This window comes from Mus caroli, unplaced genomic scaffold (genome assembly GCF_978045245.1).
Source record: "Mus caroli unplaced genomic scaffold, Mus_caroli_1 scaffold_4, whole genome shotgun sequence".
In the NCBI taxonomy this organism is placed as follows: Eukaryota; Metazoa; Chordata; class Mammalia; order Rodentia; family Muridae; genus Mus; species Mus caroli.
Window position 1 is genome coordinate 3558101 of NW_028227259.1, and position 72089 is coordinate 3630189.

Consider the following 72089-nt stretch of genomic DNA (forward strand, 5'->3'; position numbering starts at 1 on the left):
TGTTTAGTACCTGTGATGGTTTGTATATCCTTGGGCCAGGGAGTGGCACCATCTGAAGGTGTGGCCTTGTTGGAATAGGTGTGACCTGGTTGGAATGGGTGTGTCACTGTGGGTGTGGGTATAAGATCCTCACCCTAGTTGCCTGGAAGTCAGTCTTCCACTAGCAGCCTTTGGATGAAGACATAGAACTCTCAACTCCTCCTGTGCCATGCCTGCCTGGATACTGCCATGCTCCCACCTTGATGATAATGGACTGAACCTCTAAACCTGTAAGCCAGCCCCAATTAAATGTTGTTTTTTATAAGACTTGCCTTGGTCATGGTATCTGTTCACAGCAGTAAAACCCTAACTAAGACAGTACCCAAGGAGGAGCTAACAGGGTCTGCAGCTCTATAGGAGGAACAACAATATGAACTAACCAGTACCTCCAGAGCTCTCTGGGACTAAACCACCAATCAAAGAAAACACAGGGAGGGACTCATGGCTCTAGCTGCTCATGTAGTAGAGGATGGCCTTGTTGGTCATCAATAGGAGGAGAGGCCCTTGGTCCTGTGAAGGTTCTATGCCCCAGTATAGGGGAATGCCTGGGCCAGGAAGCAGGAGTGGGTGGGTTGGGGAGCAGGGGGAGTGGGGGAGAAGATAGGGGATTTTCGGAGGGGAAACTAGGAAAGGGGATAACATTTGAAATGCAAATAAAGAAAATATCTAATAAAAAAATTACAAGTTTTTTAAAAAAGAAAGAAAGTGTTAGGAGATGTGACTATGTTAGAGAAAGTATGCCACTGCAGGAGGTCTTTGAGGTTTCAAAACATGGTGTCATTTCTAGTGTTCTCTCGTCTGTCCACTTGCAGTTCAAGAATGCAAATTGATCTATTCCTATCTCCTTGTACTAAGGTCAAATCTAAGTGCATTAAGGAAATCCACATAAAACTAGAGACACTGAAACTTATAGAGGAGAAAGTAGGGAAAAGCCTTGAAGATATGGGTACAGGGGTAAAATTCCTGAATAGAACAGCAATGGCTTGTGCTGTAAGATCAAGAATTGACAAATGGGACCTCATAAAGTTGCAAAGCTTCTGCAAGGCAATAGACACAGTCAATAAGACAAAAAGACGACCAACAGATTGGGAAAGGATCTTTACATATCCTAAATCAGATTGGGACTAATATCCAATATATATAAAGAACTCAAGAAGGTAGACTCCAGAAAATCAAATAACCCCATTAAAAATGGGACTCAGAGCTGAACAAAGAATTCTCACCTGAGGAATACCAAATGGCTGAGAAGCACCTCAAAAAATGTTCAACATCCTTAATCATCAGGGAAATGCAAATCAAAACAACCCTGAGATTCCACCTCACACCAGTCAGAATGGCTAAGATCAAAAATTCAGGTGACAGCAGATGCTGGCGAGGATGTGGAGAAAGAGGAGCACTCCTCCATTGTTGGTGGGATTGCAAGCTTGCACAACCACTCTGGAAATCAGTATGGTGGTTCATCACAAAATTGGACATAGTACTACCGGAGGATCCGGCAATACCTCTCCTGGGCATATATCCAGAAGATGTCCCAACCGGTAAGAAGAACACATGCTCCACTATGTTCATAGCAGCCTTATTTATAATAGCCAGAAGCTGGAAAGAACCCAGATGCCCCTCAAGGGAAGAATGGATACAGAAAATGTGCTACATTTACACAATGGAGTACTACTCAGCTATTAAAAGGAATGAATTTATGAAATTCCTAGGCAAATGGATGTACCTGGAGGGCATCATCCTGAGTGAGGTAACCCAATCACAAAGGAACTCACACAATATGTACTCACTGATAAGTGGATATTAGCCCAGAAACTTAGGATACCCAAGATATATGATACAATTTGCTAAACGCATGAAACTAAAGAAGAATGGAAACCAAAAAAGTGTGGACACTTTGCCCCTTCTTAGATTTGGGAACAAAACACCCATGGAAGGAGTTACAGAGACAAAGTTTGGAGCTGTGTTGAAAGGATAGACCATCTAGAGACTGCCATATCCGGGGATCCATCCTATAATCAGCTTCGAAATGCTGACACCATTGCCTACACTTGCTAGATTTTGCTGAAAGGACCCAGATAGAGCTGTCTCTTGTGAGACTATGTTGGGCCTAGCAAACACATAAGTTGAGGCTCACAGTCAGCTATTGGATGGATCACAGAGCCCCCAATGGAGGAGCTAGAGAAAGTAACCAAGGAGCTAAAGGTATCTGCAACCCTATAGGTGGAACAACAATATGAACTAACCAATACCCCCTGGAGCTCGTGTCTCTAGCTGCATATAAATCAGAAGATGGCCTAGTGGGCCATCAGTGGAAAGAGAGGCCCATTGGTCGTGCAAACTTTATATGCCTCAGCACAGGGGAGCAACAGGGCCAAGAAGTGGGAGTGGGTGGGTGGGGGAGTGGGTGGGGGAGCGTGTGGGGGACTTTTGGGATAGCATTGGAAATGTAAATGAAATAAATACCCAATAATAATAATAACAACAACAACAACAACAACACAATAATAATAATAATAAAAAAGATGTGACCCATTACCTTCCTCAGAATCCATTCCTGCCACCTGATACTTCCAATCCATTTTCATGGACTGGAACCCTCTGGTTCCTCAAATTCAAATAATTTCTGTTTTAGACATTTCTCTGGTCATGGTGTTTTATCAGAGCAATAGAAAAATATCTTATAGTAATAGAGACAGTGAAACAGAGACAGATATACAGACATGTGCATACAGAGAGGGGAGAGAAGGCTTCAGAGAGAAATTAGGTTATTGGCTGACATGCCTAAGAAGGTGGGAAGGGTCCTAGTCTGCCATCTGTAAGGTGGAGACCCAGAGTAGCCATTGTGTTAGTCTGGGATTCTGAGGTCCTATCTGAAGTTTGAATTTGAAGATGTGAGACCTGAGCACTGAGGTCAGCAGAAAAGCAAAGTCTCAGACCCTGCAATATGATGGAGAACCAGAAAATCCTGCCTTTTCCCAGCTCATTATCTTACTCAGACCTAAGTGGACTGAACACCCATGTGGAGGATGTAATGGTCTTTACATAGGGAACAGTTCCGATTTTAATTTACCAAAAATCATCCTGGATCTCCCACGGATAATTTTTAACTATAAATGTAAATATCCTGTGATCCAGCAAAGTTGATGCAGAAAATTTACTATCACCTTATATACATTCTTTGAAGATGTGACACAGTGCCAATAATACTGTGCTGAATTTAGGTACACATTTTATCACAATTTTACCAATTCTGTATAATTTTAGAAAATTTATATAATGTAACCAACCTTGTTTGACTTTGAATTTTATATTTTTTTTAGAAATACAATGTATTTTTTTGTGTGTGTGAGTGCATTTGTGTTCTTTTCTCTATTTTAATAATTTCTTTCTTACCACTTTGAACTCCTGTGTGCTTTGATGTTGGCAAGTTCTGTTGAATTCAGTTAGCACATTATTTAGAAGGGTGGACATAATAGCCATCTAACTCCTATCAGGAAGATAAGGTATTGCCTTTTGACACTTTAATGTGAAATACTGAAGGGTATTAATACTCAGAGCTGCTAATCTGAGCACCTGTGTTTTAGGCTATGGGGGGTAATGGGGACAGTGTTATGTGTCACTTAATTATGACAATAGGTCTTCAGAGTCCATAGCTTATCCCTGATATAGATGTGAAAGTAGAGTCCAAAGTGACGTTTCTTCGACAGTCTGCACCTATCTGCTATATGAGGGTATTGCTTCTGAAGTGAACATGTTAGTAACTGGCAAGACCAAATTGGTACCAAGAAAGAGCTTAGGAATGAAATAGTATGTGAGATTTGGCTGTTGATAAAAAATGCATAGTTATTAAGCCTGAGTTAGGTTACCTTTTAAGAATGCATTTTCCTTTTCCTTTGTTCAACTTGCAGGTATGATTACGTGTAGATCAAATTGGTACAAAAATTAAACTATTTTAGTCTTGTTATATAACATTCTGAAAAAAATAAATTAAAGGGCTACAGAAATATTCTCTAGTCTTATTGTTTAGACAAATTTTGAATGCATAGTGTTTATTTTCCCTGAAGTTTATATTAGATTTTTGTAAATAGTGTAGAAACTGTTCATTGTACAATTTTTAACTGAAAGCCTGGCTGAAGAACTCCCAGTGGGATTTTCTGAATATCTTGCATTCTCTTTCTGGATAAATCAATTTAGATACTCTATTATCTCCTACAGTTATTCTGGCAGCACAGAATTGCTTAAGCATCTCTGCTATGGGTATTATTAACATTGTTGTAGCAAACAAATACTAACTGAAGAGTCCCAGGGTAGACTTCTCACATTCCAAGGCAGGTATTCATGTACTTGCAGGGTACACTGTCTAATAGAGAAGAGGGAGGAGAAAACTAAAATCTTAAAGTAATTAATTGCATATAATCAAAGAGAAACTGTCTCCCATATATATGACTGGATTCTTATGAGAAACTCTCATATCCATGGGTTGATAAAGGGACAAAGCAGCATCTAATATTCTCTTTACTGCAGAAGGGACAGAGGGATAATCTCTGAGTGACTGGAGCAGCTTCAGTGGACATCCAGGATTGAGGATATGATTATGGCCTTTCTCACATCCTTTGTATATGTCTCCTCTCATATAACCTGAATGAATATGTTTATGATGACATGAGGAAGAAAATTCTACAAGTAATCTGGAGGCTATAACTTATGAAAAACCTTTTGTGGAAATAGTCTCATATTGTGGATAGCCCTGGGGCTAATTATATTTGATGTTATTTCTAATCTTCTGTGAGTGGGTGTGAACAAGGAATGAGTCAGCACTCAGGTGATTTCCTGTAAACCTTCTTCACACCTTAATTTGTAAAATAAAGAAGAGCTGATCATTGAGCAGATAAAAGGGAAGGTGGAGCGGAAGGAGGCAAAGAAGAAGGAGAATATGGAAGAGCAACAGGACGTAGAGGAGGAGGAAGAAGAAGAAAAGCAGAGCAGAAGCACATGGCCTGGAGAAACTGAAAGTTCTAAGGGGTCTCATAAGCTGTGGAAGATGGCAGTGTAGCAGTAGATCTGCCCAATCTAGGCGCACAGCATGTAATCATATTAACTGTGTTGTGTTTTCATTGCCGGGGCATATTTGGGTTGGAGAGATTTATCACAACAAATGGCGCCCAACATATTGATTTGAATTCAACTAACTGAGATAAAAATTGACTGAATGAGGCTTGGGCAGTGACCTACGACGTAGCAGTATGGGTTTGAAGCTGACTAGATTTAAGGGGCCTACAGAGTATAGCAGAGAGGCATGCATGCCTGAGAGAGCCTTTCTGTGTTTTCTTCCCTGTATCCTTTGCTCCCCACCCTGCTTCACCCATCTCCAAACAGAGACACAGACAACTGGAATCTTTTTACACTCAGCTTCTCCCTGTGAATAAATAATTGGGGGACAAAGGTACAAAGGACTCTGGACCAGGTACTTCATTTCTATAAAGAGAGAAATAAAACCTTTTGATACTTGAAGAAGGTATAATGATATAGTGCTCTAATAAGTCTTATGGGATACTCATATTCTGTCTAACGTGGGCTCCATGGGAATTTTGGGTTTAAATCCTGGTTTGACAAGCTGCTTCTTATAAGCAGGTATAGAAAGGAAAGGAAAGAGGAGAGGAAAGGAAAGGAAAAGGGAAAGAGGAAAGGAAAGAAGAAAGGAAAGGGAAAAGGAAAGGAAAATAGAAGTGTGAATTAATTGTTTTAAAGATGGTATTATAAAGTCTTCAGGAGACTTATATTCTGTTTAACATGGGATCCACGGGAATTTTGCGTTTAAATCCTGACATGACAAATTAGAAAGGCCTAAATAGGCTAAAATGTGTGTGATTTTGAGTATTGTGGTGGTTTTATTGTTCCTCTGGGACAGAGGGCAAGCTACAGGTTTTCCTGGTTACAGCTGAAGGATTTGCTGATTTGGGGGAAAGGTTTTGTCTATGTGTTTTTGGGAAAGGTGATTAAGGTATTTACATCTTCCAGAGTTCTATGGATCAGGTTTGATAAAGGGAGACCCCCCCGAGAACTAGATTCCAGAGAATCAAACAAAAAGGTTATCTTGATGATTCTAAAATTTTGTTTTGAGATTTATATATTACAGAATATATCCCAGCACTTGGGAGGTAGAGGCAGATGGATTTCTGAGTTCGAGGCCAGCCTAGTCTACAGAGTGAGTTCCAGGACACCCAGGGCTACCCAGAAAAACCCTGTCTTGAAAAACAAAAAAAAACAAACAAACAAAACCAAAAAAACAGAAAGGAAAAGAAAAGAAAAGGAAAAAGAAAAGAAAAGAAAAGGAAAAAGAAAAGAAAAGAAAAGGAAAAAGAAAAGAAAAGAAAAGAAAAGAAAAGAAAAGAAAAGAAAAGAAAAGAAAAGAAAAGAAAAAAGATCTGAGATGTTTAAGCCTGTGAGTTAAAGGCCAAATAGGAAATTCATGGCTCTGAGTGTATTGTTAGGGTGATTTCAGATATTTTAATTAGCAATGGCTGAGAGTAGTTAACAGAGAACAGTCCAGATTACTTTACATATATAGTTGATTTTCAAAAACATCAGAAGTCCACAGAATGTGACATTTAATGTTATTTATTCACTTGTGGTTGAGACCAGTCTACTCCTGACAGCTTTCCCTGTCTTGGATTCAAAGAAGAAACTGAGCATCTTTGAGTTACCCCAGTTGTGGCAAAACAGCCACTAGGCAAGAACTGCCTCATTCATCTATAGACAATACTGTTCAAAGAAAGGACACAATTATAGGTTAGGACAGCTTGATTCTGCAGAGACAGAGTAGGCTAGTCCTTAATATTCCTGTTTCTCTAAGTCTGTCAGATGACCCTGGCCAGTAGGCAGACCGATGCTCCAACGTGTTGAAGTAAGGGACTGTCCAGGTGGTAAGCAGTCTCTATGGACTGGCTAAGTTTTGGAAGCTGTTTTAGGCTTTCTATATATTTCCAGTTAATATCAGTTGTTCTTGGATTTCTGGTGGGGTTGAAAAACAACATAGTCTCCTAGCCACTACAGGCTTTTTATTTTGAGAGGAACAGTTTTGAGAGGATGGTTTTAAGATGGCATTCAATCTAAAGCCAAGACATAGCCAGATGTAGAATTGTAAGTCTTTTAAGTAAGGATGACAGAGGTTCTGTTTAACTAACAAAGATGGTGGACTGGGAGTTAGGTCTCTTGTACTTTATAAATTACAAAATAGTAATAGTTATGTTCAATTATATATGAGATAATATAGTCTTTTAACTGGACAAAAAGGGGGGAAATGTTGTGGATAGCCCTGGGGCAAATTATATTTGATGTTAAATCTGTTCTCCTGTGAGGGATTTTGAACAAGGAATGAGTCAGCACTCAGGTGATTTCCTCTAAACCTGATTCACACCTTAATTTGTAAAATAAAGGAGGGCTAATGACTGGGCAGATAAAAGGGAAGGTTGAGCAGAAGGTGGAGGAGAGAAGGAGGAGAAAATGGAAGAGGGAGAGGACACAGAGGAGGAGGAGGAAGAAGGAGAAAAGCAGAGCAGAAGCACATGACCTGGAGAAACTGCAAGTTCTAAGGGGTCTCATAAGCTGTGGAAGATGGCAGTGTAGCAGTAGATCTGCCCAATCTAGGCGCACAGCATGTATTCATATTAACTGTGTTGTGTTTTCATTGCCAGGGCATATATGGAATGGAGAGATTTACTGCAACAGTCTCATACTTAGATGTTGTTCTAAAAAATGACACAGTTGTGTTTGATAAGGGAATTTTACTACTCCTTTTTATTTTGCTTTTCAACACTTACTCATGTTAAGTGTCATTCCTAAACTTAAATATTTAATTGTCAATTAAATGTGTTTGTTCATCCTGTACATGTACTACTGCTTATAACATTTTGTCATTGATATTACTTCTGGAAGAGGTTTTGTCTTCTTCATATATTCACATTACTGACTTGAGCCTTGGATTCTGTACCTTATCTTTATGGCAATGTCTTCTGCTTTGTCTTAGCACATCTCTATGACATGGATGATATTATCAGAGATGAGAATAACGATAACAGTAGTTCGCTTTTGTGAAAAGAAAAAAAGTCCTGGAAATTAAGTATTCCAGTCTGTGATGCTAAAACAAGTTATTATAACCCAGCATTGGCATGGGTATCAGATAATACACACGTTAGGACTAGTTATTCCAATATTCCAATGGTTCTGAACCTGTGGATCATGACGCCTTTGGGGATATTTAATGACTCTTTCAAAGGAGTCACATATCAAATATTTACCTTATAATTCATAACAGAATATTACAGTTAATTACAAAAATAATTTTATAGTTTGGGGTCACCATGACATGAGGAACTGCATTAAATCACAGCGTTATTAGGAAGTTTGAGAACCACTGAGTTAGCCTAATGTAGAATTCTGTGATTGTAGATGATTTAACCTTTGACTCTCTGATTCTTTTCTTTGAATGATACATTTTACATTTTGAAACATAAAAGTTATCTCATACCTTCCAGTTTCTGTGAGTTATTCTGTTAAGGGTTCTGCATGAATATCAAACCTACAGTTTTGTGAAATATATTTGTTTTGCGTTTGTGTTCATTTGTAGCCTTGTACAGAAATTCCACTGGCATTAACTGCTTCATCCATGTCACAGAGGTGTGCTAAGACAAAGCAGAAGACATTGTCATGGAGATAATGTACAGAATCCAAGGCTCAAGTCAGTAATGTGAATATCTGAAGAAGATAAAACCTCTCCAGATAAGCTGTAGGCCTCAGTACCCTAATAGGTATTTGAGAAGTTACAATACCCTAAAACTTAGTAATCTACTGACTTACCACTGAATTTGCTCCTGTACAAGGTAGAAAATGGCATCTCTATACTCTGGTTTTCATATGACACTTTCTAACTGGTACTAATCCTACAGAAAGAAAGCAGAAGGCCTTTCAGTAGTGCTTAGAAGCTACAAAAAGCTAGTGCTGTTTGAAACTTGTTCTACCTGAAGATAGGCAATTGGTAGTTACTTTGGCTTCAATGTTTCCGAGACAACAGCCTATGAAAAGTTCTCCATGACTAAGAACCACAAAGATTATCCATTTCTATTGAGACATTGTTATTGTAAATACTAATGACTGTGAAATGTGTGTTCATAGTGGAATTAAGATTTGTTCTTCGAAGCAGAAATAGGACTATTAAATGGTATCATAAGATGGGGCATGAGTCGTCTCCCAGACACTTATAAACCATTTCTCAGAGACCACAGTGTTTTAAAGGAGAGTTGTTAGTATATTTTGAGGTATAGTTTCTGATAACACAATAGCATGCAATTCAGCAAATATTACTTTTCTTGAACAAAAGTACTGCTTGGAAATAAATTTGAGATTTTTTTTCAAACTGTATTATGCTAGAGAATCACTTGTTTTTTGTATTGACTATAAAATATATGTATTGCCAATGGGTTATTTACATGTATGTAATTCTGCCATGAAGGCAAACATATATTTAATATTTTTGTTTTAATCATAATAAAAACTCTATATAGAGTTAAAATATTAGAATTAATTGCTTATTGTGGGTTTCATTTCCATAGGGAAGGTGATGCAATATATTGATAGAAAGAGACAATTTTCTTATAAAGATAATGAATCTAAATTGAATGTTTGGGTTATAGTTTATAATATATCAAAAGAAAGTGAGAAAAATATTTCAATATATAAAGACTAAGATGGCCTGAGTGATTTTGAGATTTAGCAAGAACTAAAGCCCCTATGAGTGATATAGTTCATCATCCTAGGACAATTCATATAAAGAAATAAATGGAAAAATTAACTCTTTTATTTAAGATATCTTTCATTGTAGAAAAAAAATGGAAAAAAGACTTCTAATGTGTTTTCAAGTAGCAGGAATTTCTGAATTGAATGCCAGAGTTCCTGAGTTGTAATGCTTTCTATTTGTCTTTGGGACAAGTTTCATTCTATCCATGGTATTGAAACACTTTGGTTGTAACAAGAAAACCAGAACCCAATAAAGTAAAGCCTAAGTAACATTTGAAAAACTGGGAAGAAAAATGAAATAGAAATTAGATAATATTTTGCAGGCATTGGAATAAGCACACTTACTATGACTGTAATAAATTTAATAATTTTGATAGCCCAATATGAACTTACAATAGTGATAAGGAATATGAATTTGAAGCAGAAAAACCCAAAGTTAGGCATGACATGTGTGTTCAAGAGACTTAGCGCAATCTCCTAAATCTTTATCTAAACGTTCAAATAAGATCGATAAATCTTTTCTGTTTTAATTAGGGAAAAACAATCCAAGGTCAGTAGTTCAGTCAAGTTGAAAATTATTCAATGAATCCTTACTGATCAAAATGAATTAGCTAATCGAATTTAAAGTATTTTTGAAGGAACATTATATGTTAAGCAACAAATTTTATTTAAATAGACAGGTAAGACACAACCCTTATCCTTAAGGACTAAGAGTGGAGTTGATTAGCCATAATCCAATGTTGTATCAGCTGGGTGCAGACTCTCAAGGGACAGATAAGCTAGGTTTCAGTCTGCAAGTCTAACAGAGTATCATTAATAGTATGAGGGATTAGTGTTTGTCCATGAGATGGGTCTCAAGTTGGTTGGCCATTCCTTCTATCTCTGTTCTGTCTTTGTCACTGCACTTTGTGTAGGCAGGACAAATTTTAGGTCAAAAGTTTTGTGGGTGGGCTAGTGGCCTTATCTCTCCATTGTCAGTCCTGCCTTCTATAGGAGGTCCTAGAGATACCCTGACCTTGAGCCCTCCACTGGCCAATTTCCATTCACTCTCCCTGTCTACTCTCCCTATACCTAATTCATACCTCTTCTTCCTTCCTCTCTCCATTCCCTCTCCCACCTTATTCCCTCCCTTCATCTACCTCCAATGGCAATATTATTTCCTCTTCTGAATGAGATTCAATCTCTTTTTTTCTTGGGGCCTCCTTATTATTAGGCTTCTTTGGGTCTGTGGATTATAGCATGGGTTTCCTGTACTTGATGGACAGTATTCACTTATAAGTGAGTATGTATCATGCACTTTTGGGTCTGGATTATCTCACATAGGATGATATTTCTAATTCCATTCATTTACCTGTAAATTTCATAATGTCTTGTTTTTAATGGCTTAGTAGTATTCCGCTATGTAAATGAATCACATTTTCTGTATCCCTTCTTCAATTCTTCATTTGAGGGACAGCTTTGTTGTTTACTGTTTCTGGCTATTGTGAATAAAACTGCTATGAACAGAGTGGAGTAAGTATCCTTGTGGTATAGTAGATCATCTTTTGGGTACATCCCTTGGAATGGTATAGCTGGGTCTTAAGGTAGAACTATTCCAAATTTTCTAAAAACAACCAAATTGATTTCTGGAGTAGTTTTTTTTTTAATATTTTTTATTAGGTATTTTCCTCATTTACATTTCCAATGCTATCCCAAAAGTCCCCCATACCCTCCCCCACACTACCCTACTCACCCACTTCCACTTTTTGGCCCTGGCGTTCTCCTGTACTGGGGCATATAAAGTTTGCATATCCAATGGGCCTCTCTTTCCAGTGATGGCCGACTAGGCCATCTTTTGATACATATGCAGCTAGAGTCAAGAGCTCCGGGGTACTGGTTAGTTCATAATGTTGTTCCACCTATAGGGTTGCAGATCCCTTTAGCTCCTTGGGTACTTTTTCTAGCTCCTCCATTGGGGGCCCTGTGATCCATCCACTAGCTGACTGTGAGCATCCACTTCTGTGTTTGCTAGGCCCCGGCATAGTCTCACAAGAGTGTACTTCTACCAGCAATTGAGGAGTATTCCCCTTGTTCCACATCATTGACAATATATTCTGTTGCTTGAGGTTTTGATCTTAGCTGTTCTGATGGGTGTAATGTGGAATCTTAAAATTACTTTGATTTGTGTTTCCCTGATGAGTAAGGATGTTGAACATTTCTTTAAGTGTTTCTTGGCATTAGAGATTCCTCTGTTGAGAAATCTGTTTAGCTCTGTACTGTATTTTCTAATGAGTAATTTGGGTTGATGTTGTCTAACTTCTTGAGTTTTTTTTTAATACTATTTGCATATTAGCCCTCTGTCAGATGTAGGGTTGGCAAGGATCTTTTCCCATTCCATAGGCTGCTGCTTTGCATATTAATGGTATCCTTTGACTTACAGCTTTGCCTCATGAAGTTTTTCAGTTTCATGAGGTCCCATGTATTGATTGTTGATCATAGTACCTAAGCCACTGGTACATTGTTCAGGAAGTTGTCTTCTCTATGGATGAGTTCAAGTCTATTTCCCAGTTTTTCTTCTCTTAGATTTAGTGTATCTGTCTTTATGTTGAGGTCTTTGATCCACTTGGATATTCCTTCATGTTGAGTTTTGGAGAGATTGGGGATACACTGTACATACCTAATATACAGTATACAGCAAGGTAATAGCCAATATCAAATTAAATAAGGAGAAACATAGCAATATCCCTAAAATTGGGGACAAAGACCATCCTCTTTCTATCTTTTCAATATAGTACTTGAAGATCTAGTTAGAGTGATAAGACAACTAAAGGATATCAAGGGGATACAAATGGGGAAAAAAAAAAGAAATCAATGTATCACTATTTGCAGATGATATAATCATAGATATAAGTGACCCAAAACATTCTACTAGTGACCTCCTATAGCTGATAAGCACCCTCATCAAAGTCACTGGATAGAAAACTAAGTCATAAAAACCCAGTAGTTCTCCTTCATATAAACAGGCAGAGAAAGAAATCAGGGAAACAACACCCTTGGATAATAGCCACAAATAACATAAAATATCCTGGTGTAACTCTAACCAAGCAAGTGAAAGACATTAATGATAAGAACTTAAATTATCTGATATAATAAACTGAATAGGATAACAAAAATGTGTAAGTGATCTCATGCTCATAAATCAGTAGGATTAACATAATAAAAAATGCACTGTACAGATCCAATTCAAATTCTACCAATTTTCTAACATAATTCTTTACAGACTTTGAAAGAACAATTTTCGACTTCTTATGGAAAAAAAAAACAGGATAGCTAAAACAATTTTGTACAATAAAAGTATTTCTGAAGGTATCACTATCTATGACCTTAAGTTGTAGTATAGAGAAATAGTAATAAAAACTGCATGGTATTGGTATAGAAACAGACAGATTGATCAATAGAATCAAATCAAACACCAAGAAATAAGTTCGCACACTTGTGGACACTTGATTTTTGACAAAGAAGCCACTTCTGATATATTTTTAAATTTGCTAGACAAAATATGGGGTCTACTTCCATTTTTTTAAAATTTCTTTCCCTAGATATGTCAGAACTTTTCTATGGATGCATATCAGATTAACGAGGATAAGTAACTGATTAGAGACTATGAATGCAACATCACTACTCTACATGTTAAGGATAGGCATTTAATGAGAGCATCATAGCACAATCTATGAACTCAATGATAACTCCAGAGTACATTAATGCATCACTCCTTTTGAAATAAAAGACAGGATATTGATGTTCCAAGTTGTGATGTGATCATGATTTGAGCTTAGGGCTTGGGCCTAGTGATCTTTAAATCACAGATTCTACTATATGAATTGAAGATTTTTAAAAATGACTCTTTTAATGTTTTGAGAATATAATGTAATGTTCTTCTTGGTAATCCCTATATTTATATTGGATGGAAATATAAAGGGGACATCTGTGTATTTATGATAATTCAGTGCCAAGGGTTTACTATTCATCAAGATTATCATTTGAAATCTGCAAAGTTAAGTTTATACCTGATGACAGAGGCAGGGGCCATGTTTAAATATTCTGTGCTAACAAAGTCCACATCTTTCAGGGATGTAATGTCAACTAAGTTTTTGGTCTTCTGATAGCTGCACTAGGGATTTTCAAGGACAGAATTTTAATCAGAAGATCAACTAATTGGTCAGAATGGCCTACCAACGATTCTCCCAGAGAGGCAAAGATCCTCTTGGAAGTCCATGGTATTGCAAAGTTTTTTTTTTTTTTCCTCAAAAGAAGAATGACTGCTGAGATTTAGCTTTAAAATTTCACATACTTCTGAAGTTTAATTTTAATTGTGTGCCATATCTGTCTGTTTTTATGATGACATTATTTCTTTGTCATCTACAGAATCAACCGTAGTCTTTTACATATTGTCACATTCAAGAGCAATTCAAGAGTCACATTTGCATTCAGTAGTTTATTTAGATATTAGAATTATTTAGAAGCTGATTTAAATGGAGTAAGGGTGGCTGTGATAGCTAATCTTTGTTGTCAACTTGATTGTATCTGACCTCTAGTGCAAAGAGCACCTTTCTATGGTGGCTGAGACATAAAGAGTTCTAATATAAAACACATGCTGCTGGTATGCCTGCCAACCTTCTTACTGGTGAGTGAACCTATCCCATAATACTGCTAATGCTATATTTTTCTGCCTTCAGAACCCAGCTTCTTCACCCCTCTAGGTGGTTGTAATAACAAAGCTCTCCAGGATGCCTACAGTCCTGCAGCATCACATTGGGAATGCTGAAGTATCCAGCCCATGGATTGAGCAGCCAGTTTTGAACTATTCATCTTTTATAGACCAAGCAGCCTTGGCAGCTCCTAATTCATGGTCCGACACATTACAGGGCACCTCCTTCTTCCAGGTCATGTAGATTCTCCCAGACTAAAGCATATAGTGAGGAACTTCCTGCTGCCCTTACGAGTACATTTGGTGATTTCCCACAGCTCTTCTTTGGCCTCCCAATTGTCCTATATAAACTATCTCCTTTAATAAGACTTGTTTTAGGTTTTGAAGGAAAACCTTTCAATTCCTTCCAAAGCTCCATTCATCTTGTCTCTGATATAATGTACTCTCCCTTTTGAATTATTTTTTATCTTAAGGCTCCATCATGGTTCGTCCAATATTGAGGTCCTTTCTCTTTATAAAGATAATTTTGTGTCAGCTTCTTCTCAAACCCACCCAATGCTCACATTTCTCTTCTCTGTCAACAGTTTTTACTTATAAATGGCACTTGTTGACCCACTTTTATAACTTTGCCTAAAATCTGATGGATGGATCGCTAAAAGCATGGAGCAAGTGACCATTTTCATTTCAGAAATAAATATGTGTTGAGTCTCATTAGGCCCTGCAGACTGAGACTTCAGTAGTTTTGTTTTTTTGTTTTTTTTTTTTTCTTTTCAAAGGAAATGTGAATTAATTAAAAAGGAGCAGCAGACAGGCAAAGCAAGCTAGGTTACAGAAATCATCATGATCCATGCTTACCTTGATTTGTGATCCCTGTTTGAAAAAAAGTCAAGAAAGGGCTCATGGAGTTAGGAAGAGAATAAATATGAGGAGAAGGGATTAGTGAATTAAAGGCTCAAATAGATTAAGTGGTTTCAAAGGATACAAAACCAAGGAATGATAAAGAATTTTACTTTACCTAATTTCTTCTTAAGTAGGATATTAAACAGAAATCTTGAAGATTGTATTGCATTAGCCTATTAAATACTCATTAAGTACTTCTTGAATTCTAAGTTCAGTTTGTCAATAGTAGTGCATTAAAATCTCTGAAACCTGATAGTTAAAGGCAGGCAGATGAAAAACCACAGTCTCCCAACCAAACTTCATTTTTTCCACATGGCTGAGAGTTGAGATGTTGTGTGCTTTTTCAAAAAAAGGAAGATTATCAAAAGAGTATGCCATGGCATAAGAAAATTAAATGAAAGTTAAATTTGGTAATCACAAATCAATTTATTTAAACACCTCTATATTCATCTTCAAAGGGTTTTGTCAATGACTGCTTATTTAACACTAAGTTTAGTAACCTCAAAATTAAAATCTCCTGGGAATATTGTATATCAAACCTTTTCTGCTAGCATTTTACAGAAGTTCTTTAGAATTTACAACATTTGAATGTTATGTTTGAAATAGTTATCTCTACTCTTAAGTGAGAAATGTAATCATAAAAATATTTGAAATTTAATCTCAAATCACATAGATAGTTGACCAAGCAAGTTCAGTCAGCCAACAGGGTCTCAAGGGAGGGAATGAGGATTGAAAAAAAAAAAAAAAGGATAATTAGACAACATTATAACATGACTCCAACCAGTGCTGAGGGTGAAGCAGCTTTCATTTTTTCCAGTCAGCTTTTATATTACCCTGTGTACTAGCAGAGAATAGGGTAAATTCTTAGATCAAAGACAAAGTGATCAAACAAGGCAAAGAACAAAGAGATCACACCAGGTAATAAACAAACAAAGTAATAAACAAAGTCCACAGAGTCACTGGGTCTGAGGCCTTATCAGGATTACCAAGACAAAAGGGAAGTCACACCTTTCTTGGTTGTATTTATACCTTGATCCATGGATTAGCCCAAATGCAAATACTCTCATCCTATTCCTCCTCTGAGCCCAGTGAAGCAGAACCAAAAGCTCTCCACATTTCCCCCTTTTTTAATTTCATAAACAAGACTGGTTCTGTCTTAAGTTGTTCTGACAAAATGCCTTCCTTACCTGTCATGGAATATGCATTTTCAAAGCAATGCAATTCTGTCTTAGGTTGGTAAGGCTCTGTACAGAAACTTACAGTTGACTAATAGCCTGTTAAATCAATAACTCTGGGGATCCATTTTAGTTTCTAGCAATGTATTCTGGCTGCCAATATATCAATGTTGTTAAAGGTAAGTTTTATCACAATGGGCAGGAACAGAAGCATTGCCAGGACGAAGGATAATATGATCAAGCCATTCTTGAAGTATGACCAAGATGGAAATACTGACCTTAAGCCATGAATACTTTTATCAGCAATATCTGCAGCATCAAAGCTCAGTAGAGCAGCAGTCTTTAAGTTCATAATCTCAGTATGCAAAGTTAACACATCCAGAGAAGTGTTAGAATTTTGCCAAATACTGTGCAAGTGTGTTTGAACTTTTTCCCAATTATAATGACTGTCCTAAATTTTAGAAGTAACACAAATCCATTGGCATGACGCTTGAGATGACTTCTTACTCTCAAACTCTGAACTTCCTCTCTAATAATTTGAATAGTATCACAACAGAATATCAATTCATTGTTCCAAACATCTGTCTAAATCTTCTTGAATACTCAGAGCATTAGTAACAGTTTTTGTTAAATGATTAGCAAAAGTAGCTGTCTTAACTTGTGTCAAAGTAATTGCAGAAGCAGTGGTGCTAGCTATTAATGTAATTAAAGCTGCTCTACCAGCAATAATCAAGGTTGAAAAGGTCAGCTTAGAAACATTGGGAAGGTCATGAAACACTTGCCCCTCCAGAAGGGAGAGGCTAATTAACATTTCTCTCGGACAACAGGGTGGAAAACAATCTGCAGGTGGGAACACATTCCACAGGACTGACTGTTGCCCAGCTTCAGACAAGGGAAGTCCTTGTTACCTTATTCCCTAAAAACCAATCAGTTTAAAGGGTGCACTGTTCCACAAATCATATTGTGCCAAGTTGCTGATGCTCTATTCTGTCCCTGAAAACCATATAAAAACTCACCAAATGGGTGCTAGGGTTGCTGTCTCTCCTTCGGGTTTGGGACGACCACAGTACACTGGAACAATAAATTCCTCTTGCTTTTTGCATTGAACCCGGCTCCACATGGTTCACTCAGCCTCCTCCCCCCTTTCCCCCACTTCATTCCCCGTAAGCTAAGGCTTCCTGGAGTCTTACAAGTCCACTATCCTCTACCCTCTTACTTCTTCTTAAATCTTGACTCTTTTTCTCTAGTATCTGCAAGGTTGTTTTCAGACTGTCAAGGTCCTGAAATACTCACAGGCAATGAAACAAAAGGTGGTTGATAGACCACCATAACAGACATGTTGTAATTCAACACATTAACACAATTAGACATTATATGATCAATACAACTTACATTAAATATCATAGAAGAAAAAAAAGCAATTTTAACATGACCAATTAACCTTAACACATGCACTAACATTTGTTTGAACTCCAGATCCTGTTTCCAATTTTTTTCCACTTCAAACATAATGTCATACAAGACAGTTGTCCATTTTCAAATATGTCTCTAAAAATGTTCAGAATCAGCCTTCCAAATGAAGACTGTCATTTCCTTTTTTCCAATATTGGACTGATTTCTAGACCAGTCCATGACTGAGTCAGAATAACTGGCCACAAGAAAGAGAAGGATTATTATAACAACTTCTCTATTTGATTAAATTTTTGAAGGCAGTTTCATAGACTCCATGTTCTTTGTCCCACAAGGTCTAAGCACTTGAGGCAAGACAGCTTGTTTAATCTGGGATATAGGTAAGCAAAGGTGGGTTAGGAACATATGTCCAATACAGCTTTCCTGTCATCATTGTCAGGGCACTCAGCAAGCTCACAGTTAGCAGTCATTCTTTGTCCCAGCATCAGCATGTGACACCAATTGCTCTGGCAGCTAGCACACTCCTTCAACATCCTTCAGAAAAACCACAAACATTCTCTCTTCCCCATATTAATACCTGATTGGATCATGCCATATGCTAGTAAGTGGATCCTTCCATTTCACCTAGGCATAAGTATGCCCAGTCGTAGGGTGCCATAGACACTCAGCAGAGAGTTCTTTGGCATCCAAATTTTAAAATTTAAAAAACATGATTTAAATAAATTTGTGGTATATGTGGATATAATTCCCCCTTTGTTATTTTAGAAGATATTGTTTTAAAGTTCCACAATACCTTGCCCTTGAGGAATATAAGAAATCCCAGTAATATGGGTAATTTTAAATTGTTGACAAAACATCTTAAATGCTTGACTACAATAGCAAGTTCCATTATCTCTTTTAATCTGATTTGGAACACCCAGCACAGAGAAAGAATGCAAGCAATAAGTAATTACACTTTTAGTTGCATCTCCTGTTAAAGTAGCTGCAACAAGAAAGCCTGAGAAGATGTCAATAGTCACATGTACATATTTTAATTTTATAAAAATCAGAAATATGAGTAACACCCATTTGCCATAATTGGTTAGGTATAAGTCCTTGAGGACTAACAACAATGTGATGTGCACATCCTCTAGAAATACCAAATTGTTGTCTTAAGCTATTACTACTTTGATGATATAAAGAATGAGATTATTTGGTAATTTCCTGGGTAAAGCCTATAATTTGCCTGGTATGCAAACCTGCTGTGGCATTGCCCTCACTAAGGGGTCTGGGCAATCCAGTGTGAGCTCTTAAATGTCCTGTAAAGAAAGGATCAGTACATTCTATTAAATTAATTTGTATTTGCATAACTAGTTGCAAAATTTCAGAATTAGCAGTGTCTAAAAAGGAACAGTTTCAAGCAATTGCAAACCAAGAGTTATATATGTGCTATCAGTATATAAATTAAAAGCTTGATTTTTCAATATTTCTAAAACAGCAGCTAGAACACACAATTCAATTATCTGTGCTGAATCAGGGGGAAACTCAAGAGAATAAACATGTGACCCAGTTATATATGCTGTGTTCCCATTAGATGAGCCATCTGTCAATACGGTAATCACATTCTCTATTGGCTATATGCACGAACTTACAGGAAATACAAAAGCATGCATAGAGGCAAATCGCACCAACTTGTCTTTTGGATAATGATTATCAATTTTGCCTGAAAAGTTTGCACATGCAATAGGTCAAATTTATTCTGCAATAGCCAATTTAATTGCTAAACAGGAATAAGGAATATTTCACCAAGTTCTTTCCCAAAATAATTTTGTGATTCTAACCTACAATTCTATATTAACACAGCAACAGCTTTGGACCAGCGTGTTAAAACTTTCTTTGGAGATGAAGAAAGGCAAATCCACATTAATGGCCCCTTTTGCCAAAGACTGCTATGGGTGCAAACAGCCAACAATTGATCATAGTCTATATAATGTATCTGTTGTTAACTAATAGCTTCCTCTACTTTCTGCAAGTCCCTCATCAGTTAATTGTCAAGAAAAATTAGGATTTGCATCCCCTTTGAAAATGTCAAACAGAGGCTTAAGTGCTCCTGTGGTGAACTTAAGATGTGGTCTTAGCCAATTAAAATCTCCTAGAAGCTTTTTAAAATAATTTAAGCTAAGTAAATGATCTTTTCTTATTTGAATTTTCTCTGCTACAATTTGTTTAGGGTATAATTGATGCCCCAAATATCGAAAAGGATATTGTCCTGCAGCAACAACTATGCCTCCAAATTTTAAAACTCGTTGTATAAGAGCAAAGGTTTGTAGTAAATCCTTCAGATGGATCAGCTAATAAAGTATCCATATATTGATTTATATACACTGAAGTATTCAAAGTCCCAGTTGTATTGAAGTAGCAACAACATTTTTTTTTTTATATAATGAAGGGCTATTAGACATTCCCTGTGGCAAAAGATTCCAATGATATCATTTCACGGGTTCTTTAAAATTACAGGCAGGCACACTAAATGCAAACCTTTTAAATCACCAGGATGCAAAGGATTAGTATAGGAACACTCCTCCAAATCCATAATAATTCTATATGTATTTCCTGGAATGACAGCTAGGGTAAGCAAGCCAAGTGTCCCCACAATTTCTATAGCCTCATCAACTCTTTGCAAATCCTGAAACAATCTCCACCTGTTGATTTTTCTTAATTAAAATATGGGTGAGTTAGAATCCTGAGCCTGTGATCGAACTGCAAACTGCAGCCAATGGAACACTGGCAGCTTAACTACAGTCTTCAAGTTTCCCTTGTAACACTAGAGCACAAGCACAGCCTTGAAAAGCAAAACTCAACCTCCAAACAAACCAATCTCTCCAAAATCAAAACCAAGTACATCACTCCCATGCTACAAAGTTTGACTGCCAACTCCTGCATACAAACGATTGATGGTGCAGCCTCCAGTACCTCAAAGAGACATTGCCCTAAATCCTATCTTTAATAACTTTGGTTTTGAAAGAGGAAAATTACTGGACACCTGAACTTTTCCTGAACTCTCTTACCCCTCCCATCCAGAGACTGTTCCCGGAGCACTCCTGAACTTTTTACCCCAAGGTACCCCCTCCCAATTGGAAACTGCTCCGGGAACATTTTTTAGATAAGGGGTCTCCTGGAACAAACCTAGTCCTACCCCTCCTAACTGAAGACTGTTCCAAGAACATTTTTGAGATAGGGGCCTCCTGGTACTACCCCAGAATGTTCCAATAGATCGAGTACATTGCCAAAATATAGGACACGACCCCTTGGTTATGTAAAGCCCCTTGGCAGAACACCTTGGTGACGTAAAACTTCTACTTTTCCCCTGGCTATTTCCTATAAAAGCCTGTGAAAAGTTTGGGCCAATTGCCGAATCTCCTCTGCACCTTGCAGGCTGCATGAGTTTCGACCCCAGATATCTGGTATATGTGCTTTTTGTATGCTTTCTTGTCGTTGCTGTATTAAATCTTACTCTCTATACATCTTAAGTTCGGTCTCAGTGTCTTCTTGGGTGCGCGGCTGACCCGAGGCTTGAGTAAGTGCCTCCCTTTGGGAGTTTTGGAGTCTTTCAGTTTCTAGGATAAGAATTATATAAAATATTATTCCAATTTTGGAGTATCTATAGAGACCTATTTGCCTAGGTTTGTACATGCCATATGCTGTCTAGAATGACTCCAATCCTGAGTTACCAGTTTCTGTTACCAATACTACCAATTTTTAACCATACCCAATGTACTGGCTGGTTTTGTGTGACAACTTGACACAGGCTGGAATTATCACAGAGAAAGGAGCTTCAGTTGGGAAAGTGCTTCAATGAGATCCAGCTGTGGGTCATTTTCTCAATTAGAGATCAAAGTGGGAGGGCCCTTGTGGGTGGTGCCATCCCTGGGCTGTTAGTCTTGGGTTCTATAAGAGAGCAGGCTGAGCAAGCCAGGCGAAGCAAGCCAGTAAGAAATATCCCTCCATGGCCTCTGCATCAGCTCCTGCTTCCTAACCTGCTTGAGTTCCAGTCCTGTCTTCCTTTAGTCATAAACAGCAACGTGGAAGTGTAAGCTGAATAAACCCTTTCCTCCCTAACTTGCCTCTTGGTCCTGATGTTTTGTGCTGGAATAGAAACCCTGACTAAGACACCTAACAACTTATAAATTAATAATCTGTAACCGAGACACAGAATATATTTCTATATTTAGACCAGTCAGAAACAAACCTGAGTGAGTGACCTCACACATCTCATATAGTTAGACTAGACAAAATTTTCTTACTATTCTTTTAGCTGTAATTTCAAGAAAGGAGTATTTTGTCATCTGGTGAACCCAGTATACACAATCACAGATTTTACTTTTCTAGAAAAAAACAGCCACCAGCTCTCTTACCATAGAAACTGAGAAGCTGCTGGCCCCTTTAAGACTGGCAATTAGACAACAAAAGGAGGTCAAAGGATACAATCCAGGAAGAGGTCAAGGTTTCACTATTTGTGGATGATATGATAGTATGCATAAGTGACCCCCAAAATACTATCAGAGAATTCCTACAGCTGATATATAATTTCAGCAAAGTGGCTGGATAAAAGTTAACTCAAACAAATCAGTAGCCTTCCTCTATACAAAGGATAAATGGGCTGAGAAGAAATTAGATTTCTTCTCACAACACCCTTCACAATAGTCACAAATAATATAAAATACCTTGGTATGATTCTAACCGAGCAAGTAAGAGAGTAAAGGGGATAACAACTAGATTTAACAAGGAAGCTGCATGAAACAATTCTTTGTGACTAGATAGTAAGAAACAACTTTTCTACCAAAATAGGAGTTAAGGCTTGAGATAAGAGGCTAAAACACCCCTGAAAGATGATCTTGATTGTAATGATCGTAACTGCAGACAAGTGAACACACACAGAGCACAGTCACTGAGGTGACATATTTGGGTTATTGCTTAGCGAGCGTCATGGGATGGGTTGGAGAGGAGTCTCCTAGATCCCCAAAGTCTTTACTTAACTCTTTTGTCTTTTCTTGCAGTATATAATTCATAGTTTACTGTTATCCTTTAGTCAGGCTTATCTAAAATTGAATGCAAAAATGTTAAACAATGCAGATGATACTTTATGGACAGAGATATAAATTTCTCTTGTTTATGTCCAAAGAACTATTTCTTTCAAAGTGTTTTCTTTCATCTTCACTTCCATTTCTTTTTTTCTGTCTTTTGAAATATTTAAAATACAGCCACTAATACAGCTTAGCTGTAGAGACCCTGACTAGCACATGCTATGTGTGAGTTTGTAGTTTCAAACCCTACCACTGATGACAACTAACCAAATGAGTTAGTATAGACAACATGCCAATAACTATTTTGTTAAAAATCAATAGTTTTTAGTTTCCATATTGATTTTAAATAATATTCTTGAGTGTATAGTTGAACTAAAACTGCATTTTATATGCTCTAATTATCATTAGTACTATATTATTTCATGATTGTTCTATCATTGTCAAAAATTTTTCATTTGTGTATGTTAAATGGCTAATGTAATACATAGTGCTGACCACACATTTAAAATTTTGCACTTATCATTCTGAAGAATAAAATTATTAAAACTAGGGAGGCAAAGTAAGCCAGATTTCTGAGTTCGAGGCCAGTCTGGTCTACAGAGTGAATTCCAGGACAACCCGAGCTACACAGAGAAACCCTATCTCAAAAACCAAAAAATAAAATAAATACATAAATAAAAATAATAAACCCCAAAACCAAAAAACCCTATGATTTAGGGTCTGATTTTCACTGTACTCTAATGATCTGTTATATGATTGTATGATATTACTATGGTTCCTTAGAAAAAGAAATTGATTTGTTTCTAGTTGCAAACTGTAATAGACTACTGCACAAATGAGCATATTTATAGGTATATCCTTATGTATCTATAGGGAAATTTAAGAAGACTGTGGCTTCCCATCTGGGCTAGTTCCCTACTTGCTCTTATTCTTATTGGCAAGTTCATTCCTTCACTGGTATTAGAGCTTACTTCAGGATTCCAGTGTATACTGAAGGCAAGCTCAGATATCAAGCCTCATAGACTAGATTCTTGGACAGATAGAGTGTGTGTGTGTGTGTGTGTGTGTGTGTGTGTGTTTATTTATTCTATCAGTTTGTTTTCTATAGAGAGCTCTGACTTATGCACAAACATAAGTAGAACTCACTTTATAGTGAATGCCATTTGTAGTCATGCAATTTCATATTTAGGCTTATGTCACCATTTTCTAAATATGGAGTCTTCCCACTTGATATAGTATCCTTGAATTTTGCCACTGTGAGCTTTTCACTTGTGTCTTAACAATTATAAATGAATCTTTGAAATACTGAGTGGCTGGACAACAGGTGTCCTTAATTAGTATTTTCAGAATAAGGTCACATGTTGAATTATGAAACATTTCAGAAATTACGATAGTAAGGAGAACAATTAACAGTTACCTTTTGCCTCCCCAGCACCTTCCCCTGGCTCTCTGTGTGGGTGGGCAGCAGAGAAGCTGGGAGATGCAGTGTGCTCACCAAGTAAGGTGATTGGTAAGCAAGGGACCCAGAGCAAGGTGGTTTGTGTCAGTGAGCTTAAGACAGAGTGGTAGAAAATCATTTTTAAGCTGGATCCCGTCCTTCAGGTCTTATTGTCTCTGTAGAAGTAAGCAGCCAGGAGTTTACTTCTAGTGACTACCTCAAAATCAGAATGAGCCCTTGCCCATCACACTCCAGAAGAAAGCGTCCTGGCACACTGGTAGTGGGTGGTCCTGTTGGGAGTAGAGGCACATGGCATGATGTGATGTAAAAGAACCTGGGTGCTCTCCTGCTCAGTCCCTACCCGCTCGCTCGGCCCACAGTGGTCCTTGCCTCTCAGTTTTGAAAGGAAAGAACTGGTGTAACTGTTGAAGAGGATCCTTCTAGATCAGTGATACTGAACTAAGGCTTTTCGAAAAGTTCTCTCAGCCAGAGGCAGATGGATTTTTGAGTTTGAGGCCAGCCTGGACTATAGAGTGAGTTCCTGGACAGTGAGGGCTATACAGAGAAACCCTGTCTCAAAAAACAAAACAAAACAAAAAAGTTCTCTCAGCATTGGCATAAAAAAGCTTTTTGTCCATGATAAAAAACAACAACAACAACAACAAAAAAAAAACCAGTCACCTTCTGGATTCATCAAACCTTGTAAGTAACTGGGAGTTTGCATTCATATGCTAATGAGGCAGTACAAAATAAAAACCACTGTCTATGTATCTATCTCCATGTTTCAATATCTCTGTATCTATCGATGCATTTCTCTCTCTATATATGTGTCTCTATCTATCATCTATTTGTCCATCTACTTATTTCTTTTGTATTAAAAATATTGTAGGGAGAATAAAGTAATAAATGCATATGAAAGAAATGAAGCAAATACAAAATTGTGTAAAGTTGTAATATATCTCTAAGCCAACACAATTTAATTTGATTCAGGATCCTTTTATTTTACAGTTTTAAAATGCATTTCATAGACAAAGCCATTATTTACTTGCCTCCTTGGGGAAATATGCAGAGACATGCAGTTTCACACGGGTCTGTCCCACTGGAAGGCTTTTATTTCAATGCTATCAACTTCTATTCTCTCCAATCATTTTTCCTTTATTCTCAGCAGCCATTGTTTCCAATAATTCACCCATGTGATCTCTGCACCACTGAGAACAACTGTAAGGACTCTGCATGCCTGCTGATGCTGAGAATGGCTTCCTGTAAAGGTTATATTTTTACTCTATAGACAGTTAATAAATAAATTGACTGAAATTAAATCGTCATTATCTCATATAATCAAATGATAAGAAAGTATAATTTTACTTTTTTTTTTGCTATATAGAAATACTCTCAAGTCTTATCTGATAGCCTCAGTCAACAGAATGATAGGAGATAACAGTGTTGACTCTTTCAGGGTTGTAGGGCAGAGAAAGCTGCAAAGCAGGCTCCCAGCTCCCATCAGTCACAGACAGCTACCTCTATTGTACTGGATGGGGAAACATATTCAACATAATGCAGAAATAAGGTCATATGAAAAAATATCATTACATAGAATCTTAAACTCTGCTGCATATCTGTGGTGACTTACACTAATTAAAAATTAACAATAGCTACAAACATTGTGGAAGAAACACAGGGTATTAAATTTGGCATATATATCCTTACTTTTTGAAGAATCCTTTCTTTTTGTATTGATTCTTTGAGAGCTTCAAGTCATATATTTTGATCCTATTCATTCATCTTTTCCTCTTGTCAACAATATGAGCATGACATCAGTCTTCATTTGTATTAGTGGCCATATTTTTCTTTTTATAGCTGTAGCTCAAAGACTCAGTTTTCTTAAATGGAATTTACTTTTTAATTTAGCAGACTCATCAGGACTAGTCTAGGAACAGTCTTCTCCACATTCCTGGTGGTTTTGTCACCACAGGCTGCCGCTGTTGTTGAGCAGGCCTGCACGTTTCTATTCCTTAAGGCTTTCAACTTCAGAAACTTAAAAGGAAACGTTTGACATGTGAATTTTCAAAGACAACCATTGATTTTCAATTTGTTTGATGTGATTGGCCAAGTGAAATGCTTAAAAGGAACATGTTTATGTCAGCAGGACTTTAAAAGATCAACTAACCGGCAGTACAATATACACATGTTTAGCACTTCTGTGGTATGCATAAAGCTATTGATATAAGCAGCCATATCTCCTATTTTTGCCTATCTTATAGCAGAAGTTGCTGATGCAGGCAGACCTGAAGTAAATAACTGAAACTAAAGTGTTGTAGAGGCAGATTTTGAACTCAGATTGCCATATCAAAGCATGCACTGTATCAATTCCACCACAATAACAATTTACTGTTTCCCTTTCAAAAATGTACAGAAATAATATGGGATGTTTTGCTTTCTCAGGGGATAAAATTTACATTTTTATATTGCTTATAATTCCAGTATTCAAAAACAATGTGGTTTGTATGAGGGAAACATTAAATTATCAGAGAGATAGTTACTATTTCTTTTTTCTTATAGGATCTTGAAACAAATTGCAGAAGAATGCAGTTAGGCCAGAATTTTCTCTGTGTAAGGAAAAAGCATGGTAAATAACAAACAAGGGTTAGGCATTGCTATGGCTACGATATGGCTTGTCTTCCAAATGTTTACTTTCTCTTACCTTGGTTCCCAGGGTTGAGATGGTGAAATCTTTAAAATGTGGCTCAGTATAGGGTAATTAAGTCACCACCCTCCATCTCATAAGTACGCATCTTGTGGGACTGCGTTCTCTCTTAGGACTGGGATGGGCTTTACAAGAGGCAGTTGTTTAATGAGGATGCCCCAATACTTTGGCTTCTTCTACAAGCACTAGATTCACTGTCCACCTCTCTACCATGTGATACTGGCAACGATGGCCTCATCTTAAACTCTCTAGCTACAAGAATCTTGAAACAAATAAACCCATTTTCTTCATAAAATATACACCCTTGCTATTTTTTCAAGGCAGGTTAAAATGGGCTAAGACAGAAAATGAATAATAGACACCAGAGACAGCTAAGAACTGTGTAAGAGAAAGATAAGACAGTTTTAAAATTTACTCCTCTTTTGTTTAAGTTGAAATTTAATCTTGCTTCTAACATTTTCTTAAGATTATATTAAATTTTTGATGTTCAGTTATTTTCAGAAACAAAACTGAGATACCCTGGATGTGTAACCTGAACTGAAATACACAAGAAAGGACTAACTTTTATGCTTTACACATATTCTACAAGGTCACAGCTCCTGGTCATAGTGAGTATATAACTACAGCAGGTACCTTACGTTTAGTTTGGTTAATATTTTAACCATTCCTTATTCATTATTCCCAGAAACTCTTAATACTATTCATTTTACCAACGACTGAGACTGTTGTACACATAACAGCATAAGTAGCTCTTTAAATCTTCTCATGTTCTTACTAAGGAATGATGATGATGGTGATGATATGATTTTCCTCTCTCTTTTGTTTCCTTGTCTGTACCAACATCCACAGCCAAAAATAATGCAAACACGAATGTGTAATTTCAAGCCAGAGCTTCAGCAAAGATACTACTTGACAAGAAAGAAGAAAAAAAAAAAAAGATAGCAAATAAGAGAGTAAATCTTGAAAGCACAGAAACACCTATGGTCCCATCCCCACCTTGTGCACTATTGGTCTAATTTGAAGTCTGAACTTTAAGTTTTCTCTGGACCAGTGATGTATTTTCATCTCTCTTGAGGTTGTGGTTAGAGAATAGCAAATAGTGAAGTTGGCCTTTGTTACTTTCTAGTAAGAGCAAGGTATTCATCTTCTATCTATTGCAATGATATAATAGGATGTACAGAGGGAAGTCAAAACCCTTCTTGCTTTAAAGAAATCGCAAGATCACCCCCTTATAACTCCATAGCTCCAGGAGGCCATGTGCAGAGTGAAAACAATACATTCCTATCATTTCCAGAAAATGGTATCAGTAACAGGTTTCTGGAAGAACTGGGATTTCCACACCAATAAGAAGTAAAGGAGATGTCCAACAAGGCCATCTTCTGCCACATATGTGGCCAGTGCTATGGGTCACTCCATGTGTATTCTTTGGTTGGTGTTCCAGTCCCCAGGAGCTCCAGGGGGGTGGGGGTGGGCATCTGGCCTGTTCACACTGTTGCTCCCTCCATGGGGCTGAAAACCCCCTCAGCTCTTTCAGTACCTTCTCCATCTTCTCCATCAGTGACCCCTTATCTCAGTTCAGTTGTTGGCTGTGAGCTTCCTCCTCTGTATTTGTCAGGCTCTGGCCGAGCATCTCAGGAGACAGCCATATCAGGCTTCTATGAGCAAGCACTTCCCAGCATCCACAATAACATCAGGGTTTGGTGGCTGTATATGGGATGGACCCCCAGGTGTGGCAGTCTCTGGATGGCCTTTCCTTCAGTTTCTGCTCCACACTTTGTCTCTATATTTCCTCGTGGGAGTATTTTGTTCACCCTTCTAAAAAGCACTGAAGTATCCACACTTTGTTCTTCCTTCTTCTTAGGCTTCATATGGTCTGTGAATTGAATCTTGGGTATTTCAAACCTTTGGGCTAATATCCACTTATCAGCGAGTGCATACCATGTGTGTTCCTTTGTGACTGATCATATCACTCAGGATGATATTCTCAAGTTCCATCTATTTGCCTGCAAATTTCATGAAGTCATTGTTTTTAATGGCTGAGTAGTACTCCATTGTGTAAATATACCACGTTTTCTGTACCATTCCTCTGTTGAGGACATCTTGGTTGCTTCCAGATTCTGGAAAATATGGCCACTATGGACATATGGAGCATGTGTCCTTATTACACGTTGGAGTATCTTCTGGGTATATACCCAGGAGTGGTATTGCTGGGTCCTCATGTGCAATTTTCTGAGGAACCGCCAGATTGATTTCTAGAGTGGTTGTACCAGCTTGCAATCACACCAGCCATGGACAAGTGTTCCTCTTTCTCCACATCCTCATCAGTATCTGCTGCCACTTGAGTTTTTCATCTTAGCCATTCTGACTGGTGCGAGGTGGAATCTCAGGGTTGTTTTGATTTGCATTTCCCTGATGATTAAGGATGTTGGACATTTCTTTACGTGTTTCTGAGCCCTTTGAGTTTCCTCAGTTGAGAAATTTCTTTTTAGCCCTGTTCCCCAATATTTAATAGGGTTATTTAGTTCTCTCAAGTCTACCTTCTTGAATTCTTGAATCAGTAGAAAGTCTCAGACAACAGGGGTGCAAGAGACTCCTAGGATCCAAAGGACATTAGTGGAAATACCCAACAGAGGGGGGATAGAACCTGAAGAGACCACCTCCAGCACATAGACATGGCCCCCAGAGGAGGGATGGGGCCATCTGCCCATCTGAAAATTTTTAACCCAGAATTGTCCCTGTCTAAAGGATATATAGGAACAAAAATGGAGCAGAGACTTCAGGAAAGGCCATCCAGAGACTGCTCCACTGGGCAACCCATTTCATTCTCAGACTTCAAACCCTGACACTATTGCTGATGCTAAGATGTGTTCACAGACAGGAGCCTGGTATGGCTGTCCTCTGAGAGACTCTACCAGCAGCTGACTAAGACAGGTGCAAATACTCACAGCCAGTCATTGGACTGAGCCCAGGGACCCCAGTGGAAGTTAGGGGAAGTTACTGGAGTAGCTGAAGGGGATTGTAATCCCATAGGAAGAACAACAGTATCAATTAACCAGACCTCTCAGATCTCCCAGTGAGTAAACCACCAACCAAAGAGTATATCTGGGCCTGTCCATGGCTCCCACTATATATGTAGCAGAGGATAGCCTTATCTGGCATTAGTGGGAGGGGGAGGTGCTTGGTCCTGTGGAGGCTTGGTGCCCCAGAGAAGGGGGATGCTAGAGGGGTGAGGCAGGAGTAGATAGGTGAATGGGGGAATACCCTCTTAGAAGCAAAGGGGAGGTGTATGAGGTGGGGGATTGTGAAGGGGAGATAGAGAAGGGGGTTAAAAGTTGAAACATAAACAAATAAAATGATTAATAAATGTTAAGAAAGAAGTAAAGAAGAATATTCTTTAGAATGATAACAGAGAGCCGGGCGTGGTGGCGCACGCCTTTAATCCCAGCACTCGGGAGGCAGAGGCAGGCGGATTTCTGAGTTCGAGGCCAGCCTGGTCTACAAAGTGAGTTCCAGGACAGCCAGGGCTATACAGAGAAACCCTGTCTCGAAAAAACCAAAAAAAAAAAAAAAAAAAAAAAAAAAAAAGAATGATAACAGAGGTCAGTTGTGTATCTATCTGTACCTCTACTCCACACACACTTATGGGCAAAGTTCCCTCCTTAACCATGGTTTCTCCAAATTGCATCTTCAACTTGTTTTGGTTCTAAATTTAAGAGTTGGAGAGTAGTCTAGAGCATAGCATCTAACTGGGAAATTACCACCTTGGAGACTATGCAAAATAATTTACTGCATCATGGTATGGTTTGTACCCAATTGTTTTAACTCAATATCTAAAGTCCTTACTGGCTCCCGGGGTAAACTCTGTAAATGGACTGATCTTTTAGAGTGGGAGGTGAACTCAGGAGGGTTAGACAGACTTGGCTTTAATGGAGATTTGGAAGATGTAGATACAAAACGATTTCACCTACCTTTAGACTAATGAGACACAAACATGCTCTCAACTAACCTACTCTCTATGATCTCATGGCACAGCTCCAACAATGGTTTTAAGTGCTTTCACTGAGCTCAAAGGAATGTGTACCACAGTGTTGAAAGCACTAAAATACATCTAAATTACTAGAGAGTACTACCATGCAAAGTAGGGTGGGCCAAGGTGAAGTGGGGCAGGATATCAGAACTCACTTAGTGTTTTAGCCAGACAGCTATCAGGATACAATGCAGGCTACAAATCACTTTTAAAACTAGGGAAGCTAGGTAATTTTAATCAATACATAATGTTGCTAAGTCACAAGAGGCTCATGCTTGAATGACATTTTAATTAGTGAAATTAACACATCTAATGAAAGAATGAGTCAGATGACAAAAAACCTGAAGGGCAAAAAAAAAAAAAAAAAAAAAGAGGCTCAGAAAGTGTGTTTGCCTAACTAGTGTGCACTGCACCACTTAGGAAGACTCATAGACTTGGAGAATGAAAACAAACTTGCTTGTCCAGTCTTTCTAAAAATTATATGACCATATGTATATGCCATATAAGTGGGTTTTTTCTATGAAAAATATCTGGGAGTTTTCAGCCACTTCAGTGTATAATATGTCTTATGTGACCAAGTATTTCTTGGTTCATTTCTGACTTTTACCACAGGCCTATCTGGAGCCTCTGAAAATGCAAGGATAACTCAGAATAAAAATTTTAAGCATAACGCTTGAAAGGAATTTGTTTTGTTTTCTTCATCCTTAGGAGACAAAATCATTTTTAAAGTAACTTCTTATAAGTTGATTATTGGGTAAACCTCTAGTAGTTCTGGGACACTTCTTTCTGGAAAGCTACCCCTGGGAGCTGGCTGTGTCAATTCCAAAGGCAGGCACAGCTGTTCAACTATTTTTTTCTTGGCATTTACAAAAATAGCTTTCAAATTGCTGGTGTAGTTTTGACAGTAACACACTTTCTTTCTCTTCCCTTCTCTCACCAAGTCTTTTATCAAGTGATTCTAGAACCATGGGCCACGTGGTGTTTTATTGTAACTTCTCTACTTCCTTTTGGCTATCCTTTTGCACCCATCTGCCTAGGGCTGAGTCATTCATAGCCATCAAAGAATTTAATGCTAGTAATTAAGACATAGAAACTGCCAACTCTTAGCCATTTCTCAAAAAACAGTTTAACTAGTCTGCACTTTAATTATATTTCCATTTTACATATTTACTCTCCCAAAATTTCATATTAGATGTAGCTGCACTCAACCTGCTTTATTCTATTTGCTATTTATTATTATTATTATTATTACACTCTGGTAACTGACCATTATTTTTCCAATATCACATTTTTCTGCCTCTTAGGTTATCTAAAAGAATGTTGTATCTAAAGTAGTAAATACAATCAAATTTGAAAAAAGGAAGAACAAACAAGGTAGTCATTACATAATTGAGACTTTATCAATAGCTCCCATACTTTCTCATATTTATTCTTATATTTTCTCTGTAGAATATACCAAAAGACTACTTGTTAATGACAGCTAATTAAACAAATAGCGTCTTGTTCTATCTTCTAGGCTTTGCTTTATGGATGGATTATGCATTAATAAGGCTCTGTAGGGAAATAAAACCAATGAATTAATATATATTATAAGATTTATCACATTGATTTATACAATATAGAACGGGTAGTCTAACAATGATCATCTCACCTGGGAGAAGCTAAGACTCTAGTGGATGTTTGGTTCACAAAGCTGAATGTCTCTACAGTCCCAATATGGCACAGTAGGCCTAGAGGATCCCTGGAGAGTAATTAGTCTATAGTTCTTTTGGAAGCCTGAAAAATCAGGAGTGTTAACATGAGTGAAGAAAGATAATAGCATCAGAGATCATTGCACTCACCAGCAGAAGTAAAGGCAGGCAGGCACATAGCTTCTTCTTGGAACCCCTTTTTATTTGAGGCACTGCAGGAGACACATGACCTTCTCCTTTTAGCTAAACTCTTCTTGGCTGCTGTCACAGACCAGCCTAGAGATATGCTTCTTGTTTGATGCCAGATATAATCAAGTTTCCATTTAAGATTAAATAATTTAGGTAATATATTGCGAGCTTTTGTGTCCCCCTGGTAAGATCACACTCAGGGCAACCGGAATCTTCTGCGGCACAAGCTTTATTGCTTACCCCTTCAGGAGCCAGTGGAGAAGAGAGCGCCAGAGAGAGAGAGATAGAGAGATCCCCTGAATGGCGAAAACCCGTCCCTTTTATGGAGGACTGTCCTCCGCCTCGGACGTGTCGCTCCCTGATTGGCTGCAGCCCATCGGCCGGAGTTGTCGTCACGGGGAAGGCAGAGCACATGGGGTGGGAAACTACCCCAGCGCATGTGCAGATGGTTTGTTTACACAGGTGCCAGTGCCATCAGCGCCATCTTGTAATGGCCAATGTGAGGGCGGCTCCTTACAGTAATATGAGATCAATATAAGATATTAATCATAGATATTTTCTCTTTGTTACTAATCATACCAATATCAAAACCAAGAAAATAAAATATGATCATACAGAGGTTTCCTACTTAACCTCTGGAGCAATTAAAACACAATATATTTTCAACATTTATTATTTTCTCTTGTATGTTTCTAAGGGACTTTTAACATGGCATTCAGCCCAGAAGTTTTTCATAGAAGCTATACTAGAAAATGTTTATCTTGAACATGACACAAATCTTTATTCATTCCAAATGTAGCTCTTAAGGGCTAGCAGTTCTTTGGAACTTTCTAGATAAGTTTTGTGTTGTGTCTATTGCCTAGATATGAGTGTTGCTTGAGGAGAAGAAACTTATTTTAAATTAAATTCGTTCTTAGACAATTTTACACAGTACACAATGCATAATGACCATTCTCACCCCCCACCTCCATACCTCTCATGTGTACTCTTTCATATCCTTATAAATCTTCACTCATATTTGTGTCTATTCATTTTGTTTTGTGACTCAGTGAATTTTATCAGGGCTATGCATATGGGCTTAAGTCTATTTGTGGATGCTGGTGTGTTCAGCAGTGAGAATGGAAGTAAGGACAATGATTCCTTCTTTCACAGAATCTAGTGATAGAGGAAAAGGGCAGGGCTCTCTAAACCTCTCATTTCAGTGCTCAATTGTTGACAGGAGGTCTTCTGTGTAGCTCTAGTGGAGGTACTTAGGGTTGCTGTAAATTAATAATTACAATTGCTAGTGTGTAAATTCCAAGGCCCTTGATTCTGTTTTTCAACTCATACATCTTCTGCAATGTTCCCCGAGATTTAGTAGAGATGGCATAAATGTTTTATTTGGGGTTGAGCTTAATATTGTCAGATATTAATTGAATACTGGTTAGCTAGGATTCTCTGAATTATGATATTTCATTTTCATAGGGGAAGGTTCTGATGCTAAGGTCCTGTGCTATAGGTTCTTGATCTATCAGTAAAGATGTCAGGAGCTGAATGCTGGATAAGAGGAAGGAGGTGGGACTTCCAGGTCCCTGGAAGAGGAGATGAGAAGATGCAGAGGAGGAAGGGAGTTTTTCCATCATGCTTTAGAGGGGGAGAGAGGGTGACCAGCCATATGAGCCATAGACTGCTTCTCCAGGTGGGAGGTTAGGGTGTTGAGAGGGGAGTAAAGGTAACTGAGGAACTAAAGCTGAGCTAAGAGTATTGGGAAGGACACACTAGCAGAGAAGGGCTTAGAAGAGTCCAGCAATTGAGCCAATAAGGCGTGTTGAAATTCAACAACATGTGTGTGTTTTTCACCCACTGATCCTATATTCTCTGGGCAGGGGGTGGTGGTACCATCTGCTTAGAGCTTAAAATGGGTAGCAAAAGCTACATCTTACACAGTATAAAAAAGAGGCATCTCTGATTAAGGCTATGAGTAGCTTTGTTCTATGACTATAGACATAGCTATTTAGAAGGCAGTTTGTTGCTAAGTAAATTTAATTAAACTTAAGTCACACACTTGAGCCCATGACATCTCTAGATATAGCTTGATAAAGTAGCATGTACTACTTTTTATTTCTACACTGAAATATTCAAGATGACCTTGTTTTATTTGGTTTTATTCATTGATTGATATTTGGATTTCATAGGTGAATATTGTATTTATAGTTTTCTACTCTCCCGTTTGTTTCTCCCATATCACCACCACCCTAACAAGAACTTATATCACATAAAAGAAATAATGTATAGAAATATGCAAGAACTGTGGATAAAATGTTGAAAGGATATTTATGTGTAAAACTGAAATCATTGGGGGAAAGCAATACACTGTGACACCCCTGGAATAGAAATAGCGTGATTTGCTCTGATCTGCTGGCACAAACCTATAGTTTCAGCTACTAAGGAGGCTGAAGCAGGAGGATAACTTGATTGATTATCTCAGAGAACAAGGGCAGTAGGGGCAACATAGCAGGACCCTGTATCAAAAACAGCTGTAGCAGCAAAATGATAGTATTGTTTTAGAATCTTACTCTAAAATAACATTCTCATTTCATGTTTCATTGTGAAATGGAATCAATAGAAAAGAAATTACATATGTGTATACTACTACATATATCAACCTTTCCAAATGTATTCAGGTTTTTTGTATCCTTGTCTGTCATTTTGATAAACAGTTATGATGCTATCTTGTAGCAAATCCCTTTCATTACTTTGCTTTCTAGTTCATTTTGACCTACTTGAGAATTGCTGTAAATCTTTCTTTTCTTGCTGGCAGTATTATATCGTCTTGATCCACTGGATTATATATTGACATCCAGCAACACAGTTATTATTTTGGCTTAGAGAAAAAATAAGATCTCCCTTTGCTTCTTAATCTCCATAACATTCTGCCCTGTTATTCTTTCCCTTTTACAGCAATGCATCCTTGTGATGATTCTTAAGTAACTTAATTACTTCTTTTGTCATTCTCTCCAGAAATCCATCCAACCTTTTGAAATTTACCACTTGAACCAAATAGTTCTCTAGATGTTATGAAGGCTTTTTAAGTTGAAAATAAATCAAATTTAGCTTTTAATTTCTTCAATTTACCATTAATCTTTTATAAATTTATCAGTATTACTCCTGCACTTTTTGGAAATCCCACTTTCCCTCTGGATTGCAAAACATCTGCTATCTTCATGACCAGACTCTGATTTCAAAAAATTTAAATCACACCTTTATGCTTGTGAATATCCAGTTATATCTTTAGCCTAACATCTTTTCCATATTTCACATTTGCTTACCTGCCTAAATAAGTGTGACTCTCTAGCAGATAGTTTGATATAGCAAGCTCAAACAGACCTTGCTCTTGAAACAGAAGAATCCTTCCCAGATTCTGCTCCATGAGCTCATGGTGAATGCCTTTGTGCAGTCACTTAGAATTCAGGCTCTGACATCTACTTTCATATCAGAGGAACATGTTTTAAAAACAGTTATGGAAGCATATCCAGTTCTATCACTTTCATTTACGTCACTGTAATTTTTCACAGTTCATTTTAATAACCTCCTAATTGATTTTTCTTACTAAGAAAAATCTACATGAAAACTAAATTAAAGAGTCTGTGCCCAAAGTGTAATCTAATCATCAATATGGTTGATGTGATTTTTCAGAGGAAAAGGGTCATGGTGAAAACACCTAGTTGAAAATTAGAAGGTGTGTATTCAGATTCTTGTTTTACTGTTTACTGTTAGTAAAGGGTATGATTAAATCATGGTAAATAAACCACTGTTCCTTATAAGTAATGCGAATGTCATTTGCTCTTGTCAGTGAACAGAAATTTTGGGAGAAATTACATATAAAACCATACTTGTAGAATTTGTGAATTTTGACTTCTGTAAAAACTGACAACTACAATAAAAATTAATTTTAATAAAATAGTTAATACTACAGTAGGAAAAATGTATGCATAGCTCACAATATTTTTCAAGTTTCAAAAGTGCTTAAATTAATAGAAACTGTGCTTTGAGAATCATTCTATAGAGGAGAGAAGATGGGGAGGGAAGCCACTTGAGATGGATTGGAAAGATTTATTGGGTCTAGAGAGCAATCTGTAGTCCAGTAAATTGGCATTTGAGGGGTGTCACAAATAATAATACTCTACAGCTTGCACGCCAATGCACAGGTGTCCAGAAGCTATTACAACCCAAGCATTGCACTAAAATCGTATGAAGGTAATAGTATAGCCACTGTGAGGAGGGTGCTCAGAAAAGAGCTTTTTAAAAAAATCCCATTTAGCAAATCACCTCTACCCTCTGCCCAATAAAACCACAGCAACTCAAGAAATTAAATTATCTGCTTCCAATTCTACCAAAACCACTTGATGTAATAACTGCAGGATGAAATAATTATGTATCAGAAAGGCATCTGAAACACTGGGCACATTAAACAGGTGTTCAAAACGCTGTTGAAACTTGCCTGAGGATCTGGGGCATAACAGGTTACTTCATGTTTGATCACTCTTACAACTGAGCTCAAGGGAGCCCCTTCTAGTAAGTGTGTGTGTGTGTGTTGTATTCAGCTTAGAATATTTCTCAAATTAATAAATATCTTTTATAAACTATGTCCATATATATTCTGTGAAGAAATAGTTTTATCTATTAGGTCCAAATAAAATTGGTAACTGAGTTGAAACTCCATATGAACACAGGTTCAGGTATTATTGCAAAAGAAATGATAAATCTTTGATAGTGTTTTCTATTTAATACTTAAATTCAGAATTATATTTAAGAAAAAGTCACAGATAATAGGTAGTTTTTACAGTTTGTGGATACTTAAGTGTTTTCATGGAAAGAAATGAAAGGTTCTAAAATAGTTTAGAGAGGAAAATAGGTCTTCATCTAAGGCTTTGTGATGGGAGCTCTACACTCACCCACATGATTACTTTTTTATTGTTGTTACTCTTATTTGGTCAAGCATATTGTTAAGCTTTCATGGGTACATATTCATTATTATGGCCATAAGACTATGTCATACAATAGATGGCCCAGTCTTCTGTCTTTTATAAGCTTTTTATACTCTTTCATACAATCTCTTCTTTGGTATTCTCTAAGTCTTAGATACAGGGGTTGCTTTGTAAATGTTCCAGTTAGGTTCACGATCCCCAGGCTTGTTCCTTGCTATTTGACAGTTAAGGATTGCTGTGATGGTCTCAATCTACTACTACAAAGAAACAAAAACAAAAACAGAAACCTTCTTTTTTGATTGGAACAAGAGCTTCATTTATGAGAATAAGTATTTAAAATATTGTTAGAAACCATATTGGTCTATGACCTATCTAGCCATGGGTAGTTGGCCAAGATTGCGTATTAGGCATTTCCTCCATCCTACTGAGCATGACTTAAGTTCAACTAGTTGGCAGTTGGTTACCTTGCAAGATAAAGGTACCACCGTTGCACCATTGTGGAATCATTCTAGGGTGGTCATTGTATTCCATGGGTTTTACAGGTGATCAGTGTAGTCTAAGAGAACCCACATACACACACACATACACACACATACACAATACACACAGACACACAGACACACAGACACACAGACACACACACACACACACACACACACACACACAGACACACAGACACACAGACACACAGACACACACACACACACACATACACAATACACACAGACACACAGACACACACACAGACACACACACACACACACACACACATATATGTAGTAGAAGAGGCTGTGAATTTAAGAGGGAGTAGCAGGGGCACATGGGAATATCTGGTTATGCGATAGGAAAGGTAAAAATTATGTAACTTTTGTTCTCATGTGTGACATTTAATGAAGTAAAGAAAAAAGAGGGAACGTCAGCTATTTATCATTCCCATAAAGTCTTTTAGTTTTATATGATCTTAATATCTCTAGAATTATTATCCTATGTAATGGAATCACAAGTATAAGCAGAAATTACATGGTCCTTATCTGCTCTGTGTTCAGAAAAGTGACCTATTTCTTTCTGAGATCTGAGATCTATGTTCCCCTCTGGATTCTTTTTAACCTTCTCATTCCCATGCTTTCTTTTCAGTCCCATTCAAATTGAATTCGATTTCAAGCTGAAACCTTTTAATGCGAGAATCTAATCTGGAGGCAATATTGAAATGGTCAGTTTTGAAAGTTAAGTTTAAATTACCTAGGAACAGGGGCTGGTGAGATGGCTCAATGGGTAAGAGCACCCGACTGCTCTTCCAAAGGTCCAGAGTTCAAATCCCAGCAACCACATGGTGGCTCACAACCATCCGTAACGAGATCTGGCGCCCTCTTCTGGAGTGTCTGAAGACAGCTACAGTGTACTTACATATAATAAATAAATAAATCTTTAAAAAAAATTACCTAGGAACATCAGTTACTTTTATATTTTCTTAAGTTTTATGTTTTCTAGTTTTACTTGGTAGAATTGATGAAAATGTATGTGTAGTTAAAGCAAATGTTTTTATGATTTTTTTCTATGTGCCTACACTGGAAAATGTTTCCCACATGGTGACTATGTGATGGTCCTTTATCAAGCACTTGATAACTGCTGAGAATAGAGTTTAGCTGTCTTTTCTATACAGCAACTCTTGCCCTAGAGATTCAGCTGGGATTCTCAGCTCACAAATGTATGCTTTCTAAATACCTAGTGCCTGCTGGGGGCACTTCTGTGCCCCCTTGCTTTCTGCTACTTCCTCTTGCACAGTGGTGGCTACCACACAGGTCCTATAGAAGTCATGGCTACCGTATTGGTTTTTTAGAAGTCATGGTTTTTCAGCACCTGTTCCTCATATTTGGAGTTGTGGGGTCACAGATACTGTTTTACCTCCTTCTCATTGATAGTGTCAGCAGGTTTTGTTTTTCAATTCTAGTTGCTTTCTGTCTTTTCTTGTGGGACTCAGGGAGATTCAAGAACTCTGTCACCACTGCCATCTTCTCAGAATTTAAAACATGTAGTTTTGAACTTGTCTGGACAAGTAGTGAATCTCTGGGGATGGAATAAAGCTAAGATTTATACACTTGCCAGAAGTTATGACTAACTGCACAGCTGGTCTGCACATAGGACTGGAAACTGTGAGCTAGGCAGCTGTTTGTCAGGATTGGGATGTTTTTATTCTCAGAACACTTTCTTTCAGGCTGTTAAATCTAAACTCAAGTATATCCATGAAAACACACACACACACACACACACACACACACACCCATGCACTACTCTGAAACTGAGAGAATGCTATATCACCAACTGTGTCTAATTAAACATTTCTGGCAATTTAGTATAATTACAAATGAAACAGCCACTTAACATATAGTAAGATATCATATCTCCTACATCCTTTGTATACCTCGATGTTTTTTTATTGAGGATTTTTCACTTGAATGTGATGCTAACAGCTTCAGCTATTGCGTGTCCTAATTCATTGAATTTTCTACTGAATATGTTCTCTGTTTGCATTTCTTTTTCTTCTTTCCATGTTGCTAATGTAGCCACCTCTTCAGATCCCAAATACAATTATTTTTCAAAATGCCTTTCCTGATAACCACACAATCCCCCCCCCAAAAAAACCCCCACAAAACCAATAACCACATTAGCCTCTTCTTGTAATAATAAATGATCTATCATAGTACTCAGCTAATGTTAATGATTCAATACAAATAAGGATAATGAGATTTCAATCTGTATGTTTTAATATAAGTTTAAACTCTATTATTTTGAATTAAAAATAGAGTCCACCATTTAGAAAGAAAATACTGAGTTGTACAACTTCAAAATATTGAGGGACACGATTTCAATTATAGCTTCAATTGTGATTTGAAGTCTAAAGCTATTCTGTGGTTCAATAGATGGGCTTAGTGAAGATTTTGTCCCCAAACTTTAGGTCGCCAATTTGTCTTATTGACTATGTCCTTTGCCTTACAGAAGCTTTCGAGTTTCATAAGGTCCCATTTATTAATTCTTGATCTGAGAGCATGAGCCACTGGAGTTTTTTTGGTAACCCGATGCCCCCTGCCCTCAGCCAATGACTTTGAGGGCCAGCAGAAAGAATGGAAACAGGCAACCTTGGGAGGTAGGAGGTAGGGTGGACCCTCCAGAATGCACCAGAGACATTGGAGGTAAGAGACTCTCAGGACTCAAAGGGAAGGACCTTAGATGAAATGCCCAACAGTAGAGAGAGGGAACTTATAGAGCCCACCTCCAGCAGGAAGACAGGGCATCAAGTGAGGGAGGGGTTGCCATCCCATAGTCAAAACTCTGGCACGTAATTGTTCCTGTCTGAAAGAACTGCAGGAATGGAAATGGAGAGGAGCCTGAGAAAAAGAAGATCCAGTGACCGGCCCAAATTGAGATCCAGCTCAAGGGGAGGTCCTGAAGCCAAACACTATTACTGAGGCTATGGAGTGCTCACAAAAAGGGACCTATCATGACCACACTCTGGAAGACCCAACAATCAGCTGAAAGAGTCAGATGTAGATATTTGCACCCAACCAATGGACAGAGCTGCTGTCCACTGTGGTTGAATTAGGGAAAAGCTAGAAGAAGCTAAGGAGGAGGAGGAGGACCCTGTAGGAGGACCAACAGTCTCAATTATCCTGGATCCCTGAGACCTCTCAAACACTGGAACACCAACTGGGCAGCATACACCAGCTGATTTGAGGCCCCCAACATATATACAGCAGAGGACTGCTATGTCTGGGTCAGTCAGAGAAGATGTACTTAATCCTCAAGAGACTGGAGGCTCTGGGAGTTTAGAGGTCTGGTTCAGTGGGTGGTGAGTTGTGGGGACATCCTTGTGGAGACAAGGGGTGGGGAGGAGGTATGGGATGTGGAACAGTCACAGGGTGGATAGCAGGAGGCAGGATAAAATCTGAAGTGTAAATAAATAAATAAATGACAACAATAGATGCATTTATTATTGAAGTAGGAATCAGGATCCACATCTTTTGCAAAGGACTACAACATGTGCTACTAAATACTTGTTACTATTACTGTAATCATTTCCTCCCAGTTTCTATGTTATCATGCTGGGAACAAATCGAACAAGAATAATTACATATAAGTAATTTGCCCCTAAGCTTGAGGTTGAGAAGTTAAAGCCAAGTTTAACTAATTAGAACTCTCTTGCAGAGATATAAAATCAGGTGGCACTTATTTACTTAAGTAACGATAGCCTCAGAAGTATGTAAGCATGTTTTCATAATGTAGAACTACAATGAAGAAAGTCTACCTTTTTCCATGATCTAGAATTGGCAGAGATAAGCTATGAGAGCAGACTCTCTGACTCTGTTCTGCTTACTTTTTATTTCTTAGTCCTTGGGACTTATAAAACTCTCTTAGATGAAGAAATGCTCCTTCTCCTCTGACCTCATCTAACTTAGTGAGTTTTGTTATTTGTAATTAGCATAGAATTTGTTAAAGCACTAATAATTAGCTACTGAATAAACATGTGGTCACTTCTTGGGTATCTATATTTTTGTGACTTTCAATTGATGACCTCTGTAGCCACAGGGATAAGAGAAGAATGTGCATGCTGATAAATATCACTTGACTGTGTTGTATATGATCTACTTAGCCAAAAATTTAGCATGTTCCAGATGCACCATCTTTCTAGTGTAAGCCAGATAAATCTAGCAGTAACTCTGGAGCTCAGCTGAAACACTAATATTAATATAATTGAGAATACTTATGGTCCATCTCTCAATAATTATTGCAGCTCTATTATGTTTTCTTGGCCTATCATTACTTATAAGTGAGGTATTATGACTTAGATACATGGGTGTCTCAGAAGAAATTGGGACTAAATATCAAATTCTTATCTCTGCCTCTGGCAATAGAAACTAGCTGAGGCAAGAGATAACCCAAAATATAGCTTCCAGGAAGTCTTTTTCTCTTGCTGTTTTTATAGAAGCTCCCTGTGGATGTTTTGTCAAGCAAAAAATCACTGATACAAAATTTGAGGCTAGCTGTGCAGTTACATCTATGCTCTAAAACGTTAAAAGGCTAATTTTTATACACAATGCCTGGAACCTTATACATCTTAGGCAAAGAGAAGGCAATCTGTAAGCCAAATCATGCTTTATTAATCTAAGGAAAAATTTTCCCTAATGGATCACTGTAAGTGGAATCAGAGTGAGAAATAAAGACAATATTAGTGTCTTTAAAGGTTATAGTTCCTAAGGCAAGTGAGAGCAGACCAATGGAATGGCAGATAATAATTCTTTCTATATTTGAAAGAGTGAGAAAAAAGATACCAAGAAAACAGGTAGTTTTGATGCAATTTGTACCTACCTCTTTGTTCTGATCCAAATCAATTCACAAATTCCCAGACCCAATTCAATACTTTCAACTTGAATTGCTTGATCACATAAAAGTGTCTTTCTTGATTCCCTTGCATGTCTGTGTTACTATGACATCAATAGCCAATGGAATAAGGAAAAACTCAGGTTTAAAGCTCACTAACTGACAAGTTTCAAACATGTCATCACTGTTAGAATTAGGGCTTAAAGATCACAGCATTCTGTTTCAGAATAACCGAGTTACATGACTGAAATTCTCATATTGATGCAATCCTGATTCTCTAAGATCTATTGTTTATATATTAAAATATATAAAATATTAAATGTCATTAAACTAGCATGCCAGTTGTTTTAAATTCTTTTTATTTTTACATTGTATACATTTTATACATTGTGCATTTTTCTAGTTCTACTTATAGTTCTATTTTGAGTTATTGCTGTTTTCAATTTTTATCCCTAATTGCTATTACCATGGCTCTCAACACCATAGAAACAATGATAATTACACAATAAAGAACAAACTGGAATTTTTACCAGAACAGAGCAGCTTAAAATAGGACAGAAAAGCCTCAGGTGGAAGGCCTATATTTAAGTAAATCCATCCACCTTTTCTCCTGGAAACAAGATTTTTCTGTGAACATTCTGTTGGTCTGTGAATTTCTCCACTATAACATGATTGGTACAACATTGCTTTTAGCATACTGTGGGAGCATTTGGCAACTTTGCTATACTGAAATGTCACCTATCCTACAAGACTTTCACATTTGAATCTGGAAATATTGAAGCTGAAATAACACTGTCCCCTACTCCTCAAATCAAATGTTTTTATTGACTTTTTCAGATAGGCCAAAGTCAGCATTTTACCATAATTTCTTATGGATTTTTCTCTATTCATTGAAATAAAGCTATTAACTCTTGGCTTGAGCTTTAGCGTTTCCTTTGACTTGGTGAAAATAGTATTATATTTTTGCTTCTTTGTTGCTCTTCTGATTCTTTTTTTGCCAGTTACTAATTTTTAAGTCTGTTTAAGTACTTCAAAACTCCTACTGATTTAGGTCACTCCTCTTAGGGGAAGTTGAGAATTATCATGGTATGTGTAGGATTTGAAACATTTATTTTTAGGAAGCCTTGTTTCAGTGTGAGGTCAGGGACAGCATCATAACCATTATGTTTAGCACACTGTATGAAATATTGTAAAATAAAAGCTGTTTCTCTAGCTTACCATGTTGTTAACCATTTGACTTAAAGATGAACTCTTCTGGAGTTTGTGACTTGTTAATATAGGACATTTATACAAGAAAGAACTCTGGAAAAACCTATTTCTCAAATGATATAATGAAAAAGTATAATGCTTCATATATAATAGTTTTATTAGTCATTTAAATTGAAGCCCAAGTCAGAGAGATTATTGTAATTTTTAAATCATCAATAGTTAATAATTTACCTATTCATTTGAATTCCATTTAGAAAATTTCTTCATTTCTTTCTCTCTTCTTTCATCCCTGTTCTTCATTCTTTTCTTTCTACACCAGAAGTAGGTTAGCAATTTGTTAAACTGGTCGTATTCTCATATTCCATCTGAGCTATCTATAATTCAGATTTCAAAGTACTGGAAGCTTCCAAAACACTTGGTTCTTGTAGGTCCTCAAGAAACAGAGCCAGTATATAGTGTTCAGCTCCCCCCCCCACTCTGTGTGTGTGTGTGTGTGTGTGTGTGCATGCGTGTGCAAGTGAGTGCACGAGCTTGCATGCTCATGTGGGTGTGTGCATACAGGTACTCAAGTAGTGTTGAGCATTTACATATGTATAGAGGCAGAGGTAAATGTAAGGTGTCTTTTCTACAGTTTTTATCTTATTTTCCATGAAAGGATTTCTCATTATACCTGGAACTCACAAATTTGCTAGACTAGCTGGATATGATGACACAGAAATCTCCTTGTCTCTGTCTATTCAGCACTGGGATTACTGGGATTACACCATCAAGCCCAAAATTTTACTTGGGTGCTAGGGATAAACTCAGATTCTCATGCTTGCTTAACCAAATGAAGCCTTTCCCCATCTCAACAAATGATTCCTTTATACCTACCAAATTCTTACTGGCCTTGGAAATAATAATCACTCAAGGTTATAACATTACTATAGTGTTGCCAGTGCCCGGGACATCTCTCTGCTCCTGGGGGTTAGGGGTTAGTTGACACAGAGTCAACAACAGACACCAGGAGCATGTGAGAAATGCTACAAAAAAACTGAGCACTTCTACAAGCTGCTTTAATACCCTCTACCTGCACCCCCATTGGTCCAAAGGAACTATGTCTTGTAAAAAGCAGTTCCTGATTGGCTGGTAGTTTTTGCACTAGCAATCCTTGTTTTCTCAGGCAGGCCTCAATTAGGTCCCCTGAGGGAGATCCTTTTACAGCTGCATGACCCTTGGCTTTTACACAGAGGCAGCCTTGCTGTTCCTGCTATATATCCACCCTTTTGTTTTCAGATTTTGACATCCTGGTGGGAGCCAGGGTGCCATTGCCTCAACATTGTTGACCTCATGACTCCACTTCAGAGGATTCCCAGTATACTGAACTGTGCCTGTCTTAGGTTGTGCTGTCTTCCAGGATCTTACTTATCATTGACTACCAGTCCTAAAAGAGATATCACTTTGAAGACATGTCACACAAGGGAGAGCCGAGGAACAGCCTATGTGGTGGTCTCATGAATCTTTGTCATCCATACTTTTATCACTTCCTTGGAGGGGGGGGCTGCAATGGAGATTTTCAGGAACCATCAGCACCTGGAGGGTCACCTTATTAATAGAATGCTTCCTGGAGATCTACTGTGTGAGACACTTAAGCAAAATAATTATTAGTATGACAAATCCTCCTGTCATGGCATAAGTGGCTATCCAAAAGGGGCCAAAGAGGTTCTTAATATTGTCCCATTAAAGAGACAGCCACCCCTTAGGAGAATAAAGGGGGCATAAATTAAGATAATTAGAGCAGCCACATGAACCCCAATTGTTCATAATGGCATCATATCATAATCTAATGGGATCCCTGTTAACATAGGGAGTAATATTGGAAGTATCATGTGAGGTAAACCTCCACATACCAAGTGTGAGGTTAGATGACAATATCTGGTATTCCCCAGCGAATTTTACACTTCTCTATCACACAGCCCCATCTGCTTTGATATGATTGAGGAGGTATACATGACAAAATGTGGCCACAGCTTTTGCTACAAGTGTATTCATCAGAGTTCAGAGGACAATAATAGATGTCCCAAGTGTAATTATGTTGTGGGCAATATTGACCATGTCTATCCTAATTTCTTGGTGAAAGAGCTCATTCTCAAACAGAAGCAAAGGTCTGAGGAACAGAGGTTCGAATTGGGCCACTCAATGAGTAGCACCAATGGGCATAGGTGGCAAAATTTTCAAGGTTTTCTAGGAATTAAATAAGATAACCTTGATTTGGCCAATGTCAAACTCATTTTGGAATTAAGAGTGCAGGCTGGCAGTGATCCTAAGGGATAGGAAGTCCAATAAAAGTGGGCATTTGAGGAACCTTGGAAAGAAAGGCGGGGATGGATGTGATATGCTTGGGGGACCCTTTGGGGATTTTTAATCAGTAAGGGAAGTGTAAAGTTCCATGCCTAACATGGTGCCATATGTTAGACTACCATGAAAAACCCCTGTGGTCATATTGTGTAGTTGAATACAAGGGCCATTGGAGGAGACATTGGTGGTAAAGAAGAGAATTTCCTCCATGGGCCAGGTGCCTTCTAATAATCCTGTAGTAATGACTAAGTCCATGAAGGACAAAATCAAATTCACACTGGAAGAGAAAAGAACAGGGTATGACAGGGAATTAACTGCCACAGGCAAGAGAATGGGGTGCAGGGGCACCAAAGCCCAGAGCTCATCAGCCCTCCCAGGCTGAAGAAAAATTAATAAGCACAGTATGTACATTATGTTTCCATATCCTTGTCTTCTTCTTGCTCCTTCACCTCCCATTGGTCCATAGCCAGTATTCATGTCAAAAGTTACACTAAGGTTATATTTCAAGTTAATCCTAACCTGATTTTCATTTAAGTCATAATGTTTGGACCTCCAGTTAAGAAACACAGTGAGGTTGAACACCGGCTTAAGGAGATTATACTAATCATAATAAGTCTGGAGGTGCATGCTCCATTGTTTCAGTACTTGTTCAAAATAAGGGGACTTTAGGCCAGAATCATTGGTAGCTTTTCTGATTAGTGCCAAGTCTGCCTGAGGAGTTGGAATACAGGGCCTAGTTACTGCATCAGGTCTAAGATTGACAGGGCAAGCCTCATGATGTATGTGAGAAGAATGAGGCCTGAGGGGAAGAGCAGTCCAGCACAAGGAACAGGCATCACAGGAAGGACCACAGCAGGAGTGACAGCTTGAAGGCAAAGTACCACTAAATCATGCCATTCTGGTGGTACCTCCCATGGTGCCAGAGCAGACAGGCTAGTGAGTGAGGGATTTTGGACAGCAGTGCTAGAGGATGGCTTGGATCCAGAGGGCTAGAGGGCTGGAGCAGAAATGCCCTCAACATCATTGCTAAAATCAGCCTGTTTGCCCAGAGAAAAGTGGTTACAGGGTCAGTAATGGGAAGGTAAATATTAGCCTGATCTGGGCAGTGTTTGTTATGGGCAGCCACCAGTTCCTTTGAGGAAGAATTCTTAAGACTGGTGATTAGGCAAATGGATGGAACTAAAAAATACCATCCTGAGTGAGGTAACCCAACCACAAAAGAACACACATTGTATGTACTCACTCATAAGTCGATATTAACCCCAAAGCACGGAATACCCAAGATATAATTCACAGACCATATAAAACTCAAGAATAATGAAGACCAAAGTGTGAATACTTGGTTCTTTCTTAAAAGAGGGAACAAAATACCTATAGAAGGAGATACAGAGACAAAGTGTGGAGCAGAGACTGAAGGAAAGGCCATCCAGAGACTGCCTCACATGGGGATCCATTCCATATACAGTCACCAAACCCAGACACTATTATGGATGCCAACAAGTGCTTGCTGACAGGAGCCTGATATAGCTGTTTCCTGAGAGGCTCTGCCAGTGCCTGACAGAGGTAGATGCTCTTAGCCAATGATTGGACTGAGGAAAGCGTCCCCAATGGAGGAGCTAGAGAAATGATCCAAGAACTGAAGTGGTTTGCAGCCCCATAGGAGGAACAACAATATGAATCAACCATTACTCCCAGAGCTCTCAGGGACTAAACCACCAACCAAAGAGTACACATGGAGGGACCCATTGCTCCAGCTGCTTATGTAGCAGAGGATGGCCTTGTGGGAGGAGAGACCCTTTATCCTTTGAAGGCTCAATGCCCCAGTGTAGGGAAATACCAAGATAGGAAGCAGGCATAGGTGGGTTGGTGAGCAGGGGGAGGTGGGATAAGATAGGGGGTTCTCAGAGGGGAACCAGGAAAGGGAATAACATTTGAAATGTAAATAAAGAAAATATCTAATAAAAAATAAAGACTGGTGATGAGGGCAAGGAAGATGGGGATAAAGAACAAGGGAGGGGTATTCCCAGACAGTATCTCATGCTACAGGCAAGGAAGAGATTGTGCATGCAGAGGTCAGGGTTTACATGTTTTCTGGGGATATCCAGGGGGCCAATATAGCAGTTTGTCCCCAAAATTAGTCCAGGTCATGAGTCTTAACCTTGAGACCATGAGTAACCAGAAGGGTTTTCAGAGCCCTGATCTGGGATTCCTTGATGGTAGAGGGAAGGGAACCCATAATGATGAGCACAAAGAAAAGAAACGACAAACATATATGGAAAATATTGCAGAAGAGACAACAAAAGTCATGGTGTATTAAGCAGGGGACTCTCTCAGGTGTAGCACAAAGGCCTTATGTCTGGATGGTGTAACCAGGAAGGAAAAGGTGTTCTACAGCCAATCCCTGGTCCCACTCCCTGGGAAACCAGGCCCTATGTCAGGTACCAGGATGAATCCAGACCTAAAGTGGAAATGAGCAGACAAAGGCAAAGACAGAAAAGATGGCCACTGCACACTTAGTGCAGCTGGCTCACCCAAAGACAAAGAACAAAAATGGTCACTGTGGCTTGCAGCTCAGAGACAAAGAAAAACAAAAGATGGCCACTGCATGTTCCCTGCATGCTTGCTTCACGCTTGTGTCACCCTCGCTGCAAGCTCACTCTCAAACCGACCCAAGACCAAAAGTGAGACTACTGGATGGACAGACAGAAAATACAAAAAAGACAGAGATGAGGTTCATGCGTTCACTTTCCCAGACCCTCAACATAAAACAATACGGGGCCAACTCACCGAAGAAGCAACTGAAGGGGACATAACAGCAGACCCGGGAGGAGATAAAGAACAGATCAGGTCGAACCACGAGTACAATCCTTGCAGCAATAGGCAAAAATGAGCCCTCAGGAAAAGAGGCTCACAAGTAGCCACAAAACAAGGATGATGAAGTAATCCATTGACCATACTGGGTGCCAGATGTTTCCTGTGCCCTGGACAGCTCTCTGACCTACCATACCTGCCCTTGGGGCTTGGGAATTAGTTGGCATAGAGTTAATGACATAGACTCCGGGAGCAGGTGAGAAAGCTCATCTCATTAGGGAGCAAGCTCATCTAAGCACTTCTGCAAGCTGTTTCAATATCCTCCACAATGCCCCCATTGGTCCCAAGAAAGCACCTCTTCTAATAATCAGTGATTGGCTGGCATTGCTTACACTAGCAATCTTTGCTCTCTCAGGCAGACCTCAACTAGGTCCTCCTGCAGGAGATGCTTTTACAGCTGCATGGCCCTCAGCATTTTGCATAGAGGCAGCCCTTAATATTTTCACTGCATTATTATAGATATAATATTGATAAAGTGCTTTCTATAAATAAATTAAAATAAGAGCCATGCAGTCTTCCATTCAAAACTTTGAACTTCATGCACAAAATCTGGATTCAAAACTATCAATCAAATGGATTAAAACCCATAAGGCTGATTTGTAACTCAGGGTCCCATAAGAACACATGTCATGTAACTACAGGGGCCTACTGTGAGCTGGAGTCCTTGAAAGATGATCAATACCATCACATGGAAATCAAGGTTTTCATACTTTAATCTTTGGAAAAAGTACCACATAAAAGCCATTCAGCCATGAAAATAAATATCTCTTTTTATTGTAAAATTGGTCATCATGGTCAATGATATGGTGAAATCTTAAGCAGAGTTTTTAAGCAATAACTCAGAATTTGACCTCATCAACATTCTTAAGCCAATAAAAGAAGATATTGTCTCAACTACACAAACAATCCTTTGCAGTTTTTCATGGTTTCTTGGTTACACTTTCTGGTGTGTACAGTTGAGCCCATGTTCCTTCACCAGACTGACATTTTCTTCTATTTTACTTCTTTACCTGATGTTAAATTAAGGAACTAGGAGGCATCTTTAGTTTTTGCACCATTTAGGATAAATGGTGGGGTGGATTAAATTCAGGAAATATATTATCCTTTCCTTTATGTTTTAAAAGTAGCGTATTCATTGTTTTTTTATTTTTCAAACACTTGGTATTGAAAGAGAAAACTCTGCCCAAACATATTTTCTGATAATCTGTGTTTGAATCAGACTATTATTTACTAGCAAAACTCTCTTGGCACCACTACCTTCTAGTCTGTAAGAAGGGAGCTGTCATTTCAGCACTGTAGACTGTGGTATTTAAATTTAGCTCAATATAAGCTCTGCAAGAGATTATCAGACATCTAAACTGACAGATGCAAGAAAACCTTGTGAAGAAGTACTGAGGATGAAAGGCAGGTACCCACAGCAGGATAACAAAGCAGTGGCTTTGGTTTTATAAACACTGCTAGAAAGGACAAGCCCATTAAATCACACAATCATAGATTTATGTTTGCTGCAGAACATAGACTTTCTTCAATAGAGTATGTGCTGATTATTATGGGGAATGCATTGAGACAGACACTGGAGGGTTATAAAATAAAAATCCATGAACATTTTTGTGTTTGCATGGTATGACTGTATTTTTAAAGATAAAGTTATCAGCAAAATTGCTGCACTTGGATTTTCTCTGCCATCTAAAAGTTTACATTCATGCTTAGAATGATTTCTGAATAAAGACATATTTATCTCAATATTTTGAGTGCACTTTGTGCATGAATATATGAATTGAAATGCTGCCATTTCTCCATCATCAGTGATAATGTTTTAGTCCTACATATGTGGGGCACTGGTTATTCGTATTCTGAGCTTAAAAGCATCATATTTAGTAAACATTGCTGAGATATTAACATGTTTGCCTTAATCCTAACAAGAGGAATATCAAATAACTGGTATCTTAGTCAGGGTTTCTATTCCTGCACAAACATCATGACCAAGAAGCAAATTGGGGAGGAAAGGGTTTATTTGGCTTACACTTCCATACTGCTGTTCATCACCAAGGAAGTCAGGACTGGAACTCAAGCAGGTCAGGAAGCAGGAGCTGATGCAGAGGCTATGGAGGGATGTTCCTTACTGGCTTGCTTCCCCCGGCTTCCTCAGCCTGCTCTCTTATAGAACCAAGACTACCAGGCCAGAGATGGTCCCACCCACAAGGGGCCTTTTCCCCTTGATCACTAGTTGAGAAAATGCCTTACAGTTGGATCTCATGGAGGCATTTCCCCAACTGAAGCTCCTTTCTCTGTGATAACTCCAGCTGTGTTAAGTTGACACAAAACTAGCCAGTACAACTGGATTTGTAATTTAAAATTTATTGAAAGCTTAAATAATAGGGTGAAGGGTTTTTAAAACTTTATCTTTTATAACTTTTATTTTATTTTATGTGTGTCAGTGTTTTATGTTCCTAGTATTTCTGGAAGCCAGAAGAGGATATCTGATCCTCTGGAACTGCAGTTACAGATGGTTTTAAGCTACCATGTATGTGCTGGGCACTGTATCTGGGTCCTCTGCAAAAACAGACAGTGTTTTATGCTAAGCTATTTTTCCAGCCCCGAGGTGAGACTTTTGATTACTAAATGATGTTCAAATTACACTTCAACAGAAAATGTTCTGTAGAAATTCTGACTTAGTTTCCTAAATAGTATTTTAATTTATTATAATTAATTTTAAGGAAAGAAAATACTACTAATAATATAACTGTAAACAAAAAAAATGTTTCCTCATCTTTTAACTCCCTAAAGTAGCTTCAAAGATATAATTTATATAACCTGAGATTGAAAATAGATTCAATTTCTTTAAAAAATATGTATTTTATTACTTATGATTATGTATATTTAGGCATCTGTGTAAGTGTAATGTGTGTGTGTTTGTGTGAACACACAGGCACATGTGTGTGGGGAGACTGGAGCAGGAAGTACGTCAGGTCCTCTGCAGCTATAGTCACAGGCAGTTGTGAGGCACTCTATCTACCTGTGTACTGGAAATTAAATGCTGACGATGGAACTGAAGCTACAGATTTTTATGATCTACCATGTGCATTCTTGGAACCAAACCTAGGTGCTTGGAAGAGCATCTAGACTTCTTAATCACTGAGCCATCTCTGTAAACTTGGATGTTTATTCTTTATTCAAGCATGTGTTAATCTCCCAAAACCTGTCATAGAAACAATCTCTGTGTATGTTGCAGAGAATCATGATGAAATGTTTCTCTGCTGTATCTAGCACAACATAAAAATAGTGGCCTTCAGAGTACAAAAGACCAAGTCTCCCTTTATTCTCCTGTAGCTCCATCAAAATGCAGTGTTCCTTATGAAATATGAGACTTCCTGGGTGCTACATATATTTTGAGGTCAATAAGATTTGTAAAATATTACCCAAGTGCTATATCACTTATATTCTAGATGCTGAAAGTCAGCATAAGTTATCTCTCACATTTGTTTAATTAGAGCATACACAAATACATAATGTATCTTATCCTTTCTTTTTATTTCTTTTTTTGTTAGAATTTTATACATTTGTACAATATTACATTTTCACTCTTGATCCTCTCTATCCACCTTTTCCTGTGTCTCCTTCTACCTTGTCAAATTCAGGACTTACAAGTATATTATATTCTTAGCCAGGCAGTGGTGGCACATGCCTCTAATCCCAGCACTTGGGAGGCAGAGGCAGGCAGATTTCTGAGTTTGAGGCCAGCCTGGCCTACAGAGTGAGTTTCAGGATAGCCAGAGCTACACAGAAAAACTCTGTCTCAAAAATCCAACAAAACAAAACAAAACAAAACAACCCCCCCAAAACAAAAGTATATTATATTCTCATGTAATCATCATTACACAATATAACAAATGTATAGAATAAAAATATAATTATTAAAATTATATAATTCTATATTTATTTTAAAATATATAACATAAGTTAATATAATGTATTGTATATTATTAATATATAATGAATATTATATATAAATATATTATATTTGTTTAAACTATATATTGTATATATTATATGCTTTTGAAAGCTAACATGAATTAAATAAATGAAGTAATTAATAAAATATACCAAATATCTCAATGTGAAACTTAAATGATGAAATAGTTGGGGAAAAACAGTCAGTAACGTACAATATACAGGTGTAAGAAAGGACTTTCTAAATAGGACTCTGTGTCTTCATGAATTAAGGCTAAATAACAGTTGATAAATGAAATCTCACAAACTGAAATTAAGTAACCCTTAAGAAACGTAACTTATTTATTATAACCCACATTTACTTATAGTGGTCCAGCAAAATGATCCATGTACTCTTAAGATCAACATGAAAAGTTCTCAAAGAGCTAAAATACCACAGGAGCCCACTCTCTGTCATATGAACAAAGGACTCAACATCCTACTCTACAGTTACTTCCTCAGCTATGTTCACTTCCACATTTTCCCAATGCCCAGGGAATAGAAACAACCTAAATGTCCTCCAGTTGATATATAGACAATGGAGACGTGGCCCAAATACACAATGACATTCTCTGAAACAGAAAAGAATAACAAAATCATGAAATTTGCACATAAGTGGCTGGAACTAGATTATAATGTACTGAGTGAGGTAACTCAGACTCAGCAAGACAAATGCTGGATGTTCTTTCTTATTGGTGTATTCAAGTTTGAATATTATATTTTGAGATAATGACAGAAACCAGGAAAGTAGAAAGGGAATGTTGGGAGAAGGGCTCTAGCTTAGGGGATGTAGGACAGAGGTGGGAAAAGTGAGAAAGAGGGATGAGAGAGAGGGAGGAGGAATAATAAATAGCATTAAAGATATTGGAAAAAGCCACAGTGAAACGCTATTTATGCTTGCTTACAAAAGTATATAATATATATGTACAATATATAGTTTAAGTGAATATAATATAATTATATATAACATTTAATATATATCCATAATATCTAATATATTATATTAACTTATATATTTTATATAAATATAGTTATATAATTTTAATAATGATATTTTCATTTCAAATATTTTATTTTATATTTATATATTTTTATATTTCTTTTACTTTATATTTATATATTTAATTACATATATTTTTATTATATATTGTATTAATATATAGTCTATTATATTCAATATAATATTCATAATATATTATATTCAAGCTATACATTATATATAGTTTGTCTATTATATTATATTAAATACATATACAGACATAAATTTAATAAAGTTATATCACTTGGGGTGATAATGCTCTTTCTAAGAGCCACAGACTACTTCATTTCATCAATTGGTTACACTGTAGCAGGTTTCCTTATGTCCCTTAAAAACATATATATATTTGGTTTATGTTCCACAACTCTGTATTCTTTCTTATGCCTCTGCCTAAATCTTTTTACCTACATAATATCCCTTCCATTTTCATATCACTTGTTTTCTGTTAACCTCCGATTTTAAAACATCTTTTTCCATGCATTGGGCATCAAATTAGGTCAGTTATTAGTTGGCCACTCCCACAAATTCTATGCCACCATTATCCTAACACATCTTGTAGGCAGGACAGATTATAGATCAAAGGTTTTGTGACTGTTAGTGTCTCAGCCTCATGACTGGAAGTCTTGCATGGTTGTAGAAGGTGGATGGTTCAGGCTCCATATCCTCCATTACTAAGAATACTCACTAGGGTCACTCTCATATATTCCTGGGAGTTACCGCTATGCTAGGTTTTCACAGCCTCTAAAATGGCCTCCGATTCTAGACATCTCCTCCCGTGCTCTCTTCCTCTATGATCCACAAACTTTTCCCTCTTGTTTCTATCTCCACCCACCGCCAGCACTTGCAATATCTACCATTTCCCCTTCTAAGGGGGTGATCTTGTGTCCCCCTTAGATCCCTTCTTGTTGTTACTTAGCCTCTCTAGGACTGTGGAATGTAGCATGATTATCATTTACTTAACATCTAATATCCACTTATAAGTGAGCACATATTTGTCTTTCTTGGTCTATGTTACCCCACTCAAGACAATTTTGTTTCTAGTTCCATCCATTTTTCTGCAAATTTCATGATGTCAGTTTTTAATTTATAAGTAATATTCCATTGTCAGTTTTTAATTTATAAGTAATATTCCATTGTGAAAATTCCATTCCAAATTTTCTCTATCCATTCTTTAATTGCAGGATATGTAGGTTGATGACCCATCCAGCAGGTCCAGTTATTCGTGGGTCTCCAGGGAACTGCTCCGAAAACCAAGTGGGGGAGCGAGAGAGAAATGGAGACCAAGCACCGAAAAGACAAGGAGTCAATCTGGATTTCGTCAAGGTCTTATTGTATTCAGCAAAGCTTGCAGTTTTTATACAAAAAGAACAAAGGAGAGATAACCCTTATGCAGAAGGGTGGCGGGCGGTGGGGGGCAGTGGTAATTTTTCTTGGCAGCTACAAGGGGAAGCATGATATCTAAAAGTACATCTTGTGGTTATAACATCTGCTGTTTACGTCAGGTCTGGAACATCTTGTGGTAATTTTCAGAACGGTCCATTGGTGACCTTCGTCTGGACTTAGTCAGCCTGGGGAGGAGGTCCAACTTTATGTCTTAAGACTTGGTAGTCATCTTTTTCACTTGGATTATTATAAAGAATTTAGTTTTGGCTTCCAACAGGTTGATTTAAGTTACTGACTATTATGAATAAAGTCTCAATGAACATAGTTGAGCAAGTGTTCTTGTGGTAGGATGGAACTTTCTTTGGGTATATGCCCAGGAGTGGTAGAACTGGGTCTTTATTTACTTAAAGGTTGATTCCCAATTTTCTGAGAAACCTGATCTTGATTGCATAGTGGTTGTATAAGTGTGCACTCCCACCAGCAATGAAGGACTGTCCCCTTTGCTCCATATTTTCACTAGCAAGAAAATTACCACTTGTGTTTTTTGATCTTAGTCATTCTGATAGATATAAGGTGGAATCTGAAGGTAGTTTTGATTTGCATTACCCTGATTGGTAAGAATGAACATTCTTAAGAGTTTCTCAGACATTTGAGATTCCTCTTGAGAATTCTCTGGTTAGATCTCAACCCCAGTTTAATTGTATTATTTGGACTGTTGATGTCTAGTTTCTTGAGTTACTTATATATTTTGAATATTAACCCTCTATTGGATAAGAGGTTGCTGAAAATCTTTTCCCATCTAAAGGTTGCAATTTTGTCCTATTGTTTGTGCTCTTTGCCTTATAGAAGCTCTTCAATTTCATGAGGTCCTATTTATTAGTTGAGCTATTGGTGTTCTGCTGAGGAAGTTGTCTCCCATGTCAAAGCATTCAAGGTTATTCCCCCACTTTCTCTTGTATCAGGTTTAGTGCATCTGGTTTTATGTTGAGCTCTTTGATCTGCTTGAACTTCAGTTCCATGCTAGATGATAAACCTGGGTCTATTTGCATTCTACTTTATACTGACATTCAGTTAGATCAGCACCATTTATTGAAAATTCTTTTTTCTGATGTATAATTCTGGTTACTTTATCAAAAATCAGTTATATGTTGGTGTGTGTACTTATGTCTGTGTCTTTGACTCAATTCCATTCATCAACCTGGTTTTATGCCAATACCATGCATTTTTTTTTTTACTACGATTGCTCTATAATACTGCTTAAAATCAGGGATGAGGATACCTCTGGATGTTCTTTTATTTCACTGGATATTTTGTTTTCCCATATGGAGTAAATAATTATTCTGTCAATATCTGCAAATCATTTTGTTGGAATTCTGATAGGTATTGAGTTGAATCTGCAGATTCATTTTGGTACACTGCCTGGATGATCATGGACCATAGGCTATGATAGCACAGAGATATAAGATTTAAACAAACTGGTGAAATTATTCCTACTGATATTCTTCTGTACTCATAGGTTGGTGCCTAGCCAATTCATCATCAGAGAAGCTTCCTTTGGAAGCTTGTGGGAGCAAAGGCAGAAACCCATAGCAAACATGGCAGAGAGTGAGTCCAAATTAGGGATCTTCATTGGGTCCCTCCCCTAGTAGCTCATGGAACCCTGAAGATGAGGGGGAGGAAGAACTGTAGGAGTCAGGGAGTTTGGAAACACTAGGAAAATATGGCCCACAGAATCAACTAAGCAGGACTCCTAAGGGCTCACAGAGACCGAAATGGTAATCAGGGAACCTGTATGGGTTTGTGCTAGGTCATCTACATATATTTTATTATTTGTAAGCTTGGTGTTTTTGTGGGACTCCCAACAGTGGGAGTGGATGTATCTTAGACTCTTTTGTCTACTCTTAGGACCCTTTTCTTCCTACTGGGTTGTCTTATCCCCTTGGGGTATTTTACCAAGTCTCATTGTAATTTGATATGCTGTGTGTGTTTCATATTCCAGAGAGACCTGCTCTTTTCTTAAGAGAAAAACAGGAGCAATGGATCTGGAGGAGAGTAGAGGCTGGAGAAGAACTAGGAAGAAAAAAAGGAGGGGATACTGCAGTATGGATGTATTGTATGAGAGAAGAGTAAAAATCCTAAACCACACCAAACTGAGCTAATAAAACCCCTCTCTTTATCCCCTCCCATGGTCCCTTTCTAGTTATCTGGCTTCTTATACATTTATTCCTACAGAGATACAAATATATAAAAAATTAGAAGCTATGATGTATGTGTAAGAGAGAACAGGTTTGTCTTTCTGAACCTGGGTTACCTTAAAAAATGTTTTCTAGTTCAATCCATTTTGTCCAGAAATGTCTATGGTTTCATTTTTTTATGGCTGAGTAAAACTGTGTGTGTGTATACACATATATAGACACACACATACACATACACATACACATACACATACACATACACATACACATACACATACACATACACATACACATACACATCTTGGCTGATTCCAATTCATTGCTACTGTGACTAAAGGAATAACAAACATGGATATTGTCCAGGTTATGTTGTCTACTTGACACACATTTGAATCACCTGGGAAGAAGCAAACTCAATTGAAGTATTGATTCCATTGGTTTGTGGACATTTTATTGCTTATGTTTTATATGTAAGAGCCTAGCCCCACTCTTGATGCTGCCATACTTGGATAGATGATCCTGAGTTATTTGAAAAAGCAAAATGAGCAAGCTGTGGAGAAAGCAAATCTCAAACACTATTAGGTCTCTTGCTTTTAGGTTCTTGCTTTAATTTCTTGCTTTAGCTTCTCTTATTGATGAGCTGTAAGCTTCAATCAAGTTGCTTCTGTCAATGTTTTATTATAGCCAAAGAACAGATGTGCAAGCATCAATGTGTTCGGATGTTCATTCTTTTGAGGATATGCCAAGGAAGTTCCTACTTTTCTGCGAAACCTCCACCATGAAGTTCTTAGAGGTTGCAGTGCTTTAATACCCAACAAGAAGTAAATAAAGGTTCTTCCCATAAATTCTCTAAAGCATTTCCATATATATATATGCCATTTTACTTGTGTGAGATGCAATATTAAGTAGTTCTAATTTGCATTTCTTAATATGCACTAATGTTAAACACTTTTAACATTGTTTCCTAGCCTATTTTATTTCTTCTTTGAAGAACTGTGTGTTCAGTTCCTTTAAAAAATGTGTTCTTTGTTTTCTTATTGTTCCCATTACCAGGTTTCTTTTGTATTATAGATGTTTACCATTCCAGACCATTATCTGGCAAAGTTTTCTCCCATTCTGAATAGTGTCTCTTCACTCCATTGAGTATTTCCTTTGATGTGGAGATCCTTTTTGGTTCCTTGAATTAAACCCTAAGATCTTTTAAAATTTTGCTGAAAACTGTTTTCCTTATTTTCAGAGGAGCCTTATGTGGACAGTTTTTACTTTTCCACATATTTGGAAATATTTTTCTCTAGCATTTTCAGAGTTTTAGCATTTTACATGGAAATTTTTGATCCTTTTGAAGTTTCAATGTTTTTATTGTTTTTTGTTTGTTAGTTATTTGCTTTTTTTGTGGCAATTTTCTCTGTGTAGTCTTGACTGTCTTGGAACTCACTCTGTTAGACCAGGCTGACCTTGAATTCAGAGAGCTACATCTTCCTTTAAAGTGTGTTTTTTTCTGGATCCTTCCTTTGTTCTACTCCACTGCCATAGTGTCTGGGTTTGGTGATTGTATATGGGATGAGTCCCCAAGTGTGACAGTCTCTGGATGGTCATTCCTTCAGTCACTGCTCTGAGCTTTGTCTCTGTAACTCCTTCCATGGGTATTTTTGTGTGTGTGTGTCTGATGTGCTGTTTTGGTTACTATGGCTCTGAGGTACAACTTAAAATCAGATCTCATCACTCCTTGGTATTAGCTTTTCCTCAGGATTACTTTGGATGTCAGTTTTTGTTTGTTTCTCAAATGAATTTTTAGAATTGTTTTTATTCATTGATATGTGCACTTTATATGATTTTAATGGCTATATAGTTGTTTTTGAAGTGTATTCATAAATGGTTTCTGGATGATTTGATCTTAATATTGCATTATTATTATTATTAATGATATCTTTGTGAGAATATATGCCTGCCTAGGACTTTTGCAGTAATTTATGCATATTGATGATCTTCCTCGTGTCTGAGCATGTATTGGTGGTATATTTAGTCCTCACACTTAGTGTACTAAAGACAAAACTTGATTTTGTTTATAGATTCAGAGAACGGGTGATATTTAGAGGCTTCGGGGGGAATCCTCAATTTATGGAATATTAGAATCAGCAGGAGTCTTCTTCTCTGCTCACAACCTGGCAACCTACTTGCCGTGACTCAGTACCAGGCTCGGGCATGACTGTAAATCAGAGTGCTTACACACAATGTCTCCACACTCTCTCTTGGGCTTCTCACAGGGTGGCCTATGGGCTCTTCAAAAAATCCTAGTTACTGGGCATTTCCAAGTTTACAAGTTGGTCAAGAGGACCTACAGGGAACTTGGTGAGAATTTAGAATTAGTGTCTTAGACCTTCAATTGAGAAATACTGCAAATGTGCCAGCATTATCCTTTTCCAGTCAGGAGAGCTAAGAGTTTCAACAAAATTACATTTCATCTTTTAATAGGGAAATTATGTGGCCATAATACTGGAGACTAGTTGGATAATAGGTATGATAGCAGCTATCTTTGTCATATCCAATCTGACATGTTGGGGTACTATTTCTGATAGAGCATGATTTAGGTATATATGTTATTTGCCTCAATTAATTATGGGAATAAGACCAATTTTTCTAACCAGGGAAATATATTACTTCAATGTTGCTTATTAACTGAAATGGGTGGGGAAGAGAGGGCTTCATCAGCACTTGGTGTTCATATCTCAGCACGCTTCTTATTACATTTATTGTATTTGCCTGCGCCCAGACCCCTATTCAGTCCTCAGTTCTCGATTTTGTAATTATAAAAGTAAATAAGCCTTAGGGCCAAATGTTTATTATATGATTTTCTATCGCAAAATTGGTAGCTTGGGTTGTGTAAAATGCCCAATTTACTTGATTAAATAAGCAATCAGTTTAGTCATTTTCTCTCACATTAGTGCATGGATGGCTATATTTACTATTTTAATAAACTGTTTATCAGGGTGTTCTCTTTTTTTTTTTACTAAGAAAATATATTGTGAATAAAAGTGATTGCCATATGCAGGGATCCATCCCATAATCAGCTTCCAAACGCTGACACCATTGCATACACTAGCAAGATTTTGCTGAAAGGACCCAGATATAGCTGTCTCTTGTGAGACTATGCCGGGGCCTAGCAAACACAGAAGTGGATGATCACAGTCAGCTATTGGATGGACCACACGGTCCCCAATGGAGGAGCTAGAGAAATTACCCAAGGAGCTAAAGGGAACTGCAACCCTATAGGTGGAACAACAATATGAACTAACCAGTACCCCGGAGCTCTTGTCTCTAGCTGCATATGTATCAAAAGATGGCCTAGTCAGCCATCACTGCAAAGAGAGGCTCATTGGACTTGCAAACTATATATGCCCCAATATAGGGGAACCCCAGGGCCAAAAAGGGGGAGTGGGTGGGTAGGGGATTGGGGGGTGGGTATGGGGGACTTTTGGGATAGCATTGAAAATGTAAACGAGGAAAATACCTAATAAAAAAATAAATATAAAAAAGTAAAATTCCTCCCCTTGTACTGTTTAATGGGTTGTGGAGATATGAAGAAATATTAAAAATGCATATAATGCCATCTAAACTGTGAACAGTTCTATGAGAGGCAAGTGAGGAGTGACATGTGAAGAGTGACAGGGAAGCAGACAGAAAGGGGTGGGTGTGGACCATATGACATCCAGGAGAGAGCACGTAAACGGAAGTATATGGATGCTGTATGGAAGAAGGGCAGTTTTTGCTAGTACACAGAGCAAAGAAGGTCCTGTAGGACAATATGCGTCTAGCTACTGCCAAAAGTGGAATTATCAAATAGTCTCAAGAGAGAAGCATCATGATTTAACTTACAATTCATAAAGAATTTTTGTTTATAAAACAACCTGAGAGAGGCCAGCGTGATTCCATTAGCACCATCTATTAGCTAAGAAATTTGTGTAAGAAGCAATCATAACTCTCAGGGAAGCTAAAAAATTACCAAGTTCATGGCTGAGTGGTGGGGGTGGCACACGCCTTTAATCCCAGCACTTGGGAGGCAGAGACAGGCAGATTTCTGAGTTCGAGGTCAGCCTGGTCTACAAAGTGAGTTCCAGGACAGCCAGGGCTACACAGAGAAACCCTGTCTCGAAAAAACCTAAAAAAAAAAAAACTAAACAAACAAACAAAAAAAGTACGAAGTTCTAAAATACATACAGAAGTTTAAGGAAACTTAATGGTTTAAGGAAACTGAATGGTGAGGAATGGAGGCAAAATGGAGCCAGGGAGACTCCTTACTTTTTGGCTATTAATTACAAGCAAAATCAGACTGATGAGTCACATCGTGCCCCTGTCAGATGGCTGGTGGCAAGGAGTAGATTAGGGTTGGCCTAAGAATCTGGAGGAAGAATCTGGCATTTAAAATAATACTCTATTCCATCAGCTAACTAAGTGATGCCCAGGCATGAAGGCCAATATGGCTATAGAAAATCATGTGTAAGTGAATAGAAAGTAAAAAGGCAGTGGGGAACTAGGCTCTTAGAAGTTGTATACCATAAGAACAGTTTTCTATCTCATCATGAAAAAGACGTGGAGCATTGGGATTTTGAGGAATAAATACTTAAGATCTTATAAAAACTAATAGGACTTTAAAACATTTAAATTGCTGAAGGGAAAATTAGATCTGGGGATACAGATTGAGAGCTCTAAGGCAGTAACTGTGTACTAGTAGCTTGTGCCAAAATGTCATAATGTTTGTCTTGGAGGCAGGAAGCAGGGTACAATTTCTCTACAATATTTGTAAATGATGTATAAATGATTTGCAGTTTTTTAAAAAAAGAAACAGTTTGACAATTTTAAACCCCTGTTCTCCTGAAGAAAACAGTTTAAGTCACATTTTGTGTTTTATTAAATCAGACCACATTGGAATTAAAAGGAGTAATATGACATGGGGTGACATTACTTAATCTACTTGGCTGTGAACCTTCTTCTCTTACGGAAAGCACTGAACATATAAAAATAAGTATGTCCACTTGTGTCACTCATTTTGCAACACAAATATCATATTTCACATTTACTTCTGCCTCAGAAAGGAAAGAGGAGAGATTATGAGAGACATTGTCATAATCATTGCCTTCTCAGAGGACAATCTAAAGTTGGAATATGAGAAGAGCAAAAGGATCCATAATAAAGCCACAAAATGTGTTTCTACTAGATAGGATGTGACCATAAGGAAACATTAGAATTATTTTACATATAATAGTGATATTAAAATGATTTTTAAGTATCATTTCGAAGCCTCAATTGAGATAGTGATAATGAGTTGCAAGATGTCTCTGAACTGGCATATGAACGTGTGTGTATCTCAGGAGAGGAAAATAATTCATTTTAAATAAGATGGCACATGAATTTTAATTAACTATACTGAAAGTTAGGTCCTTGTTTTGGTATATTATCTGCTGTGTGGAATTTAGATATGAAAACATCTTTTAAATGGCTTTTATGTGGTCATACAAGGCAGATTCCCAGAGGGCATCTTATAGTGAGATAATCAAAGGTAATCATCTCAGCTTAGGTAGGGCACACATGGAGAAATTCAATATTCTAAATTCCAAAGATTAGTTGAACTCACATGATGATAAATATTAATCAAATCCAGGATATCAGCTTGAAATAGAGCCACTTTTTCTCTGACCAGATTCTTCTCCTTGATATGCATCATATATTATGTCAAGTTAGAATGGTGTAGATGTAAACAGGTCAGAGAAAAAGGGGGTATACCATATTACTTTAGATTTTATCATCTGTCTTTAATGAGAACAGTGTGCCTTCTCTGCTACTCAGTAAATGGCTTCATTTATTGACTTGAAAAGCTAGTGTCATTCTCCAAAGCTGTGGATTGTGCTGGCATACACTTAGGGGTCAAATTATAGTGACAGCCTTAATCATATTCTGCATTTAAATTGCACAAGAGTTTTTAAACAAATCTATTGGCCAAATCACTGAATTAAAGTCTGTAAAAAGTGAACCCATGTGTTAATTTCTTTTTTTTTCCCTCCTATAAATCCAACTCACTTGTCATTCAAGCTTTTTGAAGTTGTATTGTATGAGAATCTACAGTCAGCACATGGCTTACTCACCCTAACTAAACATCTAATGACAAACAAAAATAACAATTTCTTTTTTGGCCAACTTGATGAGCTAATGAGTTTAATGGAGTTACTACAGGACTTTGGATAAAGATTTACTTATAGGACCAAGGATAGCATCCTTACTAAAAATTGAATCCTAACATGGGTAACAATTTGCTTTAACCTTGCAGCTCTTTTTACAAAATGAGGGCTGTTTAACAGGTCAGAGATCCATTTTCAGGATGCTGATCTGGTAAGACCTTTCCTCCCTAAGCTGTAGTTTACTACTTCCACAACCTTGGGAAGGCTTTCTGTGAGTTTTGTTAGTTTTAGGAACTTCTTGAGACTTTGGAGGTTTGTTTACTTATGAGTGTCTAGAGCCTTCTTTCTTCCTTCTGTTGGGAATGTTTAAATTTAAGTCCCAAATGCCTGAGACTCAAGAGGTCCCCAGAAACAAACAGGAAGGACTTTAGCTGAAATACCAAACAAAGGGGAGATAGAACCTGTAGAGACCATATCCAGAGTATAGGCACGGCCCCCAGTTGAAAGATGGGGTCACCCACCTCAAAAATATTATACCAGAATTCCTCATATCAAAAGGAAATGCAGGGACAAAGAGTAGAGCAGAAACTGAAGGAAAGACCATCCAGAGACTGCCCCACCTAGGGATCTATCCCATCTGCTGACACTAAACCCAGACACTATTGCTGATGCCAAGTAGTGCTTACTGACAGGAGCCCAGTATAGCTGTCTCCTGAGAGACTCTTCCAGAGCCTGACCAAAACAGATGCAGATGTACACAGCCAGACATTGTACTGAGCATGGGGACCCTAATGGGGAAGTTAGGGCAAGGACTATAGGAGCTGAAGGTGTTTGCAACCTCATAGGACAAACAACAATATCAACAACCAGACCACCCCCAAGCTCCCAGGGACTAAACCAACAACCAAAAAGTACACAAGGTGTACTCATGGCTCCAGCTGGATTTGTAGCAGATGTTTGCCTTACTTGGCGTCAGTGGGAGGGGAGCCCCTTGGTCCTGTGGAGGCTCGATGTCCCAGGATAGGGGAGTGCTAGGTCACTGAGGCAGGAGTGGGTGAGCAGGTAAGGGAGCACCCTCAAAGAGGGAGGGAGAAGGGGAGCCTGGGAAGGGGGATAATGTTTGAAATATAAATCAATAAAATAACCAATATAAAATAAATTTGATGGATGTTGCTACACAATAGGTAGTTTCCATGATCTTTATCTATACTTATTTCTTGTCCAAGAAGATAAAACATGCTGAGCAGATACATCTTCCTTTGCAGGTCACAGGGTGAAAGATGATTGGGAGGAGGCATATTTGGTAAGTGGGGTCCCTTTTCCTGGCTATAACTCATTTGTAGTTTTTTCAATGCAGAGGTGAGATGAAGGATAATATTAATAGCAAGTGTTATAGTTTTATTACTGTAGAGCATATTGTTATAAGAGTATCATTTTGAAACTACACTAATCTCTTTAAGATCTATGAATGAAAGGTCAGGAATGGTGACATTGGGTTGATGTCAAGTTGTTTTTGCGTGTAATTTGGGGTTCTCTACACACATCTAGTTCATTACAGCAAATTACTGGTGTCAATTCTGCATGGCTATTGGATGTTCCTTGTAGAATGGCAGTTTGAACTTGTATTCGGCATTCCTCATCTCTAAAACCAGTGATTGAACACAACTCATTGCTGCCCTTTGTACTCTCAGGGTTATCTTTCTGTTTTTGCTATGTAAACCTCTCTTCTTTTAGGACTTTCATAGTAAGATAAGACCCATAAACTACTTTCTATATGCATAATTGGTTCCCATCTAAATAAAGAACAATCCCAATATTACTCAACTTTTAAAATATACTAATAATAGTTATTAATAATAAATTATTATTATTTATTATTTATTAATAATAAATGAGATGGCATAGCTTTGGGCAATTAACTGTCTACCACAGTTATTTTACTCTACAGTACAGAATCTGCATCTAAAATTCTATTCTTTATTTAACTACACACTAAATTTACTGATTCAAAAATTTTCTATCTTTTTTTAAAGAAATAATCTCATTTCTATAAGAAAGAGATTAGTTGCAATAGTGGTGTTTGTAGACTCAGTTCTGAAGCCATAAACCTCAAGAACCCCCAATGTTATACTTGTGTTGCTTTTGAGGATACATATGATTTACTATTTAATTATGATTTCCTATAAAATTTATTTTGTATGTATTTTCTATATAATTATGACAAACTATATATACATTCCACAAAATACAGAAGTACTTGAATATACAATCAGGATTTTCATATTTTTTCTGGGTTCCTTTGGTTTTAACATGGAAACTGAAAATAAATCTATAAATTCCAAATACTCAAATAGAATAAAGTATTGAGGATTGCTAACTTATCTATATAACTTGTTTCTTGGTTAGATACTGGCATGCTGTTTATATAATTTTTATATGTTCTAGAAAAAATTGACAAAAATATTATATATTCCTTATAAATATTAGAGAAGTAATTGTCTACAAGGAGTAAATTCTATTTTTCATAATCCAGTGATAACTATTATTAAAATTTTATTTATATTTCTTTGATTCATTATGCATATATTTGTATATTTTAAAGTACAAGAGATTTGCTTTATTTATTGTAATGAATTAATCATCTTAACAGGAATAATTCAATGTAACTTAGCCCATTTGTAAGTTGCGAAAGTATCATTTTTGTCTAGTTCCAAAGCATTTCTCTCACTTTAAAATAAGATCCCACATACAACAAGCATTCATTCTCTTCTTTCTTTTTCTTCAAGGTACTTGTCACAAAACTGTGTTCCATCAGTAATGTTAATACTACATACACAATATAAATGTTTGCAGTGTTTTATTTTATTTTATTTTTTATTGGATATTTTCTTTATTTACATTTCTTTTTTTTTTTTTCCCCTAGACAGCGTTTCTCTGTGTAGTCCTGGCTGTCCTGGAACTTACTCTGTAGACCAGGCTTGTCTGGAACTCAGAAATCTGCCTGCCTTTGCCTCCCAAGTTCTGGGATTAAAGGCCTGTGCCACCACTGCTCTGCTATTTACATTTCAAATGTTATTCTCATTCCCAGTTTACCCCCAGAAACTCTCTATCCCATCCTCCATCCCCCTGCTTTTATGAGGGTGTTCCCCATCCATTCGCTCACTCTCCCCTGCCTTTGTGTTCCCCTGAATTGGGGTATCGAGCCTTCACAGGACAAAGGGCTGCTCCTCTCATTGATGCCTGACAAGGCCATCCTCTGCTACATATGCAGCTCAAGCCATGGGTCCCTCCATGTGTACTCTTTTGTTGGTGGTTTAGTCCCTGAGAGCTCTGGGGGTGTTGGGTGGAGAAATAAAGGGGTGGAAGAGACACACATTCTGCTAGAGCTCAGAAGACTGCTGCGGAACCCCATTGGGCCTCACAGGCCACAGAACCTTGCTCCAGGGAGGTGGGGAAGGAGCAGTCTTGGCTCTGATTGGGCACCACAAACCACTGGGTACCATGGGAGGGGAGCTGGGATGGAGGTCAGAGACAACAGGTTCTCACTCTCAGACATCCTAGACACTGCTGTATGTCACAGAAGAGCTGAGAATAGACCCTTGGGCAGACTCTATCCAGGGGTTGAAGGGAAAAAGGTTAGGGGGTGAGCTCTGGCAGGTTACTGCAGGGACAAGAGAGTCTGGCTAGCTCACGCAGCTTGCTGGCTTGGTGAGCTGCTTGGTTTGGCTGGTGGCTGTGCCAGGAGTGCAGGGAGGCTTCCCTGCAGAAGTTTAGATGTGTAGCTCTTTAGAGGGAAACCTGCTCCATTGTTCCAGCACAGCAGATCCTGATGAGCAAAGACTGTCCATGGCTTTAGAGCTTTATTACAGAAGAGAGAGAGACGGGAGAGAGAGAGAGAGAGAGAGAGAGAGAGAGAGAGAGAGAGAGAGAGAGAGAGAGAGAGAGAGGAGACAGAGGTGAGAGTAAGAGGAAAGAGAGAGAGGCAAGAGAGAGAATCAAAAGAGAGCAAGAGAGAGAGGAGGGGGCAAGCAGCTCCCTTTAGAGTGGGCTAGGCTACCTTGCTGTTTGTGGCCTCCCTTTCCCCCAGCCTGGAACCTGCCTGCTCAAGGGTGGAGCTACCGGCTCATTCGTCCTGCCACGCCCACTGCTGGAACCTGCCCTCTGCTGCCTGGAGGCACACACGTGTTCGTCCTGCTACTGGACCCTGAGTTACTTGGCGGGAAATTGGGTTCCCTCCCCCTTCCTTTATAAACTGAGTGTCTGGAAATATTAAATTGAGTCTTGATCAGAGTTTTGTCTTGACTCCATTGTTTCTTCCGCCCCGTCTAGATTCCTCTCTTTGCAGGGAACTGCCATTCTCAGTGAACCGTTCGTGTTGTGGACCGCGGGCGGGCCGCAACAGTTGGCGCCCGAACAGGGACATGAAGAATGGCAGAGGGATGTTAAGAGAAACGACTGCTGTGTGGAGCTCCACAAGAAAGGAAAGAATCTTCGTATCGGAGGAGCATCGGAGCAACGGACAGGTACACATGCTAGCGCTAGCCTAAAAAATTTCAGTTTTGTAGAGTGTTGCTGGGGATGCGGTAGGATACGAACAAGTTTGAAGCAGTGCTGACCCAACACTGGTTCTGCTTGGGGTCAGCAGTTCGTAAATCGGAACTAGATACGGAGACAGGCGGTGTGCCGCAGTTTTTTAGAAAACTGCTTAGGTGGAAGAAAGAAGGGTTCAAAATCATGGATCAGGCGATTGTGTTTAGTTTTCAGGAGTTGCTTAAGGATAAAGGAAATTCATACCGGAGAAGGTATGGGCTAAGCTGAGACAGCGTTAAGCCCGAGCGCTGGTTCACTTAGGTTCAGCAGTGAAGCTTAAGAGGAGCTAGGCACAGGCGGTAGGCCGTGGCTGGAAAAAAGCTACATTGTTAGGTGTGAGAAAGGAAAGGGTTTATTAAAAGGAAATTAAAACAGGCGGATAAAACTGCATCATGAGGGAGGAAATTGTCCCAAATAGCAGGAGTACTCTGCCCCATTTTGTGTCTTGTTTATGTCTGGTGCACCAATCTGTTCTCGTGTTCAATTCATGTATGTTCGTGTCCAGTCTGTATGAATGAATGTTCTATGTTTTATGTTGGATAATAAAAATGGTATAAAAAAACTTTATCTGCAAGGCCGAGAGCTGCCACGTGTTTCAGCCAAAAACCAGACACGTGGCCTAAGGCAGCCCTAGAGGCTGAGTCTCTTAAGATATTTCTAGTTTAGATAATGATTAATGTGGTTCCTATCCTAAATAGTAAAATTTAAGATAAGATATAAAGCAATGCCTCTTTATTAAAGCGTTAAAGCTTGCTTTAATAGGTATTCATAGGTATTAATTGATATCCAAACTTCGTAATATGATAGTAATGCTTCTAATATTGATTTTAACAGTGATAAATTGTTTTAAACATAGGTTTTGCTTTCCCAAAGTTGTAGGTATTATCCTAACCTTGCACAAAAACTTAAAAATTATGGTTAAAACTGCCATTGTTCCATTGACTGCAGCTTGCAGTTTGATTGCAAATTTAAGATTGATGCTCAAATTAAAAAGTATTTTACCTTTGAGTCAATACAGGGCTCTGGGCAGTCCCAGAGCGGCTTGTGGCCTTTTCTTTTGTTTTGCAAACAATGCCTAAAAAAGTTTTTCCCTGTGTTCAAGAAAATTTCTTTTTAACAGTGTTACAGATCTATTCAGATGTTTAAAATAATGCTTAAATTCAAAGATTTTTGCTTCTAGTAAACTGGTAATCACTAGAAAATTTTGCCTCTATGTATGGCTAATATAGCTTTACATTATGTAAGAAAAATGTTTATTGTTTCTGCTTCTTTACAAGAAGCCAAAAGTTTTAATCTTTCAGTATATATTGTTTCCTAAGTGGAAAGTATTTTATTAACTAATGCTTCTCAAGGGAAGTTTACCTTAAATCCTTGCTCTCACCCAAAAGATTCAGAGACAGTATCCTTTTGTTATTTGGTGTTTTGGTTTGCTGCAAAAGGTTTTACAAAAAATAAAGAAAGCTTTTATATTTGTTGTTAATTGGTAATTAAAAATTAGTTGTGCCCAAGACAATTCTTTGGCCAGAAAAAACATTATTGTAAAGTCATTTTTCTCATCCTCCCAGCCGATCGTTTGGCCCACGTGGGCCCAACTAGCTGCTGTGGAGCGGAGTCTTAAGACACACAGTTGCCCCTATTCCAGCACAAATAATCTGGTTGTGTGCTGTAGATGGTGTTTTAAAATGCTGAACAATCAAACCTTAATTTATATATTAATAGTCAATGCTATATCTCTGAGCTCATAATTACTTAAAATTGTTCGTCCCTCAGATACTACTAATTCTCAAATTTACAATTGCTTATACATATTTCTAGCTAATAAATAAATAAATTATGCACGTGTGACTCTTAATAACTTTTCTAGCCTTCTAGTTACAACCGTTCCTTAAGAAAAAATGATTGAAAGTGCAATTAGTCACTGCCCCTTTACAGCCAAATATTTAAAATGTTTTGTCCAAAAAGTTATTAATTCAAAAGGTTAGATATTGTAAAATTTTAAACTTTAACCTCTTAAAAGACAAAAGAGGAAAATTGTATCCCCGTATATACTATTTAGTGCATTTCCATGCACACTATTTAAAACATACCTTTATTTTCAAAATTTGAGATTAAAATGTCAAATTTAATAAATGCTTTTTAGTATCTTAAAAGGGTCTACTTATTGGCTTATAAATTGATCCTAAAACAGCTACCTTATTAGGAAAGGGAAAAACAGGTTCTCTCCACAGAACTCTACAGAAACATATTGGTAATTCGTGTGCTGAGCTGACAGGTAAGTTAACTCAGTGTCCTGATTAAAAGGACTAAAAGATTAAATTCATGTTTTAGATCCATCCTTGCTTGTCATTTTTCCAGTTTGGACTAGCTTCTAGCCTTTTAACTTTATGGCAATAGTACATCAGAGACTGTATATTCAGACTTAGTAAAATTAGTCATTTAATAGAGTCATAATGATTTTTCACTCTTCTTCAGTGTGACCAGCCATTCTAACTCAATCTTAGACTGGTCTAATATTCAGTTCAATTATTAGAGATTCCTATATTCTAAATTACCTAGCAAAGTTAATTCAGAGCATATCCCCCAAGGTCACCAAAGGCTCATCTTGCCTTCACCTTATTTGTCCTAAACTTTTTGCAAACTGACATTAAAGGTCAGTCTGCAGCGGAACGCCACTGGCACCCAGTTACTTCTAATTCTTATGCATTGGTAAAATGGAAGGACGCCCTGACTAATAAATGGAAGGGTCCAGATCCAGTTCTAATCTGGGGAAGAGGCTCGGTTTGTGTTTTTTCACGAGATGAAGATGAAGCACGGTGGCTACCAGAGAGATTAATTCGTCAGGTAGACACA

General features: G+C 37.9%; 1 long non-coding RNA gene across 3 annotated transcripts; it reads right to left on the reverse strand.

Moving 5' to 3' along the window:
* Window positions 1–25529: 25529 nt before the first annotated feature.
* Window positions 25530–49969, reverse strand: LOC147004885 (uncharacterized). 3 transcript variants are annotated; one of them, XR_015046815.1, is made up of 5 exons: window positions 49789–49969; window positions 32887–33011; window positions 27984–28113; window positions 26212–26538; window positions 25530–25764 (listed from the first exon to the last, which is right to left on the reverse strand). It is a non-coding gene; the product is annotated as an uncharacterized LOC147004885 (long non-coding RNA). The 3 variants fall into 3 exon arrangements; XR_015046814.1 differs by having other exon boundaries at window positions 26212–27333; XR_015046813.1 differs by having other exon boundaries at window positions 26212–28113.
* Between the last annotated feature and the right edge of the window lie 22120 nt (window positions 49970–72089).